This window comes from Thalia democratica, chromosome 8 (assembly GCF_965202585.1).
Source record: "Thalia democratica chromosome 8, ktThaDemo2.hap1.1, whole genome shotgun sequence".
Classification (NCBI taxonomy): domain Eukaryota; kingdom Metazoa; phylum Chordata; class Thaliacea; order Salpida; family Salpidae; genus Thalia; species Thalia democratica.
In genome coordinates this window covers 56,320,655-56,392,743 of record NC_139172.1, presented here as the reverse complement: position 1 = coordinate 56,392,743, position 72,089 = coordinate 56,320,655, and the positions used below count along the sequence as shown (strand labels likewise).

Genomic DNA, 72,089 nt, shown 5'->3' with positions numbered 1-72,089 from the left:
CCTACAAAATAAGATTAAGTTTATAAAATGTGGTTTGACCCCTCTATTCTTTACAAGAATTCTATTGTTTACTACCAAATAAGTAGTTTGAAAAAAAGACTTAAAACTGAACCATTTCTATTAAGAAAATCTGCCTTGAAAAAAGTTTTCTTTTGTGTATGTGTTCACCATGGTTTTTATCTTGCAACGTTCAGCTTGATAGCCGTCATTAGGACCCTAAACTATCAAGCTACAGTAATATTTTAAAAATAATGTTATAAAAGTCTTCTAAACTCATATTTAATTATTAGATTCATTTGTACCATTAGGAAGGCACAAGCAATTTTTAAACTATTTTTATCTTTATAAAAGACTTTTTATAAACAACAAGTTACTTTTTGTACAAAAATGTTTAATGTTGTAAGGGTCTACCTTATGTTTTACGATTTGATCTTATTTTGTTGAGTTTTATATGTGCTACTAGACATTTTTTGCTGATTAAGGGCATAGGGGGGGGGGGTAAACACCCTTTTTTGGTTTTTGATCTTATTTTATATAGTTTTTACTAAGTTACAAGATGCTTTTTACAGATTTTAAAAATTCAAAATAATTTTTGAGATATAGCCGGTCAAAGTCGGAGGCAACAATAGGTTTCTTATGGGAGGCGCAAACTAAAACAGCAAAAATAGACTATTTCACTAAAAATCTATATTCTCCTACGTTTTTTGAGATAACTACCTCAAACTTTCAGGAAACGTTCCTTGATATATTTAGAAAATTCTGTCGGAAGGAATTTTTAAAAAATTGAAAAATAAAAATTTTATAAAAAAATAAACAAAAAAACCATTTTTTTTTTAGTTTTTTTATTATAAAATTTTTATTTTTTAATTTTTTTTAATTCTGTTCCGACAGAATTTTCTAAATATTGCAAGGAACATTTCCTGAAAATTTGAGGTAGTTAGCTCAAAAAATGTAGGAGGAGATAGATTTTTAGTGATTTCTAGTTATTTGCCGTTTTAGTTTGCGCCTCCCATAAGGATCCTATAGTAGCCTCCGACTTTGACCGGCTATATCTAAAAAATTATTTTGAATTTTTAAAATCTGTAAAAAGCATCTTGTAACTTAGTAAAAACTATATAAAATAATATCAAAAACCAAAAAAGGGTGTTTACCCCCCCTATGCCCTTAACCACATTCAAAATAAGTAAAGTCAGTGAGTTTAAATCTTAATGCAAGGCAAAAACTGTGAAGAAAAAAACTTTACAAAAGATTTTACAACTTTTATAAAGACCATAGGGGAGTAAGCCACTTTTTTAAGTCCTATCTTTTACATTTTTAACTGAGCTACCAGCTATTTTTTACTGTTTTCAAAATTGAAAATAACTTAGAAAACTATAAGATTTGATTAGTTATATTTTAAAAGTTCTTAACACAAAATAAAAGTTTGCAAAAAGGCTGTTGTGCTAAAACTATATCACATCATACAGTTTTTGAGGTTTTTTTTTCAGTATAGTCTTTGTTACAGGGTTGCCACACACTCAGAGAATTGAGGGAAACTCAGGGAATTTTTAAATTATAGAAAATCTCAGGGAAAATCAGTGAATTTTGATTTATTTTGGCTCAAGGAAACTCAGAGAAGTTTTAAGATTAAAAAAAATCGCAGGGAAAAATTTTTCTAGATCTAGAATGAGGTTTAGTTAATCTAATTTCAATATTTTGTAAAAAAAATTAAATTTATTTATTTTTAATTGCTTATTTACAAATTTTCTAGCCTTGTGGTGAGTTCTTCAATATCCTAAGAATTAACATTGTAGGTTTTTTTTCAAGTTTTAAATTTATATTTATCATGACTGAAGTTTAACAAAATCAAACAGTTTAGAGGTATAAAAGTTGTGGTTAACTATGCATTGAAAAGTTCTAATAAACTTCTTGTTTTCAAGTACTTATGTAGTTAATAAAACTTCACTGTACTATAAGTCCTTATTTTTTTAATAAAGTTATTTGTTTTTTGTTTACAACTACTTGTTTTCAGTAAAAAAGTAAATAAGATGACTAAAAAAAATTTAAACTATTTTCTGTTATGTATAAAGTTAACTAACATGATTACACAAAATTGTGCACAAATTTAGTTTTATAATCTTAATTGATTTAACGTTGAATTTTGAAAACAGTTTTAGTAATTACCTAGGATGATGTTGCACCAATATTAAGCTGAAATACTATTATATACAATGTCTATTTTAACTATAATTTAGGCTAAAAGTCATGATTTTATAAATGCATATATAGAATTTAACATATAAATAATAAAACTTTAATATTTAATCACTTTTATTTTACAGTATAAAGCAAACAAATTAATACTTTATATCAAATACTATATTGTTTAATTAAAGCAATTAAATTATTTAAGTTTTATTAGTTTGTGATGAATAAATTTATTTCTGTTAATGAATTTACATAGTTGGCTTAAAACAAAGTATCTTTTTAGATTAAACATATTAGGGCAAAAAAATTGACTTTTAGTCTAAAACTATGCTTAAAAAAGACATCAAATGTAATATAATTTCAGCTTAATATTCGTGCAACATCATACTAGGTAATTACCACAATTTTTTATTAATAGTTTAGTAAGCATCTAACGCTAAAGCATACACATACAACCTTGCTTTTGTTAGTGGAGAAGAAAAATGATCATGAGGTAATAGTAATTTGTGCTAGAAACAAAACAAAGCTTTAAGGATTAGAAAAAACTCGGGGAAGTTTAAGGTTACTCAGGGAAGTTTGTGGTCACTCAGGGAAATTTAAGGTTACTCAGAGAAGTTTGTGGTCACTCAGAGAAGATTTTTGACTCAAAGAGTGGCAACCCTGTCGTTAAGTTGAAAAAATCTGGTGGAAAAAATTTTTATTTCTCTCAAAAACAAACTAGTTTTTTTTTGCGGTCATCTAGTTTAAATTTCTAATTATACTGGACCAGATGGCCCCCTTAGGGACCATCACAAAAATTTAGCGGGCCATTAGGGAGGTCAAATTTTTTTTAAATTTAAGGCTTTTTTTTTACAAAAACAATATTGCCTTAATATATTAAATCTTTTAGTAAAAGAAAGATGTTTAGGTATAGTTGTTTTTGTAAAAAGTTTCAGATACAAAAATACGGATTGCCATTTTTTTCACTGTCATTTTACTCTAAAATTTAAAAACTTCTAAAAATCTATCTACCTTTGCTTTTTGAGCTATTGACTCTTTGCATTACAAGAAAAATTTTAATTGTAGTAATATTAAAAAATTCCAAAAGAATAGAAAAAATTATGTATTTTTATTACTTTAAAGTAAAAATATGTTTTAAAATTTCAAAAATATCTTTAATAGCATTGTTTATTATTAAGATAAAATTTAACTGAAAAGGTTTGAGAAAGTTTGCTTAAAAATTGTAAGAGAATATACATTTTCAATTAGATAGTCTTTCTTTTTGCCTTTTTAATTTCACTATTCCATATAGTATTATTGAGCTCACCTACTTAATCACACATATCTCAAAAGCTGGTTTTCATCATAAGTAAAAAGCAACTTTTAGCTAAGTTAAAGGTCTTTGAAATAAGAACAACATGTAAAAGAGTGCGTTGCTTACCCCCTATATTTTTAAATTAATTTATTTGGTGATTTTTTTTTTATGATTTTTTATTTGTTATCAAAAAATAATTTCAAGCTCTTTCAAAATTTTAGGGTTTTTAAGAAAAATTAAGGTAGATTTTTTTAATAAAAAGTAGAATCTATAAAATTTAATAAGTATATTTTATAGGTAGATGCTAAAAATATTTTTAAGAGCCATATATAAGGTCAAATAATTACCAATAATGCTATTGGAATAAAAGTTTTTTTAATCTACAAGTTAAAACCAAAATATGTATTGTTTTAAGAATTCCTAAGATTTGCCTACTGGTTTTCGAAAATTAAAAAATAATTCAAGTATAAAAGTTTTTTTGAAGAACACCATCCTAAAATTTGTATTTAATTTTTTTTAATGGCAAATCATTTCTTATGGAACATACATTTATGGAACATACATTTTTCAGCAGCTTTTTGATGGAGTGCCAGTTCAGAAGAGTTCTTCCAGATGATGTATCTGAGTATTTAAAATTCTGTTCAATGGAGTTTGCCTGCTGATAACAGAGAGAGGAGACAAATCTTCTAGCACTCACAAGGAAGGACGAAGTGTTACAAAATACTAAATTATGTATTGTCTAATTTTTAAAAGTTTTACAGTAAGAAGCTTTAGTTACCATTTATTACATTATTATTTTTTTATTTTTACCTTGAATAATATTCTGTAAAGTTTAGTGAACTACTTAATTATTAATTTATCAAAGTAATGTATTTAAACAAAATATTTCAAATTCCACTAAGGCTTAGTTCTATGACTTGAAATATTTAATCTCTCTTCAAGTTAATAATATTATATGGATTGTCTTACATCAATAGTAAATTTTTTGATAATTGTTGTTTTTAAGTATATTGTAAAAATAGTTTCTTAATATTTTGAACTTCAAAGCAAGTAATGTATAAAAAAAGTTTGTCAAAATTTATGTTAAATATTTTTCAAATGAGGAGAAAACACAAATATTAAATTAAATCTTTGACAAAGTTGTTTTGTATGTTTTTTTGCATTATGAACTTTAATAATTTCAATAAGCTTATCAATATTATTTTAGATTTTAATAAGTAAAACAACAACTAGCAACTTGAAGAATAAGCTTTTCTAACGGAGCTAACAATAGTTTTTGATAACTTCAATTTATTTAAATTTTAATGAAACTTTTTGTCAAAAAATTGCAGCTAAAAAGTTCATTGAATAATTCTTTTTAAAAAGTTACTTCTTCAGTTTTTATGTAAGGCTATATTTGAACTGACCATCTATTGTGCAAAATATAAAGACTAATGTTTCAATTAAAAATTTATATTGAAGTACTAGCAATAGTTTATTTCCACTTGATACAATTAAGATTTAATACTTTGTAATAAAGTTTTAATTGAAACATTAGTCTTTAGCTTTAAAATTATTAAACTTTCAATTAAAAACAATTTAGTGGTACAACAAAAAAACAACAGTTTATGAAATATGGAATAAATGAGTTATGATGATATTTTGCACAATAGATGGTCAGTTCAAATATAGCCTTACATAAAAACTGAAGAAGTAACTTTTTAAAAAGAATTATTCAATGAACTTTTTAGCTGCAATTTTTTGACAAAAAGTTTCATTAAAATTTAAATGAATTGAAGTTATCAAAAACTATTGTTAGCTCCGTTTGAAAAGCTTATTCTTCAAGTTGCTAGTTTTTGTTTTACTTATTTAAATCTAAAATAATATTAATAAGCTTATTGAAATTATTAAAGTTCATAATGCAAAAAAACATACAAAACAACTTTGTCAAAGATTTAATTTAATACTTGTGTTTTCTCTTTAATAAATTTTTGTGCTAAACACTAATGTTTCAATTAAAAATTTATATTAAAGTACTAGCAATAGTTTATTTCCACTTGATACAATTAAGATTTAATACTTTGTTATAAAGTTTTAATTGAAACATTAGTGTTTAGCATAAAAATTTATTGACTTACCAAAAATGAATATATGTTTTTTGTTATCTAAGTAATCTGGTGCATATATGAATATCTGTTTTCCTATAAGTCAGTTGCTTTATAGTGTTTTGTTGCTTTATGGACTATATTTACTTGAAGTTGTATGTATACAAGCTATCCAATATTCGTATTAGCATGTGTTTTACAATTTCAAATTCATATAACCTTACAAGCAATTATATACACCTAACTTCATAATAAAAATGTATTTGGTCGAATTTATCTGTTTTTTTTTTGTTTTACACTAAATATATCTGTAGATTAGTGTTAAATTGTAAATAGAATTATAGCAAGTTGATTGAAGACAAATTTGTGCTCAACTTAAGTTACAATAACCGGTAATAAACAAGTTGTTTACAATCAGTTTGTTGTGATTTTATTGCTAATTTTATTCTTGTCTACAGATAAATTTAGTTGTGAGTTCATTTATAAACATTGAAAATACTTTGTATGTTTTCTGCTATTATGTAAGAAAAACGAAGTTTTGTCATTTACAGTTAGCCGCCTTAAAAAGTATTGGTTGTAATTATTGTAGGTATTATATATTTATCAATATTTTAACTAGTTTGCACATTTTAATCAACACTCTTTCAACTCAATTCATACTACTTGGTGTAAAACCTTCATAACTAGACTTGTTGTAGTACTAATTCAGTTTTGTACCAATGTTTTAAGAAACTTAATATGTAATAGTTGATTTATATTAGTTTTGGAACTTTGCTAATTGTATTGCATAGTAAACTGGTTTTAAATACAAGTTTAGCACATCTTTTAAATTTACAATAAACGAAGAAAAACAACTTGTGCTGAACTTATGATTAAAATCAATTTAGTATAATGTATAAACTTATTTAAAATGTTATGAATTTTTCTTAATTATAACGCAAGTAGTTTTAAGATCATTATATTTGCACTGGTTTCCTGTAAATAAAAACACTTATAAATTATTAATGCACAATAAAATATAGTTTATAAACAATTAAATTTTTGAAAAGTATTTTCACATAACAACAGAAAACTTGCAAAGCTACAAATTTTGATTTCAAATAAAAAGTTTCAGAATTCCCTATGTACTTATTTTTATATAGACTTTTATAGTCAATTATTAAATGTTACATATCAAATGATTAGAGTCAACAGCAGACCAACTTTAAACATATTTTAGAAAAAGTATAACTTAAGATATCATAACAACAGTTTTAAAACTTGTTGGAAATAACTCCATAACAACTTCATTTAATCTTGAAAATATTTTGTAAGTAATTTCTGATAAGCATCACTCAAAATTAAATTAAGTAATTAATGAATTCCTAGTTGAAGTTTAATACATATAATATTTGAATTAATTTACAAGATATAATTTCCTAATTTTATTTCAATTTAAATAAAAATACGAAAAACTAGCTATGTGCTGTTTTAATAGTCTTAGTCATTAATTTGAAATAAGTTAAAAATTTAATTTACTTATATTTACTAAAAGCTTCTTGCTGTAAAACGTTGTTTTCGTGTTTTTTGTCGTGGATCATCTTTAAATTGTGTACTTCTTTTGTTCCTGTAAAATGTTCCTGTACTTCCTGTAAAATTTTAGGTATCTACGAAAGCAAAATAACAAAAAGTTAAACCGAATCTTAATGCAGTTTATAGGTTATGTAGATCTTCATAGGTTCATTAATTGGTACTATAGTTCTCATGCAAATTTAAAGTTGTAAGAGCCAAGAAATTACAATTATTTTAGTATAAGAAAAATTTAAGATTTCTAAATACATATCGTCTAAGTTTTCGTCAAAGACCTCGTCAGTGCTTAAATAAAATAACTTATTCTAATAGAATCTGCTTGAATATTTTTTGTTTATTTAAGCACTGACGAGGTCTCTGACCGAAACTTAGTTTGTAAGATAAAGTCTTAAATAAATAAGTTCATTATTTCTCCTCTTGTAGTTGATATCTCCATTTGTTTTCTAAAAATCAAAACACATAAAATCGTCTAAGTTTGATAGATTAAATTCTGACAATTAAGATTCTTTATAAAAGTTATAAGGTCAGTTTCCCAAAAAGAACTTAGAAAAATCTACAAGCGTCCCAATAAATAAGAATTATGATTTAAAAAAATTTCTTAAGTGGTAGTCTTTAATTACACATAAAACCACATTTGAGTTACATAAAAAATTGATTTTCTATATTGGAAAAAAAGCACCAAAAGGGAGTTATAACTATAATAGTAAATTTAAAAAATAGTTTTTTGGTTTAAAAGAGATGATCACCATAACTCATAATTTCAATGGTTATCTAATTGACTAAAATAACCTGCACTTTTTTTTATAGATTGTTGCATTTTGTTAAAAATGTGAAAGTTTTTGAGCTCACAACAGTCCCACAATATTTTGAAATGTCACAATAAGTATCTACATGATTAAATTTTTTCTCCCAATTTATACATTAGATTTTAAGGGAGTGGGTCTAAATTGCACGAAGACCATTTTTGCACATGAGTAAAAAAATCCAAAGATAATTTTACTAAAAACAAAAGAAGTTACTGACCGAGGGTTAGGGGTAACAGTGGAAAAAAACTTAACCCCTGTAAAAGTGACCCTTATTGCAAGTTTGACAGCTACCCGTTTTATACCCAAAACCAGTGTTCTTAAGTTGTAAATATATAAGTAGTCACTATATTTGCTTAAGTAGATTAAGATATAAAGGACACTGCGGAAATAGGTCACTCTTCGTTTATAAGATATTTAGCTATTGTTGTTGATGAAAAAACTTTGGGAGCCCTGTAAAGTTGTCACCTCGCTAAACACACATTTTTCTAAATATTACATGTCAAATTTTGCTAAATACTTTAATTAAAATTTTTTTAAAGTGTTAAATAACCTTCTTTTGCCCTTAATATTTACTGTGAATTATTATAACAGTTAAAAATTGTACTTTTCAATCTTTAAGTATTCGCAGAAATTTTTAAGTAGCTTGTTTTACTTACCTTTGAAAGTTCTCTAGTAACAGTGAGCTAAGCCATTTTAATCGATATCTATTAACATGTTTTAAATCACTTGAACAAGATTATTTTAAATATACGACTCAATAACTTTAAGGTTCTTCGTGCACCAGGTCCTAGGAGTAAATATTTTGAGCGTTTTTTATACTTCATAAACTATATGATAGAATCATTGAGTTCTCGCGCAATATTAATTACGAGAGTGTTGAAAGACGTATGTAATTAAAGTCAGTCAAAAGTGTGTAATGTACGGCTTTGAGATAAACTACATTTTTAACAACATCATATAAGTCGCTACCTGTTTTATACTTACCTTACAAATTACTGTCGATAATTCGGGTAAATCAATAATCTTAATAGCAGCATCAACTAACTAGTATTAGTGCCTATCAACTCAAAGTTTTTAAGTGAACTACTAAATGCTAAAATTATACCTAAATTATGGAGAGGGTCAACTAATACACTTGAAAAATATAGCACTTCAGCTAATGATAATTAATTTGCAAACCGAGTTTAGTAGTTTGATTAAGACGTTGGCAATAATTTTAAACTTCGATTATATTCTATTTAAAACTGAAATCATTTACATCAAAAATTATCTACTTACCTCAGAATTGGTGTTAAATGCAGGGTTGCCTAAAAACCTAGAATTTGAACACAGATCACTAAAAAACCTGGAGTTTTATATATCAAGTACAAAATTTCGATTCGACAAAAAAAATTCTATCGTGAGAATAAAAAAATGTTTTTTACTACAATAATTTAAAGCAGCTCTAAGGCATATGTTGAAGCTTTCTTCTACTAATAAACACCGTTTTTTACCTTCGACTTTATTTTAAACTAGAAAATAAAAATATACCCTAACTTTAAAAACCTGGAGAAATTTGGCGACCTTGTTTATCACAACATAGACTAAACCGTTAAAAGGCTAGCTTGCAAAAACTATTGCCAGTGATTTTAGATTTTTTTAGTTGCAAATAACTTTAACTGCTAAGATTGTGTTATATAAAGAAACAAAAATCTGTTATTAGTTTTATGTCAAACGTAAAAACAATCACTTAACACAATTTGATTTTATTTAGCAACATGTCTTAATCATTATAGAGCTGTGTACAGTTGATTAGAGAATAAAATTTGTGACCTTCTTTTTCTTTTAAATAGAAGATATGTTTTCATATTAAATAGTTTAACTCTGGAAGTACTATGAACGGTACAAACTTCATTCAACATTATGTCTAAGTATATTAGTTCTACAAATGTTTGGGAGCGGGTTATAATGGCACGGTGGGCACTTAAGCGCCGACGGTCTCTTTAGCACGGCGTCATTTTTGCTTTCTTAAATTTTTGCTTAAAGCGTTCTTTTTTAACAGTTTTTTTTTTGGACTGAGCGTTGTCTAGCACAAACCAACACTTAATTAGAAATTTTTTTTGTTATAAACGTTTAGAACTCTGCAATATATAAAACACGTGTTTGAAAACTAAAAGTAAACAAGCATTAGATTCGTAAAAACTTTAAAATTAATTTACAACTGTAGAAGTATTTTATTAACTTTAAAATGTAGTACTTTTTTTTTTTTAAACGGTGTAAAAATATATATAGCAAAGTTTAATAAAGAAAAACAATTAAAAAGATTAAGCAAACATGCTTGAAAATATTTTTCGAACATGTAAGTAGTTTTACAGCTGTAAGTATTTGAACAATTTATTGTTAATTCGTTATTATTTAGTTTTAAAAAGTAAAACCATTACAAACTTAAAAACAAAATTTAATTTTATCAAAAAAATTTAAATATGTATTTAAGTTTTTATGTTAAATATTACAACAAAAAAAGAAGTTTTTTAGATTATATTTGCTTGACACATTAGTTTTAAATAAACATAAAATCAATTTCATAGACAACATTCATACACAAAAAATAAAATCTTAATTTCCTTTTTTCTTACGTTCAACCGCTTTTAATATTATGTATTGAATATAGTACTTATAAAAAATATTCAATAATAAAAATGTTGCAGAAAAAAATATTAAAACCAAAGATGTTTTGAGTATACAATTAACAAAAAACGTTAAATATTTTATTAATTGCTGAAAGAGTTACTATCAACAACTAAAGATTTTTTAGAATTGAAACGTCTTAATGAATACAAATGCTGTGTTAGTTAAACATACTAAATTATATAACTTGTGACTTTTTAAATCTTATAAAATGGGTATTTGATTACTAAAAAGTAAGAATGATTATTGTGCAAACTTTATATATTTCAATTTGGTGTTTTATAGAGTAACTTAGGAATATAAATTTAAACAATTATTTTCACGTTCGAAAAGCACAAACTACGTCTTATTTGAAACAAGTTTATGTTGTATGAGAATAAATGCACAACTTGAAAAAATACAAATAAAAAGGTTGGCATATTCAGTTTTAATTGCTCAAAATACAACTTTTGAAATATTTTTATACTGCAAAGTTTGTATGCTGGGCTGAGAAGTTTAACTAACTTTATTTAGGATCATGAAGTTACTTTAGTTATTCCAGCTATTACTTGAACCGTTCGTTTGTTATTATAAACTCTTTAAACTTTTATTCCTATAAATAATCTTCTTTTACGTTATGCTTGGTTTTAGTAACTAATTAACTCTAAAACGATTTTGGTTTTTCCTTTTGATTGAATTAATTTGTTTTTTAGGAAAGTTTAATTTTTTTTTTTAAAGTCAAACAACTTAAGCTTGTTAGTTTAAAAACGAAACTTTAAAAGTCAAAACATGTATTTTTGCTAAAAAATTTAGTACTACCGATTGTTAGAACATTTTAAAACATTTTACTAGCTTTTTCAAATTTGTCTAAAACACTTTTTTATTTTACACTGTTTAATAGAAAACTATTTACAAATGCTTACTTAAAATTCTTTAGTTATAAACTGTTCTTAAAGGTATCTAAGTGTTATTTTTTTAGTGTATTTAAAACTTAGACACAATTTACAACATAAAACTCAGATTATCACGTTTTGAGCGTTTTTATTTTTAACCATACTTTTATTCTATATTTTTTAGGATAATCTTTAAAATATAAAGCTTTCCAAACAAAAATTAACGCTATAAGTTCTAAAAAGTTTTAATAATTTCTTAATTATATAAAAAGTAATTAAAATTTATACATTACCCTAAATCTACTAGAGTATAGAGCTGGTTCAAATGTTTTGGTTTCGGTAGAAACTACTCTTTGATTTATATCAAAGTATAATGAATTTTATGTAAACATATTAAGATAAAAAAACTTATTGTTTTATTGCAGTAATTTTTACCACGGTATGATAATAAAAAACGTAGTATGAAGTACTTATGCTTATTTTAATAAAATCATTTTGTGATTATTTGATGTAAATAACTAATATGAATAAACTGTTGTTTCGATAAAGTAGTTATTGTAAAACTGTATATTTTTTAACTGATAAAAAGTTGACATGTTCTAGCTAGATCATCATTTATACACCTTTTAATAATAACTGCTGTTAACTGCTCAAAATTGCTTGTACTAATATTTAAACTGTCTACATAACTGATATAAACTACAAGAAAAAAAATCATTACCTTACAAATGTTACACTGAAATAAAAAAAAGTATTATTTCAGTGTATGTATAGGTATAGTTAAGGGAAAAGATAAAAGTTTTTGTTTTTGATGAAAAAAAATCCAAATTGTATAAATACTGGTAAATCTGTAAATGAAAAGAAAACTTTATTCACAAACAATGAAACTTAGCAAGTGAACATTTTGAAAACAAAATAAATTGTTTACTTGATTCAAATACAGCCAAGTTAACATGTATTGGTCAATTAAACTTATAAATAGCCTGGTATCAATCGGAGCGATACATTTATTCGAAGTTATGTCAAAATAATCCTTCTTATTTTTTTGTATCTACAAAAGTTTATTTTTACTGACAGGCCAAACTATGTTAGGTTTACTTAAAAACTTGTGTTTATTAGATATAGAACCCAAAACCTTATATTTATAAGTCTTTTTAATTAGTCTTCTAGCGTCTATGTTAGGATTAAAAAAAAAAGTTAGTTAAACTTTTTAGGTTATTTTTAAAGAGTAACTTGAATGAGCTATGCGATTGATTATCATACTTTTTTTTTTAATATTTTTAAAAACTTTTATCTAAAAACTGAGTGCTTTTTTAAAAAATAAACAATAAAATGCTTAATTTTTAAGGTGTACTAATAAGTAGTATTCTGTTAAATTATTTCTTAATTTCAATAGTCTAAAAGAGAGTCATAAATAATTGAATTATATTTTAGCCATAATTTATAAAGTTTAAATTTGATAAATTTAAAGTTTTAATGCAAAATAGCTCACAATATTTTAAGTTTTAAACTTTGATATTTCTTATCCATGTTCTTTTGGAGACGTTCACCTAGTTTAAAATGTATACTAAATTTTAATAATGTACTATTTACTGTACACGTTTGGTTAAAAAATTTTAAAGTAAAAAGTATAGTGTGTTTGAAACATTTTTTTAATCTAGAAGACAACTAGTAAAAAATTAATAGCGTTTAAAAAAATAAGTAATTGCTTTAAACTTTAGATTAAGTTATATAAATTATTTTTTAACAAAATGATTTGGTACCAGTAACATTAAGAAATGTAATGAAATTATTTAAAATGTCTTTTTTTTAAAGTCAGTATGGTAAAAATTACTTTTTTTAAATCTTCAGATAACTTGCAACAAGTATAAAAATTTATTAGTTTGAAGAAAACAAACATACAACGCATCCTTTCTTAAAATATAATAAAACTTTGATCTTTACTAGAAAACAAGTTTAATTGCTTCTATGAAAGTGTGTGTAGTAGGGTCAATAATGTTTAAATTGATCAATACAAAATAATAAAAACAACTTGAAAATTTAATAGCATTAAATTTCAAAACAAATCAAAAAATTACTTATAGTTGTTCAAAACTACACTTAGACTGAACAAAAACCAGTGATATAGTTTTGAGTTTTAACTGTTTACAGACTTTGATTAAATGTAGAATATAAACTAGTAAAAAAAATAATGTTTTTATAAATACATTTTAAAGAAGTACAACACAAATATTAAACATAGTAATTTTTATCAAGTTATTAAATACTCAGTGGAAACTTGTTTTGTTTTGCTTTTACTATCTATATACAAAAACTATTACACTTAAAAAAAAAAACATCGAATAATTTACAAACCTCAGGACGATTTGAGACACTTAAATATTATAATATTTTTACTTTTACTATCTAAAACTATCAAAAAAAAATTCATACTTGTCTAATAACAAAATAAGTGTTTTCGAATATTTTTAGCAAATTACCTTAAAAATATTTCGCTTAACGTACTTTTTTTTTTTCCAAAATATATTTCTATTTTAAGTTTATCCAAATGCTAATAAGAATTTCATTAGTTTAATAGTGTTGTTTATAACACTATTCATTGTAATTTGGGTAAATTTAAACTAAGTTGGTGATTTTAGAATGTTTTTAATTTCATCTATCAATTTTATTTTTTGAATGTAACACTACAAATAGTCTGATCTTAAACTTTTAGTTGGGTTTTATAAAGTTAATGCAACAGTGTTTATCAAGTAGATTAAGGCTTATAAAGTTTTAATGCTAATGAGCAACTTTATATTTTTTTTAATGCATTTTTAACTATATGTATTTATGCTTGTAAATTTTTAAACTTAACAATATTCACTCTTTTGTCGACAAAAACTTTTTTTTTATTCTGAATAAAACTTTAAATCAAACAATTTAAGTAACTGTTAATTCTCATAAACTTTCATTTATACATAATTTTATATAGTAAAAAATAAACTTTTATTTTTTATAGTTTTAATAAAACACTATGCATGAAAGTTGTAGTACTAAACTATATTAGTATGAAAAAAATGTGTTCTAGTTAAATCAGGTTGCAAAAAAGATAAGAAAGTTTTGTTGTTATGCCTCATTTGCATACTTGGTTTTATAGTTCGATAAGTTTAAATAAATTGAAAATATTTTACAAAAGATATTTGCTAAAAATATATAATTCTTCAGAATTTATCATATGGTATATAAACCGAAACTCAAACAATAACACATAAGTGTTTCAACAATAATTAGGTACATAGCAAAAAATTACTAACAATTTAAAAATTTACACAGCTTAAAATGTAAAAAAAGTTAACTAAGACCATTTTTTTAAGAATAAGTTTGTAAATCATAACTTCTTTTATACACTTTAAAGTTTAAACCTATTAATACAGATACAGAAAAATAAAATAAAAGTAATAAGAAAAAAGAATGAAAGCACAAAATAAATAGTTCATTTAGCACTTTTGTTTTTCAATTTGTTTTCCTTTTCTTTTTTACTTTTCATGAGAGAAATTTCACCGTTTTCTTTGATGTAACATTTAGCAGGTCGAGCCCTTCCGAGACCAAAAACAATAATTGTTATCATGTGGAGCATTGCTGATAATTCTCTACCCATATTTTGTTTGTTTTTTTTATACAACGGTAAATTTTAAAGTATTACCTCTATATGCTTTAATTTCAAAAAAATATTGATATAAAATTAAACTTGATGTTTCACCGAGCATTGTAAACATAAAAAGTTAAGTAAACTAACTATACTTTGAAAACTAAACTTTAATTAAGTACCTAAAATTATTATTAAATGACATAATAGTTTATAACAGTTTAAAATTTATAATAGTTTTCTAAGGAAAGTGTTGTTTTGTTTTGCAGTTTTTTTCTAAAACTTTATTATAACTTAAAAACTTATCTAAGTTATAGTTTGTAACATATCCGAATAATTGTGCTTTGGATTCTTAGCAATTAATTTTAAACAATTTAAATAAGACAAAAAACACGTTAGAAACATATAAATAGTTTCTTATATCTAAATGAATTAATTTAACCGTGAGCTAGTTTAAATTATTTTATTTATTTTAAAGAACTACATACAAAATAACTATTGAAGGTAATAGAAAATAACATTTACTATATTGTGCAAACTAAGTTTTAATATGTTTGCTTTTAAATTAAAAACAAAAATTACAAGACAAAACAAGTTATTTGCTAAAAAAAAGTATATAACAAACTTACAATCACTGAATCATTATCTTCAAACGAAAAGATTAATATATATTTTTAAAATAAAAAAACTTTTTTCAAGGTCAGAATTAAATAACAAGAAACGTTTAGGCATCATAATTATGCTTAAAAATAATTACACAACACGAAATAGCTATTGAATAACCGTTTTAGTGTATAAAAACTAAGTTAAATAAACACAATATTTTACTAGAAACTAAAAATAGATATTTATAAGGTATAAGCACTACACTAAACAAAGAATACTGAAAAAGTATACTAAATACATCACAAACTTTTTCTTTTACACAATAATGTGGTTTCTTATGTAAGAGGTCAAAATATTTACGGAATTTATTTGACCTGCGAACGATATTTGTATTTTAAATTTAGCGGCAATGTGTTTGCTCGTTAACAATTTATAAACACTTTCCAAATGTATGATTGAAAATGGAATTTATTACTTTATTATTTTTTGTTTCTAAAATATAGTTTTGAATAAAATTTATTTAAATTGTTAAAAAACAGTACTAAATTAAAATTTAGTATACGAAATAAACTAATTGTTCTTTAAACTTTTCAAAGTTTTGTTGCAATAATATTTTGCAGTTATTTGATGACTATACTACATATTTCGTTTTACAATCAAACGACTTTTTGAGCGATTAAATGTTTATAAACTACCATACATATCAAGAATTGTACGAGCACGACCAAAATTTTCAAAATAAATTTATTATAAACGGGCTTTTACTTTTTCTGTAAACTTTGAACTACATTTAACTCTTAATTACAAAAAACAAACAAAACACTGTTTTTCCCGTGTACAGTACAGTTTAAACAATTAGCTTAAGTTTAGCTTACAAACTGTCATTTCTTCTTCGATTTTTAAACTTTTGCCAAGTATAAATATAATATAATAAAATAAATAAAATAAAATTAATATAAAATATAAATATTTTTCTACTTAAGTTTATTTTATTTAGAATAAACTAACAAAACTAAGACTTTTATTTTTAAAAACTAAACAAGTTTAAGTTTTATTTTAAATATCATGCAAGTAATTTGTCCTATTATAGTTTGAGCTTAAAGTGTACTTTTAGATAAGTAATTTTTCGCTTTTAGAACTATGCTTTAACTACTAATGTTATGTTATTTAACTAACTAATGTTATGTTAAAATTTATTTCAAACATGTTTATTGTAAACTATGCATTATTTTGTGAACATAATTTGTTTAACTTTATTGTATTAGATTAATAGTTTGTGTTACTGCTTTGATTTTTTACAACTGGGGACTTTTGAGTTATAAAATAATAAAAAATATTAAGTTAGATTTAAGAACAATTTATACGTTTTTTTTTTAAATCGACTTATTTATTAAAAGTGTGTCTAGCAAATCTTTCAAAAAAAAAAAACAAGTTCAGTAACACATGCACATTCTTTGTATTTATGTGTTATTATAAAATAATAATTTATGCTATAAAATACATTTTTTAAAATTTGTTGAAGTATTTAAAAACTTTTTGTTCTTTTAATAATCAGGTTAAAGAAAATCTATTTTAAAATAACGATTAACTTTAGAAATAGCTATTTTATACGAACAGTATTATTAGAGCACATCGCAAACAACATTGAAATTAAGTGGTCGAAAATTTGAACTAAATCGCGATGTATTATAGTTTTAAAACTACAATTGCATGACAGGAAAACTTAAGACTTAAGTAATAAAACATTTTAGATAAATTGTTAACTTTATTGTGAGTATTCGTATTTCGTAAGGCTTATTTCAAAATAACTTGTGTCTATAGAATGCTTTTTTCACTTTTTTTTGTTAAGTATTTAGTTCATTTCTTAAATATTTACCTTTCACTTGTAAAATTCAGTTGATTTTTAATATAGTTTGTGGTTAAAATTTTATACAAATAAAACTTATTTTTAAATAATTACACCCCATGTCTGTAGCTGCATATGTAGACCTGGTTTACAAAGCTAAATCTTTAAAATGTAGTTTAGTAGTACTAGTACCTTTTGCTTGTTTGTGATTGGCTAATTCAAATTGAAATTCAAACTTTAGTTGTCAAGAATGTCTTTCACAACACTAAGGCAACCATGGTATCCACAACAAATGATGTATTGTAAGTTTTCATTTTATAATTATATTGTATTAGATATATTAAACATTTTTATATACTAATTTTAAAAAACTAGTGAAATAATGATTGTAATTTTGTATTTATATTACCTTGTTAAATATTAATAAGCAAAATTTAACTTGTTACCCAAAAAATGAAACCAACAGCTTCATATTTTGACTGAGTGTAACTACTAAAATTTTATAATAAAAATATAGATAAAAAACTGATGAATTATCACTAAAATAAAATAAAAAAGTTACCATTGTTGTGGTAAATGTATTTAGATTTTTTATATAGTTATTGATCTGAAATGTTTAGGAATATTTTTAAATTAAACTGCAAAGCTAAATGAAAATTAGTACAATTAAGTCTTAAGCCTAATACGTATTTGCTAGACACTTTCAAACTTATATCTCATTACTATAGTCTTTTAAGGTGGTAATTCATTTTTTTCACAACTTGATATTATTTTGTATAGTTTTAACTAAGCTATAAGTTGCTTTTTACAGATTTTAAAAATCCAAATTTTTTTTGAGATATATGCAGTTAAATTCAGAGAGTATAATAGACTCCATAAGAGAAGAAAAAACTAAAAACAGGAACAAGTACAAATCACTAAACATCTATTTCCTCCTACGGTTTTTTGAGATAAATACCTCAAATTTTCAGGAAATGTTCTTTACAGTATTTAGAAAAATCCTTTGTAACAAATTTTTAAATTAATAAATAAAAACTTAATGACAAAAATCAAAAAAATAACAAAAAGTGTTTTATGTTAAGTTTGTCATGAAATTTTTAGCTTTAACTTTAAAAATAATTTTAAGCAGGTTTTTCTAAATATTGCAAGGAATATTTCCTGAAAATTTGAAATATTTATCTATAAAAACATAAGGAGATAGATCTTTAGTGATTTTTATCTATAAGTTGTTTCTAATTTTCCCCTCCCATAAGAAACCTATTGTACTCCCAAGCTTCATCTCAAAAAGTATTTAAATTTTAAAAGGTTGTAAAAAGCAACTGGTAGCCCTACAAAAGCCCTACAAAATAAGACTAAGAGATGTTAAATAAGAAATGTTAAAGCCCTACAAAATAAGATCAATTTGTAAAAAAATGATTTACACCTCCCTATGCCTTATAAGAATTTCATTGTTTTTTAACAAATAAGTAGTTCAAAAAAAAAAATTAAAACTGTACTAGTTCAATTAACAGGGTTGCCACTTTACCTGGAAAAACCTGGAATTTGGCAATTTAGGCAAAAATAACCTGGAAAAACCTGGAATTTTGGTCAAAAATCACTTAAAAAACCTGGAAAGACCTAGAATTTTAACAATTTTCACACTTTCAGTAGTAAAATTTCAATTTGACTCAAAAAATTTATCATATAAATGAAGAACTTTTTTTATTAAAAAACATATTTAAAGTGCTTTACATTATCTTTTCAATGTTTTTATACTATTTAACATAGTTTCTTACCTTAGATTTAATTTTAAACTAAAAATAGACCCAAAAATGTGTACTTTTAAACACCTGGAAGAAATTTGGAAAACCTGGAATTTTTTTTGAAAAAACAAGTGGCAACCCTGAATTAAGAAAATTTGGGTTGGAAAGTTTTTTTGTTTATTATGGACTGTGATCTTGCAGCGTTCAACTTGATAGTTTTTTAAACAGTCATTAGGGCTCTACATAATAAAGCTATGGTAATATTTTGAAAATCATGTTATGAAACAGTCTTCAAACTTATATTTAATTATTAGATTCATTTAGACCATTTGGACGGCACTAGCATAAATATTTAATTTAATTCTTAAACTATTTTTTGTTTTTATGAAAGGCTTTTATTATAAACAAAAATTTACTTTTTGTACAAAAATGTTTAAGGTTGTAAGGGGTCCACCTTATGTTTTACAAGTTGATCTTATTTTGTAGAGTTTTATATGTGCAACTAAAACTTTTTACTGCTACATCACATGATACAATCTTGAGGTTAATTTTTTTTTCAGTAATGGTTTTTTAAATTCAGAAAAAATCTAACGAAAGCAATTTGTTTTATTTCTTTCAATATTAAACAAAAAAATAACTATTTTTTTTGGTCATATAGTATTAAGTTTTTAATTAAAAAACATAGTTTTAACAGATTTCTCTAAACCAGGGTTTCCCAAACTGGGCCAAATAGCCGGGGCCATTACTGAAATTAAGGGAGCCATGAGGTCATAAACTGAAACTTACACTAGACATTTGGGAGTTGATAATGAACAGCAAAAAAAAAAAGGTTATTGGCGGTTTTAATAGTAGTTTTTTGTGAAATGTTTTTAGAGGGGGCCATAGCTTTTTTAGTTAATTTAAAGGGGGCCTTTTGAAAAAAAAGTTTGTAAAACCCTGCATATGTGGCAGAAGAAAATTCTGAAAATTTGAGTTGTAGTTTATACTTTTAGTTTTTACATAATAGCCAATGTCAAGTTTTGTAAATTACCACCTATGGCATTTAAGGGCATAGGAAGATAAATGACCTTTTTCACAATTTAGTCTTATTTTATTGAGTTTTAACTAAGCTACAAGTTGCTTTTTACAGATTTTTAAAGTTCAAAATAATTTTTGAGATATAGCTAGTCAAAGTTACAGACTACAATAAGTTCCTTATGGGAGGCGCAAATCACTAAAAATCTATCTAGATAATTGCCCCAAACTTTAAGGAAATGCTCTTTGTAATATTTAAAAAATTCTTTCTTTAAATTTGAAAAAATTAAGAAATTAAATTTTTATTACCAAAAAACAAAAAAAAAAGTTTATTTTGTTTGTTTTTTGTATGAAATGTTTATTTTTTAACTGTATTAATTTTTGTAAGTAAAGGCTTTTTTTTTTACAAAAATAATATTGTCTCTTATATTGAATCTTAAGGTCAGATAAAACTTTAAAGATATAGTTGTTTTTTTAAAAAGTTTCAGATTTACAAGTATAGAATGCAATTTTTTAACTGTCAGTTTACTCTGAAATTTAAAAACTTAATAAAAGTTTATTTTCTCCTTTGCTTTTTGAGCTATTGACTCCAAATTTCCAGGAAATGTTTTCTTTATTTTACAAGAAAAATTTCAATAGTAATATATAAAAATTTTTAAGAGAATAGAAAAAATTAATAGTTAATATTATTTTAAGTAAAAAAAAAATTTTTAATTAAAAAGTTTCTTCAAAGCAGTTTTTATTATTAAGTTAAGACTAAACTGAAAAAGATTGAGAAAGTTTGCTTAAAAATTGTAAGAGAAGATGATTTTCAATGAAATAGTCTTTCTTTTTAACTTCACCCTTCCATAAGTCCTATTGAACTCACCAACTTTGTCACACATATCTCAAAAACTAGTTTTCAGTATAAAAAGTTAAAAGCAACTTTTAGCCAAGTTGAAGGTCTTTGAAACAAAAACAACATGTAAAAAAGTGCCTTGCTCCCCTCTATACTTTTGAAATAATTTATTTGGTGATAAGATAATTTATATTTCAAAAAGAGAGATTTTTTACTTCATATCAAAAATAATTATCGAGCTCTTACAAAATTTTAGGGTTTTAAGGAAAAATTAAGGTGGATTTTTTTTAATAAAAAGTAGAATTGAGAAAATTTATTAGCTATATTATATAGGTATATGCTAAAATATTTTTAAAGAGCCCTATATAAGGTTAAATATTTACCATTAATGCTATTGGAGTAAAATTTTTTGCATCTACAAATAAAAACCAAAGTATGTATTGTTTTTTGAATACTTAAAATTTTCCTACTGGTTTTGAAAGTAAAAAAATAATTCAAGTAACAAAGTTTTTTTGAGTAACACCATCCTTAAATTTGTATATATATTTTTTAATAGCTAATCATTTCTCTTATGGAACATATATTTTTCAGCAGCTTTTTGATGGAGTGCCAATTCAGATGAGTTCTTCCAGATGATTTGAGTGGATACAATTCTATTCAACGTAGTCTGCCTGCTGATCACAGAGAGAGGTGACAGTCTTGCAAGGTGACAAATCTTCTAGCACTCACAAGGAAGAACGAAGTGTTACAAAATACTTAATTATGTTTTATCTAATGTTTGAAAGTTTTACAGTAAGAAGCTTTTGTTACTATTTATTACATTATTATATTTTTACTTTTAATAATATTCTGTAAAGTTTAGTGAACTACTTAATTATTAATTTATCAAAATAATTTATTTAAACAAAAATATTCCAAACTCCTTGAAGGCTTGATTTTATGACTTATAATAGTTAATCTCTCTTCAAGTTAATAACATTCTATGAAGTTAGTTACATTGGTACCAAGTTTTTGATACTTAATATTTTTAAGTATATTGTAAAATTATTTCTTATTGTTATGAACTTGAAAGCAAGTAATGTATGAAATAAGATTGTCAAAATGACTGTTGAATATTTTTTAAATGAGGAGAAAACATAGATATTGAATTGATACTTTGAAAAAGTTATTTTGTATGTTTTTTTTTTCATTATAAACTTTAATAATTTTAATGAGCTTATAAGTGTTGTTTAAGATTTCAATAAATCAAACAAAAATTAGCAACTTGAAGAATAAACTTTTCTAAGGCAGCTAAAAAAGATTTTTAATTATTAAAATTTATTTAAGTTGTATTGAAATTATTTTGTTAAAAATTGCAACCAGTTCATTGAATAATTCATTGAAAAAAGTTACTCCTTTCAATTAATTTGTACTGCTGTTGTTGAACTGATCATTTATTGTTCAGATATCATCATGATTTATTTATTCCATAAAATATTGGTTTTATTATTGTGCCACTAAATTGTTTTCAATTGAAACACTAATATTTAAGCTAAAGACTAATGTTCAAGTTTAAGCTTAATAACAAAGTATTAAATCTTAATTGTATTAAGTGGATATAAACTAGTACTTTTAATATAAAGTTTTAATTGGAACATTACTATTTAGCACAAGTAAAAGTTTTTTTTGATATACAAAAATAAGTATATGTTGTTTTATCAAAGTAGTACAGTGCAAACTTGCTTTTACTATAAGTCTGTTGTATTTCGTTGCTTAAAGAACTATGTTGACTTGAAGTTGTATATTTCAAAGTATGAAACACATGCTAATACGAACATTTATAACTTTTTCAGAAATGTCTTACTTCAAGTCCATATAACTCTTAAAGCAATAAAATACAACTTGATAGTAAAACTTAATTTATTTAAACTTACCAGTTTTTTTATTTTACACTAGATATATCTGCAGATTAGTGTTTAATTGTAAACAGAATTATAGTAAGTTGATTGTAAACACAGTAGTGCTCAACTTAAGTTACAATAGCCGGTAATAATCTAAAGTTTTTTACAGTTAGCTTGTTGCAGTTTTACTACAAATTTAATTTCTTTCTACAGATAAATTTAGTTGTTGCGTTAATGTAAAAACATTGAAAATGCTTTGCAAGTTTTCTGCTATTATGTAATTAAAAAGATTTTTATAATATTAAAAAAACAGGTTATTTACAGTTAGCAGCCTTAAAAATGTTGGGCCTTATCAGTGTAGGTATGAAGGTGTTACAACTTAGAGTAATATAAATAGTGTTGAAGGAGGATGATTTAAATTTACAAGCTAGTTAATAAAAGAACATTACACTTTATCTTGTGATAGTACTAATTCAATTTTGCATAAATATTCTAACTAATTTAAGAAGTAATAGTATATTTCTATTAATTGTATTGTATACTAAACTGATTTTAATCATAAGTTGAACACAACTTAATCAACTTTTTTCACCGTTTATACTAAATTAAGTTGTATTCAACTTGTGATTAAAATCAGTTTAGTATATTATATACTTATTTGAAAAGTTATAAATATTTTTTAGTTATAACGCGAGGAGTTTTAAGATCATTATTTTTGCACTGATTATCTGTAACAAAGAACGCTTGTAAAATATTAGTGCACAATAAAATATAGTTTATGAATACTTAAAGTTTAAAATAAAATTTACATAGCAACAGAAAACTTGCAAAGCTACAAATGTTGGTTTCAAATAAAAAATTTCAGAATTCATTATATAGTTTTATTAATAATCAAAAAGTAAAATATTATATGATTAGAGTCAACAGCAGTCCAACTTGAAATAAGTTTCAGAAAAGAGTATAACTTAAGAAAATTGTAAGAACAGTTTTAAATATTGTTAGAAATAATTTCAAACAACTTTATTTAATTTAATAGTTATTTTAGATGTAGTTTTTGATATTTTTGTATAGGAAATATCACCCAAACTTAAATTAAGTAGTTATTAAATTTATAATTAAAGTTATAATTGTAATATATTTAAATTATTCACACAAATTATGACTTCATTATTTCCTATCTTTACTACAATTTACATAGTAAAGTTTAATAAATTAATTTTATGCTGTTTTAATAGTCTTTGGCAATAATTATATTTTTCTAACATTTGAATTAAGTAAACAATTTAATGTATTTTTACTTATAACTAAAAGTGTTTATTTATTAAGAAAAAAAAATTTGAAAGCTTCTTGCTGTGAAACATTTTATTTTTTGTTTTGTGTTTTTTTTTCGTGCATACTCTTTTGTTCGTGTACATTTTATTGTTAATGCGAGTAGTACTTAATGGCTATCGTGTAAGACTTTAGGTGTTCAAAAGATTCCCAAGCAAATTAACAAAAAGTTAAATCGAATTTTAATGCAGTCTTTAGGTAACGTTGTAGGTCTTAAAAGGTTCATATATTGGTACTATAGTTCTTAGCGAAATCAAGGTTAGTCTTAAAGGAGCCAGAAACTTACAAAAATTTTTTAGTAAAAGTAAAGTTGCACATTCTAAATACCTATCGTCTAAGTTTAATGGTTAAATCGTAGTTTAAATTCTAGAAATTGAAATTTTTATAAAAATTTATAACGGTCCATTTCTCAAAATTGACTTAAGAATAAACGTACCAAGCAGTACAAATTATGATTCTAAAAAAATGTTCAAGTGGTAAATTGTTATTGCTCATAAAACCGTACTTTAGTAAGTTAAAAATTTTATCTTTGTCTTGAATTTAAAATATCATTTGAAATTTAAAGAAAAGCATCAGAGAGTCCAATTATCTGAATGATAGTAATAATTTTAAAGAGAAAGATCACATACCTTTTTTACCTACGGATGTTAATTAATCTTTGCACTTTTGGATAAAAGTTTCATTTAGTTAATAATGTGAGAGTTTGTAAAAATAACCCTGCATGATTTTCGATTTTCACAGGTAGCCAAGTAACTGAAAATTATTTCCAATAGTTTTTCATACCATACAAGGGCTCCTAAATTATTTATCCTATTTAAGCCTAAAGTATTACGACCCATTTGCTGGAACTACTTTTAAATGATAAAAGTTTCTTTATTAGATCATAAATTATATGTGAATATTGTTAATTGTTTGAATATTTGTGGCCGTGCAAAATGTTGTTTAGCTAAACAAATGTTTTTCAACAGGTACAAACGTCCAACAACTTTGTACTTAAGTTAACAATGTTTTAATAAGTTTTAAATTGATACACTTGGACCTTTAATAACTGTTGAAGCATTAGTATGCTTGTTTATATTTGTAAATTTCTATAAAGTTAACGTTTGAACAATTCTGTGTAAATTGAGCTGAACCGGGTCGGCAAACTGCGGCCCTTAAAGTTAAAATCTGCGACCCGCGAGCTCTTTTTTAGCCAAAAATTCACACTTAAATTAAATATTTTTTTAATAAAAACTTACAGTTAGGCTCCTGATACAAAAATATTCATTAGTAATGCTCTAATATTGCTTAATTTAACATATATTTGATCTAAAACAATATTTTATTATTGATGATTAAAGTTATTAAGTAAATGCGGTCCTTAAGGCTGTTTATATACATAGTGCAGCCCGCGAGCAATTTTGCCTGCGAGTTACATAAGGCTACCGGTCCCTGATCTAACCGATGGGTAGTAACGTTAAACAAAAATTAGACCTCTAAGTTCTCGCCCCAAATTTATTAACAGAGTGTTATGAACAGATATGTAATTGCAGTTCCAGTCTAAGTCTCTAGTATATTAAGTTTTTAACTAAATATCGGTTTATCGACATTTTTTAGTTTAGAGTCTTATACGATTTATGTTTAAAATTACAATCAACGAATATCATACATTGCTTTAATAGACCACAACAACCTCTTTTTTAAAGTGACATCATCTTCCAAATCATAGTCCAGTTACATCACCACTGTAATTGTGAACAATTAAAGCTAAATTTAGGTCTTGATAAAATAAAGGATCAACTCAAGAACTTAAATGCATGTAAAACATAAACTTATCGTGATAATTTTAAAATAAATTTGTAACCATTATATAAATATTGAATTTTGGCAGCATTATAAACCTTCGCGTTGAAAGCAATGTTTTTAAAGTTTTGTATCTGCTTACATTGCAGTTGTATAATATAGATATATGACAAAAAACTGGGTAGGTATCACAAATGTACGAGTTTAAACTTATTTTTAGACAAAATATTAAATTCTTTTTACTATCACTGTTACCCTTGGTCGGTAATTTAATTTTTCTTAGTTTTGTTTTACTTTTGAGCAAAGGTCTCTTTGTCCATATTGATCCATTCCGAACTTAGTCATATTAATTTAGATTTTAATAAATGCAAAGATTTTAAAAACTTAGATTAATACAAAGCAAAACTGTAGTTCTTAGAACGTACTTAGTTTATATGTCAAATGTAGAAACAATCATTTCATGTTTATCTTTCAATTAAACCGCTACAGAAATTCTCAATCATTTTGAAACCTCTTTACAGTTAATAATTAAAGTATACATTCTGTAACATTTATTTTCTTCCAATATTACTTTGTAAAACATTTTGCCTAACTAGAACCAGTTCTACGTTCGGTTTAAAACATCTAATAAAGATTTAAATATATCCTAGCTACAAAGTTACTTTAAAAACCATAAAAATGCCTATTTTTTTCCAAACGCTTTTTAGTTTAGAATGATTAAAAAGAAAAATATTTAGTGAGATGAGCTTTATTTTTAAAATTGTAGTACGGATAGCTCTATAAAGAGGAAGTGAAGTAGATTAAATATACTACGTTGTTTTACCGAACCTGTACACTTTGTATATAATATTATAGAGTTGATGATAAGAATGTATTTTATCTTTATAAAAGAAGTAAGTTTCTTACTAAAATTTCTAACTTGATTAGTTTTAAAATTAGATCGTCTGCATTTATGTATTGTTAACTTATACAATAGTACTTTCAATCTTCAAAGTTATTCATAAAATTTTAAACTACATAGCCCACATTGATATCGACTAACTGTAGTTCAAAAATTACTAAATAAAATAAACAAGTTTTAAAGTCAGTCAGCATCTTTAACAGTTATGTTTTATAATTCCAACCGTACGTCTAGATTTGTACGTTTTTTTAGCTTCCATTATTCTACTTACTTTTATGAATACCATTTATTCTTTCTTTATTAAAAACGAACTTGAAGTCTTTTTTACTTCGAATAAATTCAAAATAAATTTTTAGTCTGTTTTTAAGTTATTTCTTAAATTATTGGGAATAAATTCCAAATATGTAGTGGTTATTGTAATGTATGTAATATAAATAATATGTATTGGTTAAACTCTACAGCTTTTTTATGGATGTTTAAAAGTATCATAATATAAATTAAGTATTAACAAATAGTCCGTAAGGTAGATAAACATTCAAAACTATAATAACTTAGTTATCATACCTAGCACAGTAATAACTTTCAAGTTATGTCATGTACAACTTTTTTAAAGCTAATATGTTTAACTAAAACTCCGTAGTAAATTGTGATTTAAGGCTATTATATTTCTAAATAGTTGTAAGAACAGAGTTTCTTACTAGCATTTGTAGATGTCTTATGAGCACACTTACTTAAGGTTTTCGATTACAAGCTTAATATTTTTTTATTAATTAGTTTAATTTATTAAGTACAAAAGCTTACTATGAATCTAGTAAGCTTGTTTTCTTTATTTAATACTTTAACTAGCAGTAGAAATCTAGATTGAATTTAAATAAGGATATATAAAAACTTTTCGAGTATTAAAAGTTCAAAAATATCATTACTAAAAAGGTATTTTGTTGAAAATAATAACTAATTTTTAGCTAGCACCACTTAATTAATAAGTGTTTAAGAGTAATAACCTCTTAAGTAAGTCAGACTGTGGTAAGTTATTGCTACAGAAAAATATTCTTCATTTAACTAAGCCTTTAAATTAATCTTTACAAGTGTCTTTACATAATAGTGCAAATGAAAATGTTTGAGTAAGCTACATATACAAAAACTACTTATTTATTTTTGTAAGCAAGTATACGTTTGTCCAAAATCTACCAATGTAAGTTAGTAGTATACTGTGTATATGTTTTAGAACTTTATACAACATTGAACAAAATATATAAAATGGAATTTTAAAATATACAGTATTGCTTAAAATTTTTGGATTTTATATGTACAAGTTAAGCTACATTATATACTTTAAAAATTGGAAAAAAACGGTTTTTAATTTAAGTTTTATATAAGTTTATTTTACAATATTCCAACAATTACTTCAAATCAAAAGTATTTATAAAAAGTTTGATCTCTAAAATGATTAAAGTAAAACAATTAGCAAAATGAAATTTTAGAAGTAATTTATATGCATATATTTACTAGTTAATCAAATAGTAAGCATAGCCCAACGGTTAAATGCTGAGAAGGTTAACTGAAAACAACTACGTAGTAGTTGTAGGTTCAAATCCTGTAAAGTGCTCATTGAAAATTAAAACAACTGCGAAGCAGTTGCAACATCAAATCGTGAAATAAGCACATAATTCCAAAGATCAAGCCAAACTGTACAGACCAAACTAAAATAATTTTTTGTCTACTAAAGGAGGCAAAATGTGAAAAACTGAAGAATGATAAAATGATTACTCAGACAATGAAGTTTTACTTTAGTTGATTTACTATACAGCTTTTTCTGACAGGATTTGAACTAACAACTGTTGCTTCTGTTGCAACTGCTACGCAGTTGTATTAACGACTTCAAAACCTTTATGCCATGTGGATTATTTAATATGCTTACAAATACTTGAATAAATATTTTCTACTTATGTAGTTAATAGAAATACTATGAAAGTTGAACTTACAGTGACAAAATAATTAGTCAGATTGTAACTAAAGCGCCTCATATGGGAATCGATCTCTTAACCTTTAACCCAAGATCCAAATTTTTCACCTCTGAGCTACAGCGATTTGTTTATAATGAATTTAAAGTTTTACATATACTTTAGTTGACAATGTTTTTTAGCTACCAACAAATATAAACTCATTATAAAAACAATATGTAATAAGTAATAAAACAATAAGTATTTAGTTTCAAGTGTTGGCTTTTTTATCAAATACTTTTGATCAATTATTTTACTAGGTTTGAAATAAACAGTTGTTAAAATCAAATCAACAATTTATTCCTTATAAAAAAAATATCATAAAACACTTTTTTCAAGTTTTAAATTAAATAAAACTGTTACAATTTATAAAAAAATATTTTTCATTTTTTGAAATTTTTATTGTTTGAAAAAAAATAATTATGCTGTATAAAAACAAAAAAGTGTTTGCTTTAGCTAAATTAAAAGAACTATAGTTTAAAAAAATACATAAACTTATGAACTTTTTGACAATGAAACTAACAATAATAACTTCTACCTAATGGCTATTAAATTAATGATGAAAAAATAACAATTAATGCAAATATAAAATATGCTTTAAAAGACATTTCTTCATAAAAAGATGCTTGTTTCAAATTAAAAAAAAAAAACATTTTTTTGGTTATTAAACGCTAAATAGTTGGAGAAAAACTCAAATTCACCATACGACATTGGAGTATAAGATTTAAAAATATTGTTCTGCAATTAAAAAAGTTTTTTTACTGAAATTTATTTTATTTTTACCTAGTGAAAGCATATTTTCAAGATTCATTACATTTGTTATTACAAAATATTAAATAAAAATTCTATGTTAAAACGCTAAACTTTTACAACAAAAACTTATAGTTAAAAACTAACATTAATTTTTATTTAGAACTTTGTTCAAATTTTCTTAAACCTTAAGTCCATAAACAAGACAACTATTTTAATTCTCCATAAGTATTAAGAAAAATATTAATTGATAACGTCTTAGACCTTATAATTTACTTAAAAGTTTAATTAAGATCTAGTGTGCAACTTGTTCATTGATCTATTGTACGATATCAAAAAAGTATATAAAAAATATTTTCTTATAGTAACTTTTATCATTTTGAAGCGACTAAGAATAATTTATAAAATGATAAAATTTACCTTGATTATAAAGCATATTTTGTATCTAATACTAATAAATAATAGTTATATCTTGCATTGAAATAAAAATTTGTATTCACCAACTATATCACGAAGTACTTATTTTTAACAGAACTTTATCAAGTTGTTTAACACAGATATACATACATTGGTTGAATAAATAAAAGCACTGTTGGCAATTTTTGTTATTATGAAATTAACTGTAGTTATTTATCCACACTATCATATTTGTTCATTAATCTTCATAGTACAGAGTTTTATTTCTTGAAAATAATACTGCTAAGTAGAAACTTTTTTGCATAATAAATTGTTTGAATATTAATTTACCAACTAACTTAGATTGTTTTAGCATCAAAGTTTAAAACTTCACCAATATTTGAGCTTCAAAGTTAGAAATTAAACAAAGTTTAAGTAGAATGATTCTAATTATTAAAATCAAATTTCTGAGACATGATTGCTTTTCACCACCATGACAGTAAATTGCATTTTTTAAATTCATTTTAATTCTAAGAACTAAACTTGGGGCGACTCTTTCACAATTTAAAACAAAATTAACAGTATTTTACTGAAATTAAGTATAAAATGTTTTTATAAGATTTACTTTAATTTTTCCTATTAATAGGAGCAGTAGGTTTTAATTATTGAGGAGGAGGTTTTAATTATTGAGTAGGTTTGAACCTTGAATTCTTTTATTTCTGGAAAATTTTCAAACTACTTTTATTACTGAATTGTCAAAGTAGTATAAATTGTTTAACTTAAAGTTGGTAAATTTATTATTATGTTTTTTCAAACGATTCTACTGCTTATCTTAAGTGAAAAAAATCATTTAAATCATTTACGAAATCAAATAACTTATTTAGGAATAAGTTAGAACCTTGATATTTTCTGTAGAATATTAAAAAAAACTATTTTTTAACAAGTATATTTTTATATTTATATTTTTTTTTAACTCTTAATAGATTGTTAAAGCAAGTGGTATGTGATCCGATAACCGAAAGGTTCTTCAGTACACAAGGTCCATGGACCAAATATTTTTATTAGCGCTTTTATTTTATCGTTCAATAATCAATACTATAAAAATTAGTGATTACTGAGAAATTACCTAGTTAATGGTGTCAAAGAAATACATATTCTAAAAATTGATACTTAATCAACTTATTGCACTCAATAAACTCACTGTTTAACTTATTTTGAAAAAAGATTTTAAGCTTTTACAAAATAAATATATAAATTTAGGTGTACTAAATGTAAAGTAACAAATCAATAGAAATATTCTAAAATGACATTAAAGTTTATTAATCAAATTTTAACATAAATTAATACGATCAACAAAAATACTTATCCTAAAAATAATATTTGTTTTCATTATTAGAAACTAATCAGTCAATATAAATACACTACATTAAGTGTTAGAAAAATATAAAACTTTTAAAAAATATCCACTTTATTCAAATTAGCAAACATCAATAAAAACTACTATTTACAAGAGTTTGTAAAAAAAAAACACATTTACCTAATAAAAACAAATAGTGAAACTTTAACTTTAAAACTTGCAAAATACATTTCCATATAAAACTCTTTGTATAAGTGCATAAAAAATTACTAACTTACAACAAATTTATTATCCACGCTTTCAATATGAAATATTCAAAAAAATTGGATCCGCTGAAAACACTTAATATTCATCCAACTAAATCCGTTAAAAAGCCAAATATTTATTTTCAAAAAGGCTTCTTATAATCAGGGTTTAGCAACATTTTATAGATAAAAAAGAGTTTTAGAAAAATCAAGAATAAAGTTCAACAACTTTCAATTTAGTTTGAATCTCAAGTAGACACAAAGTTAAAATCTTTTTTTTTAATTCAAAATTTTAATCCAAATAAACCAAAATATCTTCAAATCACATTTTTCTGAGACTTATTTTAATTAGAATTGTAAAGGCCAAAACTATAATCTTAATCATTTAAAAACATCTCAATTATTTTGTGACAAACAATAAATCACAAACTTCAAAAACGACCAATCAAAACGTTTCCCGCCAAAAATTCTAATGCGCGCCAATTTCGTCGTCGGCGAAAATGGCGTCCAGCACAGCCATGTTGTCCTGGCTGAACTTTTTGGTCGACACGCACTTCTTCTTGAACGCCCTGGCCATCCTGAAAGCGTCCTTGGTCACGGAATGGTCCGGTCCGTTGTACGTGATCGCGTTGTCCACAATCTTTATAAGTTAAGTTTTTTTAATAAAAAATATTTATATCAATTTATTATATATTAAAAAATTAATAATTAATACATTATATTAATAATTAATATTTTAATACAATATATTAAATTTTTTGTTAATTTGTTTTTTATATATTTAATTTTGTTTATCTTTTTTATGCTTATTTTCATCTTAAACTGTTTATAAGAATATTTCAATTATATTTTCTAGTGTGTCCTGTTTAAGTGGCTCAGGTTTTGATGCCTGAGTCCAAAATTTTAAAATAAACATTATAATAATAATATTTATCGGTTTTATAATTTCGAAGATAGTTTTTTTCTTTATTTGGTAAAACTAAGTATTAACCTGTCTGAGGTCGTTGCACAGGTTGTTCAGGGAATATTCGGGATCTTCGGATGCGTTTTTCCGGATCTCAGATAAACTGATGGGCTTCTTGATAATCTCGTAATAATCTTCATACAATTCCCTGTCCACCGGGTCTCTGTTTGGAAATATTTGATGAGTTTATAAAAAAATTGTTTGTAAACAGTATGTTTTTACTCCATTGCTTAGCTTCCAAATATCTACTAAACATTGAACTTGGTTTTTATAAAAACATTTAAAGCTACATTACTAAAACAAGCAGTTAATTGGACATCTAAAACTAAAAAATGAGGGCATATACTTTTTTTTTAATGAAAGTTGATAAAAATTTATAGTAAAGGTCTATCCAAAACTGTCTACCGGATCTCTTTGAGGAACTTAAATTAGTTTTATTATTTAATTTAAGAAGGTAACTAATAAAAAGCCATATAGATATTCTTTTTCTTAGCAAATTTAAGCCAATCAAAACTTTAAAACAAAAGTAATTTAGAAGACAGCAAAAACTTTTAATTTTTAGCATAAAAGTTCGACATAAATTTCAAAACCATTTGTGAATATAAATAACCATATTGATACTTTCATCACTATTTAAATAAACAAACCTGAATATATCAGTGTATTGGTAAGTATTTAATTTATCAACAATTTCAATTGATACGGCAGCTTCATCTACTTCTTCTTCCTATTAATAAATCAATTTGTACGTTAGAAATACTTATTTATTAATAAAAATTGTTTAGTATACTTTGAACGCCATTACTTTTTTATATCTTTGAATTGTTTAGAAGTAAGTTAATACTTTATATAAAACTATATAAAATATTTTTTTAAATATTAACTTCTGCTAAACTCCTCTATATAGTTTATGATATAAAACTTGGTAGGTCAAACACAAATTAATCTTTAATTACACATAAAGCCCTAATAATACATATACATTGTAAGCTATATATCATATATTTTATTTCTACCACGCTACATAAACTTTTTTATTATCATCTATTTAAAAAAAATCTCAAGATAACGCGTATTTCGAAATTTGCAGATTACATAAAAATCTATATTCAAACAAATTTCAATTTTTTCCAGACTACAAGTAACAGTTTTAACGTCTTCTTCTTTTCTATTTATGTATATTAAAATAAAAACAAAAAGTTTCAACATTATCCAAACTTCAACTCCTCCCAGATTACAAATATTTTAAGTTATTATTATAAATAAATTAGAAAACTATTTTAAGTTACACTTAATAACATATACAAAGAAATTTTAAATTTTCTCCACAAGTATCACCTCTTCTTCTTCCTCATCACTTTCTTCTTCTTCTTCACTCCCCTCCTCCTCTTCACCTTCCAACGATCCGTCCTCGTTGCTCGCTTCCTCCTCATCCAGCATCTGCACTTCCCCTTCTTCCTGATCTTCGTCCTCCGACTCCTCTTCCTCACCCGACGATGACTCGGTGTCTTCGACCATGCTCCTGTAATCCTGCCTCTGCTGGTTCCTCCGCGGCCGCTCTTCGGCTGTTCGGTGAAAGATTGTGATCTTTACGCGTCGGCTAGTCGCTGATTCATATAAAATGTTCTATGTACAACTTGCACTACTTTTCTGAGACTATGTAACTAAATACTAAATACTTGTTCTAAACTAATTCATATCTTAGTTGCTGATTGATTTGTATAAAGAATTCTGCTTACACTGTTTCTCTATGCTCAACTATCTGTACAATTAATTTCTATGTGCTTGTTCTTATAATCACTGTAAATTTCTTTAGTGCTTGTTCTAGATCAGGGTTTCCCAAACTTTTATTTTCATAATTTTATTAGAAATTAAAAAAAAAATCCCCTGCTTTTATTAGATTTCGTCCCGTTTACTGGTTAATAACCCATTAAACTTTTGTCTCCTTACAAAATATTTCCTCTTTGGAAATAACATAAACTGCTTTGGGAAAACCTGTTCTTAGCTTTTATACTAAAAAAAATTTATCTTAGTGACTATCACTAGTAATTTTCTATGTGAATACAACTGCTAGTTATAATTTTTCCGATGTAAAACAATTTACTTAGCTAGCATTAAAGTGGTAAAACATTCTAGTATTGTAACTTTATTTTCTTAACTACTTTAGTTCAGATTTTAAAAATATCTAAATAGCTAGGCCTAATTAAGTTGCTAAATATTGCTAGTTTTTGTTTGTTGATGCTAGGCTGTTTATAGATTAATGACTTAGTTTTCATTTATTAAAACTAGAGTAACATATATTTCTAAATACTATAATAAACTTTTTACAACTATCAAAAACAAACTTCAAACACTAGTTCAGGTACGAAAATATCTAATTTACCACTAAAGAGTTAAACTACTTTATATTTTAAACTAACTCCCCTCTTTTAACTACCGTACTATAAAAATGTAGATATCATTTACTTAATAAAATTTATTTTACTTGAATCTTATACCTACCAACTTTTAAAATGATTTCTTCTTCTACTTATTAATATTTCAAGCAAATTTATAATGAACTAATTTAATTTATACCTATATATGGAATAATTTCATAATTGTTTGTTCTTTTACTTTCTAATGTTTTAAATAGAGTTGTGAATATATATATATATACCAATTAAATTTCTACTAACCTATAGAATCATTTTTGGAATGATTATTTCTCCTACTCTTCAGTCTTGAAGATCTTCTTGAGTCTAATTCTTCCTCCTCTTCTTCTTCTATTACATTTATTTCTTATAAATACGTAATTTAACATTTATATATGAACATTACTACAATGAATGACACAGAAAGCTATTTAATAAACTCAAACTTTTAATTTTATTTCATTCTAACTTCTACTTTCTATGTGCAACATTGAAACTCTATTAAAAAACAACAAATTTTAAAGCTTAATTGTAAAGTTATATTTATAAATTAATAATCTTAAGAAACTATTTACAACTAATTTGCTGGGTTTAGTTTTTTAACAAACTATGTTTATATGCTGTTGTTGTAGAGTTTATGTTTCATACTAACAACAACTATTAAAATACCCACAAACAAAACAAGTTGAATTTTTTGGTTGATAACTACTCAAAATTCAGACTAAATATTGAAATATATTAAAAACTTGTTTTTAAAGTACAAATATTTATACAAAATGTTAAAAATAAGTTAAATAAAACAAAAACCTTCGTGACTTGAAGTTTTTTGAAGATGCAGTTTTGATCCCCTCTTTGGTTGGCTATATTTATTTTTACTTTAGTACAAAACTATTTGTTAATACATGGAAAATAGTTTATTAAAAAACACTACTAGAAGAAATTATTTGTAAATAAATTGCTATATAAACATATTTAAATATAATAAACTACAAAGATTATTTGTTAATACTTTGCAATTTAAGTAAATATAATAAACTACAAATTATTTGTCAGTAAATTGACTTGTATGTTAAATAAAAATACTAACTAGAAAAAATTAATTGTTTTGTAAATTTATGTAAATATGTTAAAACAAAGATTATTTGTTAACACATTGTTTTATAATAAATTAAAAATACTTGCTGTTACATGGCCTAATATACTTTTAAGAAACAAATAAACTACAAAAATACTATAAACACTATTAAAAGATTAGACAAAAGATAAAATGTTACTATAAAAAACTTTATGGTTTAAATTTTTAACACTCTAAGTAAACTTGTAAACAATGTTTTAATTTAAGAATTCAGTAATAAGTATTTCAATCAAATAAATACAAACTTTCGCTTCCTTTTAATTTTCCAATCTTCCCAAATGATATTTTCATTTAAAATATCAAATAAAAAGCAGCATGTTGAGAATAATTCCACATCAATTAAACTTTGTATGAACATTTCCCTGCGTTGGTCGGCCTTGTTCTGAAGAAATAAGAACAGAAAGTATTAAAATTTGTTGTATACTTAAGTTTCAGATTGAAAAGTATATACTGCACATTGTTAAAAACTACTCATAAGAAGAATGAAGCCTCTAGTATCAAACAGTTTTAACCAAAACTTTCATCCCATAAAAAGTGAGAAATTATCCAACATTCAAAACTCCTATAAATGTTTCTTTAATTTCTGAATAATACTTACTCCCTCAGTAGAAGTGATGCAAATATCTTCCTGAGTTTCGTTTTTCTTTATCTTCTTTCGAGTTTTTTCCTTGACTCCGCTGAAGTAGTATCTCAGTGATCTGAGAAAACAAATTTATAAAACAAAGAATTAAATAAAACACAAAAACGGCATGGAATTATCAAACTATGGGGAAAACTAAACGTGGTAAAATATTGTTAAAAGTTTACTCAGTTTTAAAAGAAATTAATGAGAAAATAAAAACCACTGAGATTTTTTTACTTCTGTTATGTACGAGTTATTACAAATAAAACACTAATATCAGAATCTTACGAATCAGGGAAGTTATAAAGGATGTTCCTGATAATTAATAATTAAATAAAATATCATTGTTACATATATTAAATAAAAAATCTAACGAATCAGGAAAATTGTGGAGGATGTTACGATTACTAAATATTATTATTATTAAATAAAAAATCTCACGAATCAGGGAAATTGTGGAGGATGTTTCTGATAATTAAAAATTAAATAAAATATCATTGTTACATATATTAAATAAAAAATCTAACGAATCAGGGAAGTTGTGGAGGATGTTTCTGATTACGATGCCGAAATCCTTGGGAGTATCAGCGACTTGGATCCTGTGTTCGAGATCATTGTAAATGTTCATGTGATCTTCATCTTCGTGGATATTCAGGTCGATCAAACTTCCGCGGACTCCTTCTTTCAATAAACTGCCGACCTGAATAATGTGATTAATTGTAAATATTTCGAGTATTAAGATTTATATTACTACGAAGATCATCACCTGCATTTACAATGCGTTTTGAATCTGTTTGAAATTTTATTTATTGATACTTAATATCAGTGTTTGTATAAAATCAACATCAGTTCATCTATACAAAATGAAAGCTTTGAGTAGATAGACTTTACATTTAAAGAATTAAACATACCGTAAATTAATATTCTATATATAGATAATACAGAATACCAAGGTAAACAGATAAAACTTAACATCTTTTTTAAACTATGTTAGGGTTTTTAAAATTAACTTTAAGATGGCTATTTATAATGGCAAATAATAAATAATTATGCAAACTTCTTCTTTGAGCCAATCAATAGCGAGTTGTTCATCTTCCAATAACTTCTTTTCTTCAACATTAGGTGGAGTTATCTTCACAACTTCTTCTGTTTTCCCGCCATTTTCGCTCGAAGCTTCAGATTTCACCTCGCCATTCTCTGATTCGGCCTTGATCGCTGTTTTGGCGGGCTTTTTGCCGTGTTTTACCGCCAAATCTTCGTGGAGATTGATGAGCCTAAGACAAAGATAAAGAGTTAGTTCACAGAACTTTTTTAGATGCTTTACTACTTAGTAAAACAATCATACAAGAGTTTACAAAGTAAATACTATCCAAAAAGTATTGAACTTTAATTATTATTCTATAAAGCTTTTAATCTACTACTAAAAAATTTCAAAATTTTCTATTGACATGCCTTTAATACCAAATAAACAAATGTTTGAAATATTATAATTTTTTTTTTAATAAAAAGTAATGAAACTTTGTGATAAGTTAAGTACTAATCTTAAAAAAAAAATTTTTTACACTTTTTAGATATTAGAAAAAGTTTTTAAATCTTATTTTAACAAATAACCTTTCAATTTCTTCTTTTTTATTTCTCATGTTGGCTTTCAGGTTCATTTCTCTGTATCCCCTGACGTTGAGCGCTTTGTAGAGCTGATTGAAAACGTCCATGTCAGCTATCCTGTACCATTTGTTCTCCACGTGTATCGGCCACGTTCCTTCTTTAGGGACTTCACCTGTAAATTTGGCGGGTTTATTGTTAACATGAAGATTTGGCGGATAATTTCAATGTTGCTAACATGATTTTTTACTAACTGAATTTGCTGATTGTGTAAAAATAATATATTTAAAAATTGCATCTTTAAGTTAATTTTGTTCTTGTTGTTTGTTTTAGTTTGCTTGCCAAACGGTTTTATTTTTAGCACTTTTTTTATTGTAAGGATATTAAAGTACAGTCAAAAACTCTTGCAGTAATAATTCAAACATATATTAATTTTGTTTCTAACCAGATTCAGCAATTTTTCTTTTAATATTTTCAACTTGTTGTTGCGTAATAGTAGCGTAATTGATGTGACTTCCGACCCAGCCAACTTCAACGTACAAACCGGCCATTCCATCACTCATAAGCCAGTATCTGAAAAATTAAAATAATTAGAAAATACATTTACAAAACATATATTTTATTCCATAGCTCATAAGCCAGTATCCGAAATATAATATTACATATTAAAGATCCTAAATATACTCTACTAAATTTATGGTGTTAATAAAATATTATAACTATTTCAGTTTAATTTATCAACCTGTTATGATTCCTGTCAGTTTCAAGTAGTAATTTCTTCATTACGTTTAACACATAAACAACAAAAATACCCTAAATAGATACTAATTTCCCAACTCAAATAACCTGTTATGATTCCTGTCAGTTCCAAGCGGCAACTTTCTCATCACATTTTCCTTCAACCTCCTCTTATTCGAGAGTTCTTCGTCTTGCTCTCTTCTCTCGTTTTCCCTTCTTTCCTCCTCCATTCTCTTCTCTTCTTCGTTCTCTCGTTTTATCCTCTCTTCCTCTTCGATTTGCTTCTGCTGTTCCGTTTGCTGCTTGCGAAGCTTTAACCTGTTTGTCGAAAAGTGAAGAAAAAGTAAAATTAATTTTAAGCCAACTTTTAAAAGTGTATTTTCTGCTTAATTCTTTTGTGAATACTGAGCATACATAATCAGTTTTTATATTACAGCTTTTGCTGTAAACTTGAAAAATAGTTATTTTTCTTTTTGATTTTCCAAACAATTTTAAAATTAATTTAAAACCTTCCAGCGAGTCCAACTTCATCTTCCTTTTCTTCTTCTTCTTTCTTGAGTTTTTTCTCAACAGTCTCCGTTATGGTCTGTTGATTTTCGTCTTTCTTAATCGACTTCCTGCCTCGTTTGCGCGGACCCTGTTTGAAAAAATAAATTCATGGGTCATTTAAAATAGTTTCTGTATAAATAAAATGATAAAGTCACACAAACTATTTATCGGTAGTTTAACATCTTCAATTGTTTCAAAATACTGTGCAAGTAGTTTTTCAAATAGTTGATGAATTGATGACCAGATAATATTAACAACTTAGTTTATTGAATAAATCAATGATGGGAAAGGTTTTCAGTCTGCGGACCCTTTTCAAAAAAAAAAGATGCTTCGCTGGGCACAGATTTAATTGCCACATGTTGCCCACCCTAGTAACAACAATGTTAACAAAGTTGCCAAAGGTTTTTGTGAATTTTCTCAAGATTTTCTGAATTTCAGATAAATGGATTTTCTTAATCATTTTCTGAAAAGTTATTCGGTCCATTTTTAGTGTAAAATTAAACTTAATTAAAAAAAACTGCCTCCAATATTATAACAACATTAAAAAAATATTGAAAAGCTACTTTCAATGTGTTGTTAATAATAAAAAGTTCAATCGAAACTTCGTTACTTCACATCAGGGTTTCCCAAAGTTGGTTAAGTGCCCCCTTTGAGGGGCCATGGGCTCATAACTTGAAACTTTCACTAGATATTCTGGAGTTGATGATGAAGAGCAAAAAATAAAAGTCTTAGGTGTTTTAATGGCAGTTTTAAAACTTACACTAGATATTTCTGACATGACCAAAAAAAAAAGGTCTTTTTTGGCATTTTTTGAGTTATCTTGTTGGAGGGGGCCATAGCTTTTTTAATTTCTATTTGGCCTTTTGAAAAAAGCTTGGGAAACTCTGCTTTACATGTAAAAATATTTTTAATTTCCAGACTTTGTCAGGTTTTTAGTGATTTTTTTTCAAAACTCCAGTATTTTTTTAAACTTCCTTTTTCTGCCTAAAATATCAAACTCAAGGATTTCAGATTTTTTGTCAATCCTGTATTCACGTTTTAACTTTTTTTGTCGAATTTAACAAGACCTCATAAAAACAACTTGAAAAATGACTTATGATGGCCTCAACTACATGAGGTGCTAAAAACATCTATTTTATGTATCTGAACTCATTGCGATTTGTCAAACTGTGTTAATATCAACAATTCTATAAAGCACTTTTTGTGGTTTTTGACTTGTTACGTCAGTACACAGTTTAAGTGCAATATAATTGTATAATACCAACCAAAACATTATAAACAATTATAATTGACAAATTATTTTAATGCAAGTTAATAATTTACTGTTAAAGTGTTGCCGAATATTTTTAATATAAATTTGAGTTTTATATCAATTAAATTTAAACACATTCCTTGATTTTAGGATGTTTTTGTTGTCTGACTACCTTGCTTAAAAAACATCACTAATAAACTGTAAGTGGTGATTTACTATCATTAAGATTACTCTTTATAAGTAGAGACCTCTTACAGTTGTCTTAATTAACAAACTTAATAAAAGTCTAGTTTATTTTATTGTATAAAGTTTTAAGTTTCTATTACTTAGACTCAAGTTTATAAGATATAACAAATAAGCATACATTTATTTCGCGACCCTAAGTTAACATGGAGTAAAACAATATTTTTGTATGTTAGAACTGACAAATAGATATAGTCAACTACACCTCTTCATAAGTACAGGGTTTGGTTTTTGGCAAATTTTCTGAACTTCTTCCAGGCTTTTGAACGTACACGTTTTAGTTTAAAGTTAAGTTTAGGGTAAGAAACTCTTAAATAAAATAACAACACTGAAAAGATACTGTAAAGCTACTTTGAAAGTGTATTTTTAATAATTTTTTTGATTAATAATAAAATAATTTTTTTGATTAATAATAAAAATTTTTGATAACAAAAAATTTAATCTATACGATAGATATTTTGTGTCAAATTAAAATTTTAATACTTAACATAAAAAAATTGCTTAAAATTCCAGGTTTTACAGTATTTTTTGTTCAAAATTCCAGATCTTTTAGCCTGAAATTTCGAAATTCCAGGTAACCCTGTAGCTATTATTCACAATTTATTTAACAACTTAATACAAACTCGAGTTTTTAGATCTTCCAGATCCTAACATTTACTACGATGAATTTTTGTGGTAAATCATACAGTATTTCATAATATAATTGAAAATATCAAAAATACATTTATTTAAAAATAACAAACTTGAGCTTTGAGGTCTTCCAGTTCCTGTTTCTTCCTCCTGTTAACGACCTTCAACGCTTGCCTGAAACTTGCCACCGTTTTCTCGATGTAGTCCTCGACAGTGCTCGTCAGTAAGATCGTGTGCACCAGAGCGTGAAAAATATCCAGTTGCTGCACTGGGGTCAGTTTGTACAATTCGTTTGATTTCATCGCTTCAATTGTCTGTTAACCGTAATGATGTAAAACATATATTATTAGCCTGAGTGTTTAACAGTACCATTAAGTTACAAAAACTATCTACAAATTACATAACCAACAAACCTGTTTATTTAAAAACAAAATTGGGTTCATGTTGTTTTGGGGCTTCGCAGCTTTTTCCGCGGTGACCACCACTTGAGGGCTCTCTTCCGCTCCGTTTGTGACGTCATTTTCAACTTTGACGTCACTTTCTGCTTTGACGTCACTTTCTGTTTTCACCTCATCATTTTCTGTTTTGACGTCATTATTTTCTGTTTTGACGTCACAATCAACTGTTGTTTTTGTCAGCCTCAGGCAAGCTCTCGCGAGTTCACAAGCGTTTTGTTTTGTGGGTATTATCTGAAAAAAAAAAAAATATATATATATATATAAATAAACAAGTTTTTTGTTTTGTGGGTATTATCTGAAAAAAAAAATAAATAAATATAGATAAACAAGTTTTTGTTTTGTGGGTATTATCTGAAAAATTATAAATTTAATATATATACATATATAAACAAGTGTTTTGTGGGTATTATCTGAAAAAATAATTAAATAAATATATATAAATAAACAAGCTTTTTTGTTTTGTGGAAATTATCTGAAAAAAAATATATATATAAATATATAAATAAACAAGTTTTTTGTTTTGTGGGTAATATCTGGAAATTTATAAATTTAATATATATATAAACAAGCTTTTTGTTTTGTGGGTATTATCTGAAAAAATAAAATAAATAAATAAACATATATTTATTTATCTAAATATATAAAAACAATAGTTTAGACAGCTGTTTCGTTCATGAAATATAAAACTTAATGTGCTCCTCAGTAAGCTACAGTTTATTACAATAGTAAACAGAAATTTTGATTTTGAAATTTTTTATAATAATTATGATGTAGCAATGTTACAGTTTTATTGTACAATTAGCTGAATTTGAAAAATACGCTGTAGTTGTTAATTTATGCAATTTGGAAAGATTGGAAAAGGTTATTTTAGAAAAATGTTTTAAGCTATTAGAATAGTGTTTTAAACTGTTAGAAATTTTTTTTAAACTACTCGTGTTTGCGGCTTAAAATCTATTATCACAAACATAACTAACATCTTTTATTTTGAAGTTGTAGAGTTGAGTGTTTGTATTACTCACATCTAACATCAATATTTTTATCAGTAAAACTAATAATTTGCTAGTATGTTCATATCTGTAAAAAATTAAATATTTATTATTAAATATTTTCATCAGTAAAACTAATAATTTACTGGTATGTTCATATCTGTAAATAAACTAAATATTAATAAATATTTTTATCAATAAAACTAATAATTTGCTGGTATGTTCATATCTGTAAATAAACTAAATATTATAAAATATTTTTACCAGTAAAACTAATAACTTTATTTAAGATAAATTAATAAGTTATCCTTTAAACTTATAACAAAGATTTTTTACGTTCTCAAATTTAGCATAATCTATTTTATGCATTAAAAAATCAATAAATTTTGAATTTATGCAAACTTTAAGTTGGTATTAAAAATAAATTAACGACTAAAATTAGTTGAAATCAATATCAAGCTTTTAATTTGTTTCTACTTAAATCTACTCGTAAAAAAATATTGATTTTTTGACAAAATTTGCAAAATTTTGCTATAACTGTTATGTTTAGAAATGTAAATACTTTTATTATAGCTGATTATATTTTGAGAAAATTTCTTTTGCTTATTTTAGCTAAAATAAAATAATTATAACGTTATTAAATCTTTAATTTTATACACAAGCTGAAACTGTCAAACTTAAGTAACCAAAAAATAAATACTGTTATATAGTTTATTTATAGATAGTTAAAATAAATACTAATTTTATTTATTTAAATAACATACCATTTCCTTTATATTATGAATATTTTTACTAGTAAAATAAAACGACTGGATATATAATCTTTGTAAGATACAATAAACTACCATTAAAATAAAATAAGTTTTTTTATCACTAAAAACACTTTAACTGTAATTTTTTAATAATTGTTATTCTTTATTTACATACCCAAATCGGTACTATTTAACAACAAATAATTCCATCCTTTTTTTTGTCAATATTTTTTCAGTATTTTCAGTATATATAAAACAAACAAACCCCTGATACCCGGTAGAAATGGCGTCCATGAACGAGTACAGATTGAACTCGGAGCTGCTGAAACCCTCCTTCTTGTCGAACACGGATTCAAGCAGCCCACTGTAGTTGTGAACAAATTCGACCACCATCACTATCTTGCTGAAATCTTGCTGGCCCAGACCCGATGGCAGCTCTATTTCCTCGAAGAAGGGTAGTGCCCTAAATCGAATAAATTATTTGTTTACATTGTAACAGTAACAAAGTTAAATAGAGAACACATGCAAAACTTTTAGTATTACTTTACGTATTCTTATACCTTGGCGATAGCTCTAAATGTTAAAGAAGGAAGAAAAATTATTTGTTAAGTTTGTTTACATTACCAATAACAATTGTAAGAATAAGATATCATAAGCATAATTTTTATTATAATTTTGTTTAAACTTATGCCTCGGTGATAGCTCTAAAGATGCCCTTAAGTACAAAAAACATTTATTTGTTTTTTTTATACATTAAACTTACAAACTTAAACAAACTGTATTATCAGTAAAAATCAGCATTTTTATTTGCTTGTAAACTTTCTTATTTAATTTAAATAGTCAAAAGTTTAAAAAAAAAAATAAAATAGTAACTTTCAAGGAAAATATAGAAGTTTAATACGAAACAAACTTTTTGTTTTGAAGTAAAATAGTTTGAAGTTCAATTCGGTTTACTTAGATATCAAATAAGTTCATTTATATTGTCAACTAGTTCAATCAAAATATTTGTATATGTTTGACTATTATGCATCATAAATAAATTAAAATTTGTTAACAAATAATATTTAGTTGCTTTTTATTAAATGCTATTAAAAATTTGTTTAAAATACCAATTTTTTTAATTTTTCATTCAAATATATGCTTTAATCTTGAAAGTAAGTTATTTTAATAAATATGCATAAGTTGTACAACAACAATAAACAATTAAATTAACAGAGGTATATGCTTTATAACTTATTAATATCAACATGTAAAAGAATCCTAAACAAGATAAAACACTTAAAAAAATTAAACTATAAATTTTTAAGTATTTATATATATTTATATAAAATAAAATAATATTATAACAATGGAGGTTTATTATTATTTAATAATATCAATATGTAAAACAACTCCTTAATAACATAAAAAATTTTAAACATTTTTTTTACAAACTTGCTCTGTGAGTTTTGTGCGAGGAACTGATCTTCAACAGGCATGTTTCCAATCAGGGGAATTCCGGGATTTGAAACCATCTGACCAGGGTTGCCGTCTTGCAATGCCGCCATCTTCAACTGCATTCGTTTCCCTTTCCTGTATTCCTGTGAATTTTGTTTGATTAAAATTTAGATACATTTTTTTTCTTAATACAACATTTTGTATTTATTAAAGATTTGCATAACAAAATCACAGCTAGTTTTTGTTGAGTTTTAAACGAGTACAAACGCTGTTTTTGAAGAATTGAAAATTTAAGTTAAATTGATTGAATGTTGTATAGAAAAGCTTATCAAATTACTTAATCAACTAACTAGTACTATCGAATAATTTTTAATTTGTTTTTTAACTTTTATTAGGGGTCATCATTACTAATTATTAGTGCATATAATTAATTATAATCAATATACTTAATATACAATTTATTACCTTCTTTTCTTCAGGTGTCATCATGTCGACTTTTCTTTTTTCTTCAATTTCATTGAACCTGGCGATTACGTCAGCAGCTACCGTTTCAGGAAGATTTTCTAATTGACTTCTGCTCAATTTGTGGGCGGCCCTGTTAAATGAAAAATGATTATTTAAATGAGGTTTTCTAACTGACTCCTGCTCAATTTGTGGGCGGCCCTGTTAAATGAAAAATGATTATTTAAAAGAGGTTTTCTAACTGACTTCTGCTCAATTTGTGCGCGGCCCTGTTAGTAAAAAATTGATTATTTAAATGAGGTTTTCTAGTTGACTTCTGCTCAATTTGTGCGCGGCCCTGTTAATAAAAAATGATTATTTAAATGAGGTTTTCTAACTGACTTCTGCTCAATTTGTGTGCGGCCCTGTTAATAAAAAATGATTATTTAAATGGGGTTTTCTAACTGGCTTCTGCTCAATTTGTGGGCGGCCCTGTTAATAAAATATGATTATTTAAATGAGGTTTTCTAACTGACTCCTGCTCAATTTGTGTGCGGCCCTGTTAAATGAAAAATGATTATTTAAATGAGATTTTCTAACTGACTTCTGCTCAATTTGTGTGCGGCCCTGTTAAATAAAAAATGATTATTTAAATGAGGTTTTCTAACTGACTTCTGCTCAATTTGTGCGCGGCCCTGTTAAATGAAAAATGATTATTTAAACAATATTTTCTAACTGACTTCTGCTCAATTTGTGGGCAGCCCTGTTAAATAAAAAATGATTATTTAAATGAGGTTTTCTAACTGGCTTCTGCTCAATTTGTGGGCGGCCCTGTTAAATGAAAAAATATTATTTAAACAATATTTTCTAACTGACTTCTGCTCAATTTGTGTGCGGCCCTGTTTAATAAAAAATGATTATTTAAATGAGATTTTCTAACTGACTCCTGCTCAATTTGTGTGCGGCCCGGTTAATAAAAATTGATTATTTAAATGAGGTTTTCTAACTGACTCCTGCTCAATTTGTGGGCAGCCCTGTTAATAAAAAATGATTATTTAAACAATATTTTCTAACTGACTTCTGCTCAATTTGTGTGCGGCCCTGTTAAATAAAAAATTATTATTTAAATGAGATTTTCTAACTGACTCCTGCTCAATTTGTGGGCGGCCCTGTTAAATGAAAAATGATTATTTAAACGATATTTTCTAACTGACTCCTGCTCAATTTGTGCGCGGCCCTGTTAAATGAAAAATGATTATTTAAATGAGGTTTTCTAACTGACTTCTGCTCAATTTGTGCGCGGCCCTGTTAATAAAAAATTATTATTTAAATGAGGTTTTCTAATTGACTTCTGCTCAATTTGTGCGCGGCCCTGTAAAGTAAAAAATATTTATTTAAACAATATTTTTTAATTGACTTCTGCTCAATTTGTGCGCGGCCCTGTTAATAAAAAATTATTATTTAAATGAGGTTTTCTAATTGACTTCTGCTCAATTTGTGGGCGGCCCTGTTAATATAAAATGATTATTTAAATGAGATTTTCTAACTGACTCCTGCTCAATTTGTGGGCGGCCCTGTTAATAAAAAATGATTATTTAAACGATATTTTCTAACTGACTCCTGCTCAATTTGTGCGCGGCCCTGTTAAATGAAAAATGATTATTTAAATGAGGTTTTCTAACTGACTTCTGCTCAATTTGTGCGCGGCCCTGTTAATAAAAAATTATTATTTAAATGAGGTTTTCTAATTGACTTCTGCTCAATTTGTGCGCGGCCCTGTAAAGTAAAAAATATTTATTTAAACAATATTTTTTAATTGACTTCTGCTCAATTTGTGCGCGGCCCTGTTAATAAAAAATTATTATTTAAATGAGGTTTTCTAATTGACTTCTGCTCAATTTGTGGGCGGCCCTGTTAATATAAAATGATTATTTAAATGAGATTTTCTAACTGACTTCTGCTCAATTTGTGGGCGGCTATGTTAAAAAAATTGAAGTTTTTAATAATTAAATAAACAGTTGACTCACGAAGAAACAAGTAATTTGTATTTGTGAGATTTGGGCTGATTGCAGAGATTCTTTTTCATGATGACCAACTGTCTGACGATGTAAGGTTGCTTCTTCTTCTTTTGTGACGTAATAATAGAGCTGTTTGGCGTCACAAACGATTTGATCCCACCTGTAATATCGTCTTCTGATATATACAACAAAAAATTTAGTAATTTGTTATTTGAACAGTTCAAAATAAACAATCAAAACTTATTGAGTAATTTTTTTTGATAATAAAAACCATGTCCTAAGATAATCAAAAGTGTTATAGATTTTTTTTAGATGAAAATAAACAAAATATTTCAGGTCTTTTTTTTGAGACAAATTTAATCTATATAAAAAAAGAATTATACTTATAAATTAATTTCAATATAAATTAACATTTACTCTGCTTAACAAAACTGCTCAGAAAAACATATATTAAAATTAAATTAATGAAACGTGAACTAATAATGTATTAACCATTCATATTTTTCCTGACCATGTCAAGTAAGGTGCTTTGATGTTTCTTTGATCCTTTTTTGTTCAAACTTCCCTTCGGTCGTCCTCTTTTGCCTGATTTGGGCTGAAAATAAAATTATCATTATATTAATTCTATTCTGCCAACAAATGCTCTTATCTTCCAATATCACTAATATATCTGGAAAAATAAATGTATGTATAAATAAGGGTGGCCACTTGTTTTCAAGAAATTTCTTCCAGGCTTTCTGAATTTCATCCAGATTTTTGAAAGTTCAGGTTTTTTTATTTTTAATTCAAAAATAAGTATAAGGTAAAAAACTGTGTTAAATAGTATAACAACATTGAAAAGATATCGTAAACCTGCTTTAAATGTTTATTTGTTAAGAAAAATTGTTGATGATTAAAATTAAAATTTATGATAGATTTTTTGTGTCAAATCTAAATTTAAATACATAAATTGTTTAAAAATCCAAGTTTTTTTAGCCTAAACTGTTGAATTCCAGGTTTTTCCATGATTCCAGGTTAAGTTGTCACCCTGTATACATCTTGAAAAATGAGTGTATTCATTAACACAGGGATCTAGATAAACAAGCTTGTTAATAATTTTAATTTAAGAAATAAGAACTAGAAATTAAGTAAAATCTTATTATTATAATAATATTAATTATATCCTTTAATCAGTTAATAAACAACTAAAATTTATTAAAACAACTCAAATTTTAGCTGAGTTCTCAAATATATTTTATGCTTACTTGAAAAAAAATTAAGAATACTGATAAACTTGTTACAAAAATTTTATCATTAACGCTCAAAAAATAAATAGGCTAACTCTAAGTAACAATCAAAACAAAAACAGTGGATTCAAGTTATTAAAACTAAATAATCAAAACAAATCAAACTTATGGTTTGACTAAAATATAAAAAGCTTTCTACACCATTCTTCATTTTAACTAAAACTTATTAATATAATTCTGCTAAAAAATCCTCAACTTATTAATAGTTTATCATAAATAAATACTCAGCTTATTCTCAAACTAACCGACTCAGCAAAAACTCTGATCTTCAATTTTTTCTGTCTCGGCGATTTTAATTCCTCTTTAGTCTGTATTTTAGGCTGAAAATGTTTATAAATATTAAACTTTTGTAACTGAATCTATTTCAGCTTTTACTTTCAGACTATTCTGGCTAATACTCTCAAAAAAACCTGAAAACTCTAAAACTCTCAACTCAAAAAAAAAGACTTTCTGCATAAAAAGTTTTTTTTTTAAATGCTAAGTTTGTATCTCAACTAAAACAAAATTATTTTATATCAATTATACTAACTATTACTTTTTATTATTTTTACTTTATTACCGAATACTATTTTAAGCAGGATTAAGAGTAGTCAGATAATCTTTAAAACAATTTATGTATTCATAAAATTGTTATACATACCTTATTCCCCATAATCATGCCACTGTTTCCAGGTGGAGGTGTTGTTTGGTACTCCTTACTCGCCATGTACTTGCTAATGTCATCGGCTTGAAAAGATGCAACTCTCTTCTGTCTCTTTGATGGTGTGTTGTTAGATCCGTCTGTTTTTATTCATTATTTAATTATTATATAACAAATATTTCTTCTATATTTTTGATGGTGTTAGGTTAGATCCGTTTGTTTATATTAATTATCAATTATTATATATTACATATTTCTTCTGTCTCTTTGATGGTGTGTTGTTAGACCCGTCTGTTTATAGTTATTATTTAATTATTATATAACAAATATTTCTTCAGTCTTTTATTGTGAGTTAACTTTATCTTAAATTAGGTTAAACTGAAAATATTAAATTAACTCTTATAAAAATAAAAAAAAATTTTGAGAGATTTTTGGATTTAAAAAACTGTAAACGCCACAGTTGTTACAAATACATTATTTGCTAAAATTTTTTTGAATATATAAACGAAAAAATTTCAAAACATTATAATGATTATCATATAAGATTACGTCATTGTGACGTCATACCGGTTGGAAGTTGGTCGGATTTTCTGGGTCTTCCCCTTTTCCGCTTGCTCCCGTCGGTTACCGCGGGCGACTTCATGAATGGGGTGAGGCCCGCCTGGTTGCCATGCTGCACCCCCTCCATGGCGTTGCTAGGCGACTGCTTGTTGTTAGGTGACGTCATTTTCACCTGTGAGTTTGTTACGTCCTAAGACAGAAATATATTTATTTTTGATTATTTTGGCTTAATTATTTTTTAACTTTTTAATTACTTGTTGAAAATTATTAATACTTTTAAAAAATAAATTTCAAACTTAAATTTTACTCAAGATAAAGTTTAGACCAAAGCAATTATGAAACATAATTACTAAAAACAAAAAAAAATCTTGATACTATCTTTTTAGTTTATATTTATGTACATATGAAAATAACAAGTAAAGTATTTTTTGTCTAGCTGACAAAAGTATCTATATAACTTCACATAATTTAAAAAAAATAATTATTAACTAATTTAAATCTAACCTGCTGAAACATGGGGTACATTTTCTTCTCACTCGCCCCTTCCACACCCGGGTGAACCACCTTCAACGTTCCCTCCTTCAACGCCTGGCTCACCGGGACCACGGTGCTGTTGCCGTTAGCAACCATCTGGGTCACCATGGTGACGGGGGACTTGTTCACAACAGGGACTTTACCCTTCCCGTCAACAGGCCGGCAGAGCGAGTCCACCATGGAGTGTTTGAGGTATTCAGTGATCATTTCTTGTGGAAGTTTCGACTCAAGCTCGTGCTGGTCGACCTGAAAAGTTCAATAAATATTTTTTACATTATATGTACAAATTATTCGTTAATATTAGTTTTATTGTTTTATTTCTATTCTGTGACCATTTCTTGTGGAAGTTTGAATTCGTGATAGAAAACCTGATATAAGTTTTGTTTTTATTAGACCTTTATTCTATAATTATTCAATTTTTTATATGACTATTGAATCCATTTAAGACTTGTTTTTTGGCTAGGAAAATTGCTAAAAACAAAACAAGATATTCAATAATATATTTAGGCAAAAGCTACCAGAAAAAAAAATATCATCAGCTACTGTGCGAACTATGAGCAACACAACTATACGTTTCAAAATAAATTTCAAACAAGAGTATTGTGAAAACGCGCAATGAAAAGGTATAAATTACAGGAACTTTTCGGAGATAATCAGTCAAATATGCACCAAATTTAAACAAAAAAACTGAGATTTGTAAGTTGCGTAAAAACAACTCCATATGAGTAACAAGAGAGACTTTACTTTCCAAGTTTTGAACTATTTAGTACAAAGAACTACTATGTTTTCAAAAACATTTTAGATGGATTCCACATACCAACCTCTGAAATTAGAAGTCTCTTAATTTTACATCAAGTTTAAAAAACTTAATAAAGCGTGGAAGAAATATTTTTTTTTAAGTTTATAATTTTTATCCAGATTTTTTTAGTTTTTTAACCATTACTATGGAGTTTTGATAGTTCATTAATTAGCTCGTTATTTAGTTTTAATATTAGTTAACTATTTTATTACAGTTATGCATTTATTTCTTTTTATGTTAACTTAATTAGTACAACTTGGTTCTATCAACATCTGGAGAATTATTTATCACACATTTTTTATTAGAAACAGTTATTAGTAGAAATTATTAGGAGAATATTAACATTACGGACTAAAATAGATAATTTCACATTTTAGTTTAAAACTGCTTATACTTTTATGCTGAATCAGACAGTTTTTATATTTTTTACTCAAGTATCAAAACAATATATAATTTTATTGTAAACAATAAATTTAAAATTCTAAATTTGATAAAAACAATACAAATCTGTAACGAAATTTAAAAGCATTTATTATTATTATTATTATTGTATTGTTTATTGTGAAATGTTGGACTCAGGCATCAAAACCTGAGCCACTTAAACAGGACACACAATGAGAAAAATAAAACACATTTATAGTCGACAAAAAATAAAATTTAGCAAAACATTAAACAAAGTTATATTCATTATAATAAAAGTTTTAATTTTATTCATTTTTTTATCTAAACAAAAGTAAAGAGAAAAGAATTATATTTGCCCTTGAAAATAATATTCGATTAAAACTGAATATTTCTGCTCATAACAACAACCCAAGCTTCAATAAAAAATAAAATATTCTTATTTTAAAGTGAAGTAAGTCAAGTAAACGGAAGTTACTTAAGTTTTTAAAAAATTTAATGTGTTGTACAACCTTGAGAATAACTTAAAATCAAGCTTTTTTATCACTACATTAATTGTATAATTTATGTAAACAAATTAATATTTTTATTATACTAAATTAAAGTCACAATTAAATTTAACACAAACAACATTATAAAGATACTAGCGAAAACTAGTTTTCACTTTCAAATTTGAAATATAATAATTTATTTAAGAAATAATTTTTCTTAAGCTTTACTGCTAAAAATAATCTTTATCTTAAAACCAAAACAATACTTTCAAATAAAAAATAATAATAATAAAAGTTTTTATTTTAAACATTTTTAACCTCGGCATAACAGTTTTTGTTTTGTCAAAAAAACCAATAAATTTAAACTCGCTGCAATATTTTTGTTCAAACAAAATAACGGTTTTGTTGACTGAATAAAAAATTATTTTTTTAAACAAACAAGAAAAATGTTGATGGTATGAAAAATTCATTAGCTTTAAAATTTTCAAACAGTTTTTCCTTCCTTTTCAATATAAAATCAATAATTATAACTTCTACTTTTATATTCAAAAATTTTATATGCCTCAAAAAGTTGATTGTAAATTAAGTTTTGTCACAATAATTTATTTATTTTTTCATCTAGACAACATTGTAATAAATTGTTTGAACCGTTTTTAGTTGTGATAAATCTATTTGGATTTTTCTTGATTTTTAAAAGTTTATGTGAAACTATTAGGCATTGCAAATAATATTCTTTCGGCTTATTTATCTCTACTGGTGTGATTTACTAAAGTAAGATATTAATATGTAAAATCAATATTTAAGTCTGTAAATTTACTTCTAAACATTTTTTGTAACCTTGAAACTATTGTTAGTCTATTTTAGTTATTAATTTTATTTTTTGTTTATGCAATATTTTGTTTATAAACTAAATTTAAATTTAATTTAAGAAACCTAAACCTATTTAAAGGCGCTAACTTAAAATAATTTTAGCAAGTTTTAAATATATTTAACGTTTTTAACAATAAATCAATAATTTAAATATACTGACTTTTATTGATAACGTGTTGTATAAGTTTTATTTTCACTTAAAATATTATATTAATTCAAATTTCAACTCTTACACTGCTTAACTATTAAGCTTATTAACTTTTTGAAATACTTTAAAAACTTATAAGGCATTAAAAGGTTAATGCAGTTTTATATTTTAATTTATTTTACATATAACAGTTTATAAGAGTTTATAAACTTTTTTCCAGTATTTTTTTTAAACATTTAATAAAGTTCAATTTAAAACTGATATTTTTTTATTTAAAATTTTCTTAAAACCCCAATAAAAACCTTACTTAAAATATTTGTTTACTAAGTTTTCATTCTATGTATTTTGCATGATATTTTTTATGTTTTATTTAAAATCAATCCTTGTTTCAAACAAGTTATAGTAAAACTGCCAATGTCACTGTAACAAAATCAATAATACAAACAACTTTGAAAAATATTAATATTTCCACACTCTGTTAAATTGCAAGGGAAATAATATTAATAAAAAATACTTTGAATTCTTTTTATGAAGTGCGTTAGCTGTATGCTTTTTAAATAAATACCAAAGTCAATGTTTAATTTTTATTCTGGTTTTTGTTTGAACCTTACTTTGTTTGCAATGTTTTATTGTTTTAAACTTGTATAGCTTTTATTTAAAACAACAAGGAAATATATTATACATTGCTATTTTTTAAGCTTTAATTTTTATCTATAAAAACAAGATTTATTATATCAATTTGCTTAAAAAAACTAATAACAAATTTTATTGAAAACATATAAAAAACAACTAATAAATCAAAACAAACTGAATTTAAATTGAAAACAAATATAAAAGTTACCAGTTTATATAAAAAGCAGCAGACGAAATTCAGCTGTTCAAATTAAATAAGAATGAAAACGTTGCAAATAAATTTTATTAAACTTTACCATTTACAATGCTGTCTTTTGTGACTGATACAAATTTTAAAAGATGACGTTTATACAAGACTTTGATATTTAATTATGTAATTTTGTTATGAGATTTTTTTATTTAATTCAAAAATAAATACTTTATTTTAAGGTTAAAATATTAGCTTCGTAACTTTACAGTATTATAACTTAAGTCTTCTTTAAAAAGAATATGGTTAGTTTTTGAATTATTTATACTTTTTTTGTAGAAAAAAAAGAAAAATTTTAAGGAAAACTCAAGTTTATAGTGAACATGGTTTTATGAAATTGATTGAATGTTTTAAACTTTCATAACTTTTCACTTTTTTTTAACATAAACTAAACTAAAAGGCGCTTAACTCTTGCAAATACAAAAGTAAGCTAATTTTCTTCCACAGTAATAGATAATTGACATCTTTTAATGTTTAAATTTAGCTAATACTTATAACTTTGAGCATTTACTACTTTTTTTAACTTGCTTTAAAACAATTTTGTGTTAGCAACTAGTTATTAAGTTTTAAATGTAAACACTTTAAACTTTATGCTTACTTTAAGCTTAATTATTTGAAGGTAATATATTTATTAAAAATTACATTTACCATCAATATTCATTATCTATTAAGCACTATTTGGACTATTAATCATTAAATATTTCAATTTTAACAAAAACAATTTTGCAGAATTATTTATTGCTATTCAAAGGCACAAACATTAAGTCATTGTAAATATAGTTAATATATTTTTTGAAAATAATTTTGATTATCTTATTAAGCTACACTTTATTACAGCGTATTGAGGGCAGATAGTTCTATACAAATAAATTCGAGACAAGTGCAAAAGAGAATCAAGAAAAAATTAAAAAAAAGATAACAGCTCTTAATAAGTATGCTACAAAACATGATATCTGAAACTCTGACAATAATTTCTTATAGATGTTCCCAACTTTCTTTTAACGCACGAACATTTACAAAATTTTGTTTATTATTGTACTGGATTCAGTGTTTTCTTTTCAATTAAAACTGGTTAATGACAAATTACAGAGGATTTCTTCATTCAAAAAATGCCACAATACAATTATTTTTTAGCTATACAAACTATGATGCAAAAATAATATCCTAAAAAGTATGTATTTAAATAGAACCAAATCCTGAAAAAGTATGTTAGGTCATAAAATTTCAATCAAAACTAATAAAAGATTGTTACAGTTAAATTTTCTATTTCTTCTTACAGGGTGCCCACTAGTTTTTCACAAATTTCTTCCAGGTTTTCTGAATTTCTTCAAGGTTTTTGAAAGTACAAGTTTTTTGGTTAATTCATGTTTTAAAATTAAGCTTAAGGTAAAAAATTGTGTTAAACAGTATAACAACATTTGAAAAGTTACTGTAGAGCTAATTTAAATGTGTTGTTTAATAAATAAAAAAATTGATGATTACAAAAATGTTTATCTTTATTATAGATTTTTTGTGTCAAATCAAAACTTAACTACTTAACATGTAAAAATTGTTTAAAATTTCAGGTTTTTTGGTGATTTTTGTTCAAAATTTTAGGTTTTTCCAGTTTTTTTTTTTAATTTCTCAAATTCCAGGTTTTTTCTGGATTCCAGGTTTAGTGGTCACTCTAATCTTAGCTGGTGTAAATAAGATAATTATTGGAAAAGATCTTTAATAATTAACACTAGGTTGCCACTCGTTTTTTCCAAATTTCTTCCAGGTTTTTAAAAGTACACATTTTTGGGTCTATTTTTAGTTTCAAGTTAACTTCTATATAAGAAACTGTGTTAAATAGTATAAAAACATTGAAAAGACACTGTAAAGTTACTTCAAATGTGTTTTTTAATAAAAAAATTTTTTGATGATGACGAAAAAATCTTATTTATATGATATATTTTTGTGTCAAATCGAAATTTTACTACTGAAAATGTTAAAATTATTAAAAATTCCAGGTTATTTTTGCCTAAATTGTCAAATTCCAGGTAAAGTGGCAACCCTGTTAACAATATTTAACTTTTTATCTACAGGTCATTCCTATTTAACTAATATGCAAAATTCAAGCAGAATATAATAATATCATTTCCAATTTATAAAAGATGATCTTTTTCTTAAAAATAATTTTAGAGCCACTTTTATAGAACACTCACAAAATAAAAAATCCGGTAAATACTTATTCAATATAGGCTTTCAATTCGTGAAGCCCTAAAATGTTAAGGTTGGAAAATTAGAAACATATTCAAAGTAAAAATTTGTATTTAAATCCACATTGACATGCTTAATTATAGTGACAAATATCAGCACTATGACGTCACTAACTAATTACAAGCTTATTCAATGTCAGGATCCTGCTTATTTTAAAGATTGAAAACGCATTTATGAGAAACATTACATTATGACGTCACTAACGAGCTCCTTGTCGACGAGGACGATCATCTTCTTGGCGATGTGGGGTCGGAGGGAGTGGGTGCGGATGTACTTGAGGAGAATCGACCTCGAAGGAGGTTTCGCCGTCCTCTTGAGGTGCGTGAGGGGGACTTTTGAGACGACCTGTGACGTCACAATAAGTTTAATTAATAACTTTTGACATGTATATATAAACCTTATTAGTAATACTAATTTTTGTTGTACATGATTTGATATCTTGTCACTATTTCAAGTTTACTGGTTGTTTGAACAATATTATTTATCAATTTTATACCTTTTTAAGAATTTTTAAGGCAACAAACAGCTCTTCAAAATAAATATTCGGTCTGCCAAGTGTTTTTTTTAAACATTTTGTGGAAATCATATTTATAATGATAGTTATCAAATTGGTGTGTATTCAATATTTTTATTTTAATATAGAAATGTAAGGTACATAAAATACACTGTGGATTGACTTTAGAAAATAAACTTAATACTTTTAATAAACTTTATTTTCCTGAAAACAAATTTATTTAGCTTTAATAAAATTAGAAGAATTAAAACATGACAATTAAACTATTGAGAAAGTAAAGAAAACAAACTTAATTTTTTTTATTTTTCATTCTCTTCGAGTTAAAGGTTATTTCTATTAAGTGAAACTTTGAATTATTTATATTCTATTGATGTCAATAGTTCTTTTAAAAGTACATGACTAAAAGCAAATTAATCGTTAAAATTTTTATTGTCAAGTTAAAATATTGCAGAATTTTTTTTCTACTAAATAATAAACTAATAAAGTACAAACTTTCTTCTCTAAAGTGATGTAAATAATAAAATACAAACTTTTTTCTCTAAAGTGATGTAAATAATAAAAAAATAAAAAACAAACTTTCTTCTCTAGAGTGATGTAAATAATAAACAAATAAAAAACATTTTTTTCTTTAAAGTGATGTAAATAATAAACTAATAAAGTACAAACTTTCTTCTCTAAAGTGATGTAAATAATAAAATACAAACTTTCTTCTCTAATGTGATGTAAATAATAAACAAATAAAAAACTTTTTTTTTTTCTAAAGTGATATAAATAATAAACTAATAAAGTACAAACTTTCTTCTCTAAAGTGATGTAAATAATAAAATACAAACTTTTTTCTCTAAAGTGATGTAAATAATAAAGAAATAAAAAACAAACTTTTTTCTCTAAAGTGATGTAAATAATAAACAAATAAAAAACAAACTTTTTTCTCTAAAGTGATGTAAATAATAAAAAACAAACTTTTTTTTCTAAAGTGATGTAAATGTTGTATTTGGCTGGCGTCATTCCTGTTTTCTTCTTTTCTGAAAATATTTTATCAATTATTAACAATAATTAAAAAACATTTTTTTTAATTTACATGTACAAAACTTTACTTGTTAAATTGGTTTTATAAACATTATTAATTTCAAAGAGTTAATTTATTCAAAATAAAAAAATTTAAGTGAGAAAGAAAACGTTTTTGAAAAATTAATAAATTTTGTTTTTTTAAACAAGTTAACTTTAAAGCCCTAGGCAAAACACAGTAAACAAATTATCTTATGCAAAAAACATTAAATAAATTTTCTTTTATTTAAACGTGACGGAAATATTTAATTTCTAGAAAAAAAAAGTTGCTCAAACATATACTTAAAACATTAAATTTGAACTACTTTTTTTAAAGTGTATTAAAAGAAACAAAACAATATTCTTTTATAAAACAAAACAAACTTTTATCATATAACAAGCTTTGAAATATTACTAAATAACATCATAAGCTAATATGACAAGTACTTAAACAAATAAAAACAAAGTTCATTTAAACTTTCAAGTAGTGAAACATTTTTGACAAGTAAATTTGAACATTAATAATGAAATGTTTTAACCAAATTATTATAAACCTGTTTTCTGAAACTTTAAATAAAAAAGCAAAAACTTTATTTTAACTTTAACAAACAATTTCGACACTGTTTTTCATTTTATCCTAATATATTTCATAAAAAAATAATTTTCAAATTATTTACGAAATTAAACATCACCAGAAACAAATTTAAAACTAATAATATTTTAAATTAATTCCATTAAAATCTTGGGTATACGCAATGTTTACATATAGAAATAGAGAGATTATTTTAACAGGATTTATATAAAATCATTTAAATTATGACGTCATAACAACCTGGAGTACCATTCTCACCATTCTCCTGATGGTTGCCGTTTGTTGTGGCACCATTTGTAGGCGGGTTAATGGTGTTTTTTGGTTCCTCTGCTTTCGATTCCTCTGGGAACATTTCTGTGACTGTTGCTTCAAACGATCTGTTTTGTATCTGTGAAAAGATAAGAAATATTTTGACTAAGAAAATAAATCAATAGAATTATATTGATAAAATACCAACTTTTTTAAGACTTAATATTTTCAACCATTTTATATTTTTTTGTGTACGCGAAATAAAAGTAATTAGTATGTGAAAAAAAACTAAAAAAATGTTAATTGTTAAAAATAAAATTCTACCTTGTCTTGTGTATTTAAACTTACACAAAATTGAACTTTTTCGCCGGGAATGAACTCAGAATTGAACTTTTGTTGAAGTTCCGACACCAGTGTGTCAATGTGCTTCTGAGAGTGGTGAATGTAAGTCAGTATGCTGTGCTCGTAATATGGGGGCAAGTTTCTTAATAATCTGAAAAAAAATTGTATGTAACTCAGTATGCTGTGCTCTAAAATGGGGGCAAGTTTCTTAATAATCTGTAAAAAGAATAAATTTATATGTAACTCAATGTACTATTTACATAGAATGGTGACAAGTTTCTTAATAAACTGTAAAAAAAAATTATATGTAACTCAGTATACTTTGTAAAATAGTGGTAGGTTTCTCAATAATAAGCAATAAATTGACCTTATATTTTTTTAATTATGTGCAGGAATTTTTATAAATTTGGTAATAGGTCATCCTTTCATAAATTTGATTTATTTGGGAGTTTTAATCACATATTTTATTTTTTCAAGTTTAAACATGCCAATTAATTTAAATTGTTTTAGGAGTGTTTTCTAATAATTTTGAGTCTCTAGCTGTAACAATAGACAGATTTTTAGTGGTTTTAAAATTTTTGAAGACTGATAATTAAAAAAATGTGGTCTATACTTCAGGAACTTTTATAAAATCAACTGTATCCCAAAAGTTATTTTGAAAATTTTACATTCTACAAAAAATGATTTATAACTCATACTTTAAAACTTAAAACAAAAGTCAATGCTATTTTTTGTAATAATAATATATAGAACCTCTATGGCCTTAACACATACATAACAATTTCTTGTAAATTGTTACAAGTTTTACTTTTAGGGATAAAGATAGGAGAATTTTAAATCTAGCAAGACAATGTGATTATATAAAATAAGTTTTAAACAATCTCACTCTGACAATGTTTCTTGTAGTATAAGTGAGTCAGCATATATCAATAATGCACTGTAAGAATAACAATTAAATAAGAAATATTTATAAAAATCATAACACAATTAAAAAATAAAGTATGTTTAAAAACCTACAAGTATTTAAAGATATTGTGTTTCAGGGCTTTTACAACTTTGGATATAAATAAACATCAATCACTTGAAGTAATAAATAAAGATTCAAATAACTGCAAATACATTAAATTTAATTCATTAAATATACAAAAAGTAACGAATAAATCTAATAATTAAATAAAACGAATAAATAAAAACTTACGAAGCTCTCTCATTAGCCTCACTCAGTTGAGCTTCCTGAAAAGTCATTCCAGTCTTAGCAGTGGACTGGCAGGCCCAAACTTTTGCTTTGTAGAGCTGCAATCTAGCTTCCATCTCACTGTGAATGTCAAGTTATATTTAAAATAATTAAAACTTTTTAATAGTCTATTATATCAAGTAATAATGTAATTTTTTTTTAATATTAAGTTTCAGTCTGGTATTCATCTCACTATGAATATCAAGTAATTTTATAAAAAAATTAAAACTTTTTATTAGAGTTTCAGTCTATTGTCATCTCACTGACTTACATATAAGTGAATATTTGGAACTAACTTAACATCAGAAAATATATAAAATTTTCTGTTGCCTTTTGCCAATGAGTGCACTTTTTTATTCCAAACTTTTAAATCATGGAGAAGAAGTGGTATCATTGGCACAGGAAATTATAATCAAAAGCTTAAATACAAACAAATCTTACTTTTTATCAACAAATCTTTCCTCAAAAACTTAATAATATCAATATATACTATTCAAATAAATCTTACTTTTTATCAGCAAATCTTTCCTGCGTAAACTCAATTACGTGCTCATGACTGGGATCTTGTGTTGCCTTGTAGTACAACGGTTGGTATATCTTTTTGCCCAGTAAAGGCATAGTTGGTATAATTTATTCTAAATAATAAAACAAGGTGGTAAGACCTGAAAATTATATAAATTTATATTTTAATAACAAGCTTTCTTGTTAAAAAATGTATATTCTAACTTAGTTTATACCAAGTTTTTGAATTTTGTAATGAAATAAACACTAAAATTAAAATTAAAACATTTAAGTTTTTATTTATTTGCAAGCTTCTGCATAATTTTTTATGTTAATGTTCAGCTGAATAAACATATTTTAAAACTATTTGAAACTCTGACCTTGTGTTTTAATTTTTATGAATGTACATAAAAAGGGTTTAATAAATCTAAACAAGACCCAACTAATGTTAGTTTGAAACAGGCCTGTCTTTTTTTGAAACCAGAACTAGTCTGATCAGCAGACTTTATGAGCATACTTAAGAATTTTTTTTAATGGAGCTTAAAAATTTTCAAAAAATCATTATAATAAAGAAACATTTTAATAAGATATAAATACTTACTTTTTTAAGAAAAAAAACTGGTTTAAAATCATAAAAGCTAGCCTGAGATTAATGAAAAAATCTAGTTAAGCCTGAGTTTTGAATCAAAACCACAAAATAACCCTTAGTTTTGGAGTTTTTATAATTTTTCAAACTAGCCTGGCAATTATGAAATAATGATAACTTTCACTTGTTAAGTAAAAATATGAATTGCTACAAGTTTTTATTCAGCAACAAAAAAAAGCGCTCAAAATATTTGATTCTAGGAGCTGGTGCATAAAGAACCTTTCGCTAGTTAAGCCTGAGTTTTGAATCAAAACCACAAAACAACTCTTAGTTATTTGAATTTTTATAAAAAATTTAATTAGCCTGAGTGTGTGGCAATTCTGAAATAAAAAAGCTTTTATTTTCATGTAAAAATATAAATTGCTACAAGTATGTATTACTAACAATAAAAACAATTCACTATTGTTCAATGAAATTTAACTTTAAAAGTATACTTTTGATATGTTTGTATCAAATTTACTAATTCACGAATTCATAAAATATTTCACTCACTCAAGTCAATGAAAACAATGAGATCCTCAGTTACGTAACAATACTAAGAATCAATATAAACATTTATGGATACATTAAGGCTTACTGCTTTAAGTTACAAATTATATTTAAATTCATAACAAAAACCAATAGAAGCTGGTAAAAACATAAATTTGTTTATTTCATTTAGAGTTGCCACTCTTTGAATCAAAAAAATATCCGAAGTGACCTTAAACTGTCTTGAGTCACACTAAGTTTTTTTCAAATCCTTAAAATTTTTAATTTCCCTCGTATTCATTTTCTTCTTAATAGTTAAAAGTAAGGTTGTGTGTATATATTTTTGCATGAGATGTTATGAAAAATACTGGTTTTGAAGATTATACAACACCAGTCTACACTCATGTTTTTGGTTTTTTACTAAAAATAAGTACAAAGTTATAACTTACAAATTTATTTATGAATTAAGTGCATATGAAACAAAATATTTTACATTATAAGTAAGTAAAACTATTATGTATAATAAACTTTTTAAAATGCATAATTAAACTTTTATATCTCTAAACTGTTTCAGTTTAATATAAACTCAAATCATGATAAATATTAATTTTTGATTTAAAACAAAAACTACAATGCTATTTTTAAGCTTAACAGTTTAGAGCTAGCCGCAAGTGTAGAGCAAGCTAGTTTAATTGACTATTTAAAAATCAATAAAACCATGTTTTTGAACAAAATTGGGTATGTAAATATTTGGCAACCCTGTAAAGAGAATGATATAACTTCAAGTATTTTAAAAAATATTGATATTAACTAAATCTTATTCTAGATCTAGAAAAAAACATTCCCTGAAATTATTTAAAAATCTTAAAACTATCCGGAGATTTAAAAAAATATATAACTACCATGAATTAAAAAAAAACGTCAAAATATCTAAGTTACCCTGAGTATCCTAAAGTGTGTGCAACCCTATTCATTTAAAAATACTTTATTTTTATGCATCAATTTAACTTTAGTTGGCTTGATAAAACAATTGTTTGTTTAAAAAAATGGTTTTTTTATAACTTATTTACCACATTTACAATACGCTTATAGCTAGATGGATATGAAAAATTTGAATTAAACTTCTTGTAGTGTGGGTTTAAGAAAAATTAGCATAAACAAATTTTATTTAAGTATATATAATTTCCAGAAATAAAACTGCTGTTGAAATCAAGTGTGTTTTTTTAGTCAAAAATTTAAAGCTCATTATTTTCTCAAATCAAGTTAGGAGAAAATGACTGAAAGCAATAAAAATAGTAACAAGTAGTTATCGTAAAGATTATAATATTTCTAGATATACATAAATTACGTTAAGTATTCTTTCTGGCAACTCTGGTTGGGATCATTGTCATCACAAACCAGTGGTCACAACTGAAATAAATTGTTCTGAATACTAAAAAAAACATTGTTTTAACTTAAAATACTATACTCTAGTAATTGTTTCCCACCAATAAACTGCCAACTATGAATACCTTGCAACAATAAGCTATAATAAATAATAACAACTAACTAATAATAAATAACTAATTATAATAAACAATAAGCAACAATATGTTATATAATTAGTGATCAGTAAAAATTTAGTATCACACAAAAATAATTCATTAATATTGCCTAAATTTGAAAACCCAAATCTAAAACTTTGTTGCCTTATACTTAACTTAACTACTCAAAACTAAAAGTTTATTGTTGTATTATAAATTTTGTATAAAACTCAACTTTTTTACTTATTTGGAATAAAATATGATCCAAAAAAATTATTGAAAATTAAAGTTATTTATAAAACTTATATATGTGATTTGTATTATATTGGACTTTTTCTGCATTTAAATAATTCTGTATATAATAAAAATTGTTTTAATATACCATATGCTCAATACTTTTATAAAATATGTTGACTATCTCAAGAGCTTTTGACTCTTAAAGGTGAGTAAAAGTAAAAATACAAAAAATTTCTACCTATTTTCTATATGCAAGTTAAAAACTTAACAACTTATTTTACTGAGTTTTAAAAATATCATGAGATAAATCAAAGAAAAGGTAACTAATTATAAAAGAGCAACACATATATGCATAACACAAATAGAAATGAAACATTATTTTGTTTTCTTTAAGAACAAATTTATACTACAAAACTTTTTTTTCTTTAATTTTGTATCAAATAAAGGTTCTAATTAAATATTTTATAAAACACAAACAATTTTATTATGTGAAAAAATACAAGCAATTTAGAAAGATAATATTTTAAAAATTCTACAACAACAGATAGGATATTAATTCTAGAGTTTTCTTTCACTGCCTTTGTAATTTTTTTTACTGAAATTTTCTAAATTAAATACAGGTTCATTTTTAATCACACATCTATATGTAAAACATTAAACAACAGTTTATTTTAAGTGTTCTAAGACTCATCAAAATATAAAATGCAAGATTTTTTTGGTTGTGAAAAATTTTTCAATGGTAACCACAAGATGTGGGCATACTTGCCAGAATCCAGACTGCACTAAATGTAGCTGTTCAATCAAAAATGATGTTTGCCTGATATATTGAAAGCCTTTCTATTAGGTTAGGAGAAAATGTTAGAATACATTTATAACAGTGTTTTCTATAGCTTGGGGGTTTGTATGATATTAATGAGGTCAAGTAGAGGTCAAATAAGTTCATAATTTTTGTATAAGACCACTTTGGTAAAATAAAACACTCATATATGATATTTTCAAGTTAACATGATAATTATAAATAATTCTATTTTATTTGATCAATATAACCATTTTACCATGGACCAAAATAGAGAGTAAAGACAAATTGAAAAGATTTAATCTGGATTGATTATAAGAAAAAGTAATATTACAAAAGTAAAAAGCATGACTTAAACTTATTATTACATGGTTATATCTAAAAATTTCTACTTTGATTATCATTGATTACTATCATTTTGTTATTGGCTTGAGTTTGTAAAAACATCGGAAAAAAAGTTAGTGAGAAAAAATCTATAAAACACCTGTTAAATCAAGCTTAGATACCTTAGTAACCTTAGATAACAATTTAATAAAAACATAAACTTTAGGAAAACAAAAACATTTAGTGTTGAAACTACTTTGAAATTTATTAAAAATATTGGCCAGAGTTTTTCACAAGTTAACCTAGTTAATTTATTTTCAATTTTTATCTAGTCTTAGTTATTCTGAGTAGCATGAGTGTGTGACAACCCTGTTCTTACAACCTCATTCACAATTGTATAAATGTGAAGTTTTAACAGTTGACAAAAGTAAATACCATATTTATAAGACCACTAAATAAGAATAGAAGTCTTAATTTGGCCAATAATTTTTTAAATTTATTTCACCAAAGCTATGTCATTAAAAAACTAAAATGAATGACATCTCAACAGGTGTGATAAAATTGCCAATGGTCTTTCCTAACTTGAACTTTTGATGTAAAAAACTAAACAATTTCTAAACAATTCAAACTACAATCTATTGAAATGTACAAGAAACAGTATTTTGAAACAAAAAACCAGGTTGAGTGACCAAAAACTAGATTAAGTCAGACTTAATTTAGGAGAAAACAAAAGGAAGTAGTGAAATTTTTTTTTTTCAATTATTAATTCATTATGTTTGTATAGTTAGTTTATAGTAATAACAAACTTAACTATTTCTAAAAGTAAACATCAAACTGTCAGGAAAAATAGTTGATTTTAAAGTTATAAAAACTAGTCTAAGATTTAGGATAAAAATTTAATATAGCCTGGGTTTTGCAAAATAAATTTGCAAGCCTGAGTCAGCTTGAGTATTTCAAATAATCTTTAAAAAATTAAATTTAAGTCTGAGTAGCCAGAAATTGTGGCCAGGGTTTTTACTTTTTGAGGCAAAAAAGCCAGCTTGAGTTACATTAAGTAGTATAAGTTGGTGTGAGCTTATGTGAAAATTTTAAAAATAATTAAAATGTTTATCAAAAGCACTTGAAATCAAGTTTTAAAAATTCTAAAATAAAAAGATGTACAATATTATACTATATTATAGTTTATTGAATGACAAAAAAAAGACACTCAAAATATTTGGTCCTAGGACCTGGTGCAAAAAGAACCTTTCGGTTACCAAGTTGAGTTGCACACCACAGATACCTTTTAATGTCTTGTCCCAGGACTGTACATAATTTTAATGAAAAACACATATAATCAAAAAACTAGCCTAACAACAAATAGCCTAAGAAAAACATCCAAACAAGCCTTCTGAGTAACCAAAGTTTGTGGCAACCTTTATATCAAAAATAATTAGCATTGGGGTTTCAAGTTTTGAAATTGTTACCCAATTTCTTTCCAAGTAATGAATACAAAATACTGTTTAACAGTACTAAATATGAAAGAAAATAAAAACTGAGTTACCAACTGCTTAATTCAAAAACTATATATAAAAATGTTATTAGTGTAATTCATGTAAACAACTATGTGCTTAAACTGTTAGACAATGATATGTAGTACCTAAAGAAATATGTATATGAAAGTATTTAAGTGAATAAAATAACTTTCAAATTTCTAAATTTCTCAAATAAGGTTTTTATGCAATGCTTATACCTCTTTTTGATTTTGACTAGTGGCTACCTAAATTTTGTAAAGATGTGCACAGTATAACATTGAAAAAAATCTGTGCACACCAGATTATTCAGTATATACTTTTTTATGACAAAATCTCTTATCAAATTTTTGATAAATCTTTATTGAAATTTATTGCTAAATTAAATATATTTCTCAAAAATATAATCTTTGCACTGTTAACACTTTTGGAAAACAATAAAAACACTACTGGGCAGTGTGCACAGTTTAGGATACACTAAATTGTACCACTAAATATAAATAGAATAGTATCAAACAACTTAAATTAAATAATTTTATAAAACATTAAAAACTAAATACTTTAAACATAATAATATTTTTCAAATTATTATACTGCATAAAAATACATAATACAAATTGTATTTTTTATTAAAATAGTTTTTTTACCAATTATTTTTATTATTAAATCTAATTACCTTCAGTTTTATTTTATTTTTTTAGCCCACAGTAAAAGAAAATAGTTCTGAATATTATAAAGAATTTTATTACTTGTTAAAAAGGAAAAATGGCACCAAATTATTATTTATTTAATGTAATGGAAAGAATATAAGAAACAACATATAACTTTTTTGGTTTATTAATTATTAAGCATTAAATTGAGAAAAATTAAACACGCCTAAACTAAAAAAAGATAAATTAGTTAACGTTTTTAGTTTCTTTTTTATAAATTGAGAGCAAATCGAGCAAAGAGGCAACCTGTTAAACCTCCTAATTCGGCTTTTTCCTACCTAAAAACGTATTTCGCGCGTTATTTTACCTTGCCCGAGAAAACCAAAAACTCGAAAACATAGGCCCTGGTCACTAAAAACGTCTTAAGTTTCTTAAAGATTCTTTTTTTTCATGCATTACATGTTTAGCGCTAATAAAATGTATATTTTTTACCTAAAACTTCTTAGTTTCCGACAAATTGTTTAGGGTAAAGTAAAATAATTAAGTGTAATTAATAAACAAACAAAAAACAACAAGTAAAAAATATTAATCTTTAAAATTTTTGGTATTTTTTCAATCAGTTCGTTTTTATAAATCGTTGTTTTTCAAAAAGTACATTTTGTTTAACGAAAAAAAGAGAATAAATAAACGTACTATAGCTCTAAAATTGTATAAAACAATTATATAAATCAAATTTTTCTAAAAAACTTTGAAGGTGTGTAAAAACACAACTTTTTGCTCATATATTTTGTTTTTGAGTCTATTTTTCATGTTTTAGTTGGATAACAAAAAAATGAAAGGTTATATACAAAATATGTGTATTAAACTTAAGTTAAATCAAAAAAATATAATAAAAGTTTTAAAAGCTGTAAAAACCTCTTCATGTGTAAAAATTAAAAAAATATATTTTAAAACCATTGAAAAAACTGTAATAAAATATAAATTTATACTTATTGATAGTTAAGGATATTTGAATAAACTACTTTCTTTAAATAATACATTTTTAAAATCCATTTTGGGACTGACAAACATTTTTTTTTATTGATTAACTTTTCCTTACGAATTTGTAGTTTATACTTTTTTTAATGTAATATTCATAAATACTTTCTGTAAAAGTGTGAATGTCACATCACAGTGTTTTTATGATTCAGTACTTAGTTTATAACAAATGGTTTAAGCAACTTAAAACTACACTTTGATATTATTAATTAAAAACATAGATCTTTGTTAAACAACTTTTAACTTTTCAATTTAAGTTTTCGACTTGTTGAAATAGTAATAAAATAAAAAGTAGATCATTTTTATTTTCTTTAAGTGTAAACTATATTAATTTAAGCCTACACACAAAAACCAAAACAATTTTTACCTTCATATTCGTTACATTATTTTTTAATGGAGGTTTTTAAATGATTTGCAAAAGTAAGTTTGACTTAATATAACTAAATTTTACTTTAGAACATAATATTTTTCGATACAGCTTGTACATTAACACCATAACAAACACATTATTAATCTACAATGTGATACATGATAAGATCAGCAACTATTTTTTATGGAGAGAAAAATTAATACCGTGTATTTTAATAACTTGATTTTGAAATAAAGTTTAAGCCCAATTGTTAGAATAAATGAAAAATAATAGTTTTCAAATAAAAAGTTATATTAAAAGTTTAATTTTAATAGGCTTAATAAAAATATATTTAGTTTTTAATACAGCTTTGAAGATAAAAGCCATTTTAAGACTTAATTTTTTTTTTGATTACTTTTGATATTACTTAACCCTTTATTATGACCAAACTAATGAAAATTTCGATGACTATGTTTTATATTTATAAAGCTTGCTTCTTTTTTTTTTAAATGTTATATATGTTTAAAAATTTTTATACAGAATGAACCTTAGTTGTTTAAACAGAAAATCAATATAAAAGTATTAAACTTTTATATAAGTTGTAGCTCAAGTTATAAAACGAAAAAAAAAAAAATTATAACTAGAGTTGGTCAAAAAAATACTCATTAGAGTTAGATAAATTTTTTGATTGTATTGCTTTTCACTATTTTCTAAAATTTAAATTCTGTGTTTAGAATTTCCAAAACCATATAAGGTTAATTAAATAAAAACAACAATAAGCTTATTATTTAGAAAAATTCTCTATAAGTTCTTTGGGAAGATAATAAAAGTGATTTTATCTATTTACTTGAAGTAAAAAACAGATAAAATTGAAAATTTTAATTATTTGATAACTCTAAGTGAACAAAATTCTTCAGAAAACTTTAATGACACAATATTGGTGTCCCTGTTTGTAAATTATTTAGCTCTACCTAAATACATGTAGTTTGAAAATTACCATAAGTAACTTGGAAAAATACTTGAATGAATTTCTGATACTTCTATTATACTTACTGACTTATATCGAACTTTTTAAGTTATTCAGTTTTACATCTTCAAACTTTCTGATCATTTTATTAAAACATCTCTTTACTCAACTATTAGAAGATAACATTCTTACTTTTACTGAAAACTAGTATACCAATGAAACGCTACTCATTATATTCTGAAATATTTCCAAAAAAAATTAAACTGAAAATTACAAGTTTTACATAAAATAATGCTGACTTGGTAAAAACGAATAAATTTGGGTACTGAAGTTTTTCTTATAAAATTTTTTTATGTACTTACCAAGAAGCAGACTAAAAAATATATTTAATCCCTCAGTTATTAGGATACTACCATAATTTATTGAACGATAAAAAAACGCTCAAAATATTTGGTCCTAAGACCTGGTGCACGAACAACCTTTCGGTTATTAAGCAATTCATTTTATACTTCGTCTTTCTTATATCTATTGAGTGCAAAAAATCATTTAGGAGTGATATAAACATAAAAGTAATATCTAATTTTATCAAAAATGTTTCAGTGTTTTTTAAAGCTACATTAAAAAGAACCATTAGGAAATTATGAAGTATTATTTTACTAAACTAAAATTATTGACTGAGTTTGTGACTACACAACTTATTTTATTATGTTTTCCAACTATTTAAAAAACTATATGACTACAACTATAGGTAATTATATACGTACAAAAGTTATTTAAAATTGTGGGCTAGTATTCTGAAACAAAATAACTGTATTTGTTAGTTAAACATTAAGTTTCAAAAATAGTTAAATCTTTGCAATCAAACTAATTTTGCTCTACTATATAGGCTTTTTATAACAAAATAAAATCAACTTTGGAAAAATTTTGTTAAAAAATATTTTTGTACAGTCTCTAGAGTATTGGAATAAAATTTTAACTGAATGATAGCTACTTACAGCTTTATAAAAGAGTATTATAATTTGAATTAATTACCTTTTATTAATAATAAAATTTTAGATACTGAAAACTAATTTGTTAATTTTTAAGTAGGAATGCAATGTACTTTTTAAAAGGATTTTTTATTATAAAAGGATAAGTTGTTATTATAGATTGTATAAGCATAAAATTAAAAATAATTAAGTAGTCACTCGAGAACTTGAGAGTATTATTATAGTTATCAAAGTATGTTACTTAGAAAAATTCCAAGTATACAAATCCACTACTTACTATAAAAATTTCTAACTTTTGTTTGGAAATGCTTTATACTTTTAGTTAACTATTGATTTTTTTTCTTAACTCTTCAGCTAAACTTATGCCCAAACTTTTTTATGTAAACTAAGGTGTAAGAATTGTTTTGATAAATTTATATTTGAAACTATTAATATAAGTAAGCTAAAAGAAAATACGCACAATGTAAATTATTTAAAGCTTGTTTAGTATTCTTCTTACAAGTAAAATCATACTAATTTGAGTAATTGTCGGGTAATTGACACTGAAAACTAGTCAAACTTCGAAGACCCAAAATTGCTAGTCGACACATAAAACAAAAATTTAAGTGTTTGGTAGACTGATACTTTAAGTCTGAAAACAGTATCAAAAGTTTTACTTATTACACTCACTAGCTTGCTTGCCCTAAACAGTATTCTCTATCTGCGGACCACAGCTGGTCTGAACTATTCGACCATGAAGTTTTCTTAAGTCACTTTACTTTCGTTATTTAAAGCTATTAAAAAGTTTTTATTTTTGTATGAACTTAACTATACTAAAACAAAATATAATTACAAAGTTAGAAAAGTAATATAACCAAAAAAAAAACATTATTCTAGTAAATTTTTATTAAAATATGTTTTAAAATTTTCATTTACGAAAAATGAAATTATAAGGTAAACAGTCGTGGATTGTCATACCTGCGAGCTGTATATTGCCTAATGGTACATTATTGCATCATCTGTCGCCAATTATTTAACTCAATGTTTACAAAAACAAATGCTTAAAGTCTAAATTACGACATGTTATTATAGCTGATTGAATATTTTTAAAGGAAAAAGTACTCAGTTACAATAAAAAATACAGCCAAAAAACTTAACTATATATGCATAGAATACATCAGGGGTAACTTTAAGCTTTAATATTATTTTTTAATTAAAAGGTGGAAACTGTTAAACAAAATATTTTTTAAACT

General features: G+C 25.0%; 1 protein-coding gene across 2 annotated transcripts; it reads right to left on the bottom strand.

Moving 5' to 3' along the window:
- Nucleotides 1-31,594: 31,594 nt before the first annotated feature.
- Nucleotides 31,595-61,514, bottom strand: LOC145841989 (tyrosine-protein kinase BAZ1B-like). 2 transcript variants are annotated; one of them, XM_082949317.1, is made up of 31 exons: nt 61,367-61,514; nt 60,823-60,939; nt 59,631-59,775; nt 59,274-59,421; nt 58,358-58,419; nt 57,085-57,225; nt 51,023-51,298; nt 50,525-50,708; nt 49,958-50,097; nt 48,524-48,626; nt 48,041-48,191; nt 46,038-46,167; nt 45,570-45,715; nt 44,401-44,598; nt 43,372-43,471; nt 42,353-42,628; nt 42,053-42,253; nt 39,775-39,902; nt 39,374-39,583; nt 38,973-39,100; nt 38,537-38,702; nt 37,983-38,199; nt 37,453-37,625; nt 36,902-37,001; nt 36,549-36,685; nt 35,976-36,028; nt 35,433-35,519; nt 34,093-34,319; nt 33,402-33,481; nt 32,782-32,917; nt 31,595-32,430 (listed from the first exon to the last, which is right to left on the bottom strand). In XM_082949317.1, exons 1-31 carry the CDS (start codon nt 61,474-61,476, stop codon nt 32,260-32,262), a joined length of 4,641 nt encoding a protein of 1,546 aa, XP_082805443.1. In that variant the 5' UTR covers nt 61,477-61,514; the 3' UTR covers nt 31,595-32,259. The 2 variants fall into 2 exon arrangements, with proteins under 2 accessions (XP_082805443.1, XP_082805444.1); XM_082949318.1 differs by having other exon boundaries at nt 50,525-50,690.
- Nucleotides 61,515-72,089: the final 10,575 nt, after the last annotated feature.

Excerpts from the sequence above, each read along its gene's own strand:
- LOC145841989 (XM_082949317.1), bottom strand. The coding sequence starts at position 61,476 with ATGCCTTTACTGGGCAAAAAGATATACCAACCGTTGTACTACAAGGCA. Across the intron at positions 35,520-35,975 it reads AAAAACTTCAAGTCACGAAG|AAGAAGAAGAGGAGGAAGAA; the intron begins GTTTTTGTTTTA and ends TAAATGTAATAG. Across the intron at positions 34,320-35,432 it reads TTCCAAAAATGATTCTATAG|CCGAAGAGCGGCCGCGGAGG; the intron begins GTTAGTAGAAAT and ends TTCACCGAACAG.